The 72,089-nt window shown below is 41.2% G+C and overlaps 1 protein-coding gene across 2 annotated transcripts; it reads right to left on the bottom strand.

Moving 5' to 3' along the window:
• Positions 1-34,341: 34,341 nt before the first annotated feature.
• Positions 34,342-67,590, bottom strand: flrt2 (fibronectin leucine rich transmembrane protein 2). Of its 2 annotated transcripts, none has more exons than XM_030047404.1 (2): positions 67,311-67,590; positions 34,342-36,868 (listed from the first exon to the last, which is right to left on the bottom strand). In XM_030047404.1, exon 2 carries the CDS (start codon positions 36,533-36,535, stop codon positions 34,442-34,444), a length of 2,094 nt encoding a protein of 697 aa, XP_029903264.1. In that variant the 5' UTR covers positions 36,536-36,868; positions 67,311-67,590; the 3' UTR covers positions 34,342-34,441. The 2 variants fall into 2 exon arrangements, with proteins under 2 accessions (XP_029903264.1, XP_029903263.1); XM_030047403.1 differs by lacking the exon at positions 67,311-67,590 and adding an exon at positions 39,454-39,995.
• Positions 67,591-72,089: the final 4,499 nt, after the last annotated feature.

Here is a 72,089-nt window from a genome sequence, read left to right as displayed (position 1 = left end):
CACGAGTGGGATTTAACAATTTACTGAATAGTCATGGTGGTGTTTTATCTCTGGAAAGACACATACAAATGTACACACAAATGTATATGCAGGCAGAGGAACACAAAATCCTTCTCTCATACACAGAGATAGGAAAGTTAAAATGCAATATGAAATGAAATGCTATAGGTTGCAGCTTGCCACTTACTCTGTTAAAAATGTAATAAGTAATGTAACAATTGTAATTACTTCATAAAAGTAATGTAACTTATTACATCTGATTTTCTTCAATATAACATCAGATCAGAATGTTTTAATTTTTAAAGTACAAGCACCAAAACAAATACCAAATCTGTGGATCACAAACAACAAAAGGCATTGACATGGTCAATGCTTTTTGTTGTTTCCAGGCATGGCAGCCTCACGTTCCTTAGAGCAATGGGCATTGACTTGATTGGCAGATGAGAGGCGGTGCAAATTCAAACCAGAGAACCAATCAAAAACAGCGCTTAGCATTCGCGCACCTGCTGCCAGATGTATGGAACCTATCTAGACCACTCCTTGTAAGCTGTCTTACCATTCATGGTGTCTTGACATCTGCCAAGGTACGGCAACAGAATTAATTTTAGATTCTACATTTAAACTGTTTTACTGAAAAGAACAGGTTCACATGTAATCTCTTTGTAATCACCAACATTTTGATCAGCAAGTGTAATTTAAATATATATTTTTCGTAGCAGCTGTAACAGATTACAATTATATTTATTTTGTAATTTAATTCCATGTAATGAGTTACTCCCCAACACTGTATATACACGCACACACACACATCAGCAATCATCCCGAAAGCAAAACTTGTGTGTTGTTATCATTTTCAGGCAGATAAACAATGTTAGTCAGAATGCTAATCTTGGTGTACCACCTCAGAGCGCCTCTCCCATTGCCGGAGTATAAATAGCATAATTAACCATGGGAGGAAACACAAATGCCACTTATCTCACTAACCACCGCACAGCGTTCCACATCCCTTATGCATATTTCTTCCTTCAATCCATCCTGCTGTGTCATGCCTTCACGTTACACTCAATAGCCAAGACTGGAGGGGGGAAATGCAGAGAGGGGGGATCAGGAATGTGGGAAGGAATCCCAATTTACATTTGAGTTAATATTCTCTTTCATCCACAGGTTCTACGGGCTGGGAAGTTCAACCCTGAGGGGGAGGGGTGTTGGTTGAAGGATGACTGAAAGTGAGGACTAATGTATGCTCTTTTACCAGTTGGCTGCATGCATGAAAATGTGCACACATAGCCTAAAGTATATGAGTGATGTCATGAGAGTTTGCACTCACACAGACAAACACACACTCTTACAGCAGCAGCAGCAGCAGCAGAGGCAGTGTGCTATTTAATGTCCAGTGATTCCTATCTGAGAGGTCACACGTCCACTGAGGCACAGAGGAGCAGCGGGACTCTCAACCAGAGGGCTGCAGAGTAAGTGTTGTCATTTTGTTTAGAAGAGAAAAAAGAAACCACAGAAACGCTGCCAACACGCACACAAACACATGCATGCTTGCATGTGCACACACTCCCATCTCATGCATAAGTAAGGGGTCAAAAGTGAGCCCTGCTGCAATACAATACTAATAAATAAAAAAAAAAAAAAAAACTTTTTTTCTTAAGTCCATGCATTTCGATTTAATTGTCAATTACATTTTCACAAAGCTCAGCTTTTCACAGAACTGAGGTTTTCTCAACTATAGAACAGTCACTTTATATTAACTTTATATTATATTATATTTTTTAAGTGCACATCAACGTGTGCAGTTTTCTAAAAACCTTAAAGAAATGCACAAAAAAAGCTGTATGTCAAACAGTAAGGAGACATTTCACATTATTTAAACCTAGTTAGCTGTAACTAAAACCGATAAAGCTGGAGATTTTATTTTGGGTTTATGCACATCTTGAAACATTGTGGCACTAAGTCTGTGAAACCTCAAACTAAGACCAAGCGGCTGACACACACACACACACACACAAAACACTCCGCACATGCCGAGTCTGGTGAGCTTTGCTTTGCTCTGTCCTGATTGGTTGTCATTAATAGAACGACACAGGAGAGCAGAGAACACAACAGAGTCACATAACAGAGCCTTGTGGAAAGCTTATGTGTACCAGGATTTCATCATTTGTGGTTGTATTTATTTTTTGGGGTAGATAGGTGTAAATATATGGTAAACACTGGTAGGCCTATATACCTGTGTATACACACTGACTGTTGTGCATCTGTGGTTATTTTTAGGTGGGGATATGTGAGGTCATCTTGTCCAGAGGTGGGTATACGCTGGCTGGTACTAACTGCGATGTTAGCACGAAAGAGTTGTTTGCTAGAACTTTTTGTCTCTCTATCTTTTCATCCAAAGTCTTTCTAATGTTGGGCCTCTTTGCGGTGTATGTTTTCAGTGAGGCAGGGATGGGAAACACTCTCTCTGCCATTGCCATAGGTGCTGAATTGATTGTGTTGCTGTGTTGGCTGAATTGTGTACATGAACTAACCCCTTCCCCTAAAGCTTCTCTGATTGGTTGGAAGGGTGAGGCTTGCAGGAATAATAAAAAGTGGGATAGCTTTGCCACACTTCATTGCTATTCAGTGGAACTAACTTTATAGTGAGTAAACAGTGCGTAAGTGTGCCCCCATAAAATATGCTGTGGAGCTAAATTTGAACAAAATTATCTCACTTAGTGGGGCTTTAAAGAAACATTTCATGGAGAAATGAAAATGTCATCATTTATTTGACCTTGTGTCTGCTGGATGGGTGAAATGTTTTTGTCCTTGCAATGCACATGGGGGTAGCGTTCATCAAAACAGCTTAAGTCAATGGGTACCAGTTTTTAGAGTTCCAAAAAATGAAAACAGAATTACCCCATACAGCTTGTGCAGCATTACTGAGGTATTCTGAAGTCAAATGACTGCTTCCTGGGCTGAGTATCGTTCACATTTGAACTGATACCACAACCTGTAATTCTGAACCAGTGCCCAGCGGCACCTATGTTTGGTACTCTACTCTCTCTGTCATAACAAAAAATGTGAATTCAGTAGTAATAACAATAATAATAATAAAAAAAAAAAATCCAAACTTCTCAGTTTCAACATTGTTATTTATTCAGAACACTTTATTTATTTAGAACACTTTGTTGTAACACACCCCTCCCCACCTCCCTCTCCCATCCCAAACCTGTCCCTCCAACCTCCAGCGTGTCACAGTAATATCTAGTCGCCGACCAGCTGTGGAGCAGTAGCCAGGAAGCTGTGATAACCCTCTTTGGCCCTCCATAAAAGAGAGTTTGGCCCAAGGGGGGGCCGACATGGACAGGGCTGAGCCAGCGGCGAAGTCCGGAAATGCCCCACCGCCGGCGGCGACTGTGTGATATTCACAGCAGCTGACATTGTGTCTCTGCGTTCGTCCTCATTCACATCCCACAGCGGAGTCAAACGAGGAGGAACGTGACGGGGAGACATAGCCCTCTCTCCAGTGTGCGTGTGTGTGTTGTAGCGTAATCCTCACCACGGAGGAGGGAGTATCCGTAGATGCACCTCTCTCAACTGGAGGTTTGAATCTCGTGAGCCAGCCCGGAGGCACAGTGGAATAATATTGCCTCACTCACTCTTTCTCTCTAATGTATACTCTCTCACCCAGATGCACTCATGCAATAAGCGGCAAACTAGGAGGGATTTTTCAAATGACTCATAATGAATCTTATCAATATTTATTTGAATTCACAACACAATCCATTCTCAAGATATCAGACGTTGGCACACGTTGATCTAACATGAATATGTACTCAGTAGTAACAATGTAATTTGGTTGGTACCTGTAAAAGTACCAACTTCAGTACCCAACCCTAATCCTGAATGGAAAACATCTGCATTTACACATTTAGCACAAATCTTCACTATAGCCTTTGATTAAACAGATCATGGTAACATGTACCCAAGCCTCTCTGAACACATAAACAAGGCATACATAAATAAAGTTAGATATTGTAAAGATACATACGCAAGAAACAGCCATTTTTGATGATTTGTAATTAATTTAAAGATCAGTTTACAGTCTGGAAATTTGTGGTGGCTGCTACCAGCAGTAATTACATTTTATTGTCAGTTGCAACGACATTTGGTTTATACTTCAGGCGATGCCATCATTATTTCTATGGTCGTTGGGCTCACCACTGAGACTTCAGCTGGCTTGAACTTCGCTCTCTCAGTTGTCATGGCAACAGCAAAGCGTTGCTCCTAATGGCACTATAATTTTCATCTTATACAACAGCCAAATCAGCAGTAAAGGAAGATCAGAAATTTGTTTTGGGAATTTAATAAATAATGTTACCTTGTATCCGTGCCTATATGAAAGTCATTGGGCAGATTACAGGCAGAGGAAATGACTGAAGGAAATAATTCATCATCATTTTGTGTCAGAATCAATCAACTGATGCTTTTTTTAAGTATGTGAAAGAACTATTTTAATGTACAGTGAGCTGCATTAAAGGTGGAGTCACTCTCTGTTATTACATGTAAGTAGCTGTTTTATAAGATACATTTTATGCAAAAAATATATATTACATAAGGGACAATACAACCCACTGCAGCTTTTTAATTCAAAACACCTCCAACTTTTTGTTATCCATGTTCAATGACATTAGAGTCCACAAAACTAAAGCAAAACCCACTGTACTGTTTAAAATTTTATAGGCACGAATCTGAAAAGATAAGACTTTTGTTATTTCTGAATTGCTCGCTGTTGGGGATACAAGGTTTTAACCCAACATCAGATTCAACAGAGAGATAATCAAAATGAAATATTCAACCTCTGAGCAAAATAAGGCACGTTCTGACAAAACAGACTGCTGGCAAGAAAGTAAAACATATGTTACAATTGAGCCTCTTGCTCCTCAACACGCATTTAATTGCAAAACAGTTGTAATTTTTGAGAATGGAATGCCAGTATTTATGTAACATTTATTTATGTATAACATTACTGAATGAAACACAAAACAGAGGAAATTCACCCAAAGAGAGCAGCCCCATGTTGCAGAAATTGAAAAAATGTGTTGCTTTTGTGTCTGTCTGGACACATTTTGATGCATAATGTGGCAAAAACCAAAACATCTCAAATGATCCTTCTGAAAAAAAAAAAAAAAAGAGCAAATTCACAATGACGATATGAAGCATTTAGAGTGTAGTCAAATACTTTGCTTAACTGATTAATATACTGAAAACTATAGAGAACAGATAATACATAAATTCATGCACACCAGCACATTGACACATATGGTCACACACACTCACTCACACACGCACAATATTGCACATGTCTGGTCATTGGTGTCATTTGTGAATAGTTTTCAACAATCCATATTTCATTTCCTGCAGGGTTGCAGGAGGCATCTCCCCAGTGGTTTCCAACTTGTCAAACTGTCACATCTCAAAGGCCTCGCAAGGAGAATGAGTCTGTCGATGTTTGCCAAAAGCCCTAGACATCATCTTCCTCTTCTCTTTCTATTTCTATGACACCCCCGCCTCCTCTTCCCCCCTGATTCCCTCTCTCCCAGGCTCTCCGTATCTGAAATGCTGGGCAGTTATGATGCATAGTACTCATGCTTTATTTTTTCTTTTAAATGATATATTTTTTTTTACTCAAGAAAACACAGCAGCACTTACAAGGTTGAAAATAAAAAAAAGACAATACAAGTGGAGTGCTTTTCTTTTAAATCATATATCGCTCTCCCCACCGCCACCACCCTCCCACCCGCCTCCACCCCCTTCCCGCAAAAACAATTCAGTCTTTACCGTCTCCACAACTTGCCTTAGAACGGTGAGAAAAATCCTCCACTTTGCACCCGTTTTGCATCATTCGCTGCATTTCATACAATCTCCTTCAGTCTGACTCCATCAAATATCCTACTAATGAAGTGTCATGCCTTTCTAATCCTGAAGCCCTAATCCATAACTGCAAATTTGAGTTTATGAGCTCATTTTATGCAGGGAAATTGTTAGATTCTCCCTCTTAATCTTTTCAGGTATTTAGTTTAATAACTGTCAAAGGGTTCCAAGGTAAGTAGGTTTTCAATCAAAGGGCACAAAGGGGAATACAGATAGGTTTGGGGAGACTGACACCAAGAAACCACAACTCATATTTGCTAAGTGGCAGCCACTGTTGAAATGCTATTACCCCACTGCTGACTTTATGTTTTTGATTTGTCACTAGACTCAAACTGAAGACATACTTTCACTCTCAGATTGATGTACATAATCCTAAGGATGAGAGTTAGCAGTGACCCAAAAAAAAAAAAAAAAAACACCCCTCTATGCTGTTGAATATTTAGAAATGTTATAACACGCCTTCTATTTTGAGGTAGCCCATGTTATATGACAAACTTGTGAGTATACCTAACATTGAGTATAACTATCTTAACCATAGCTGTGTTGTCTATTTGGTTGTCAAAATGCTACTTTTTGTTATTTCTTTTATTTTCCTGTTTTGCTTTATTTTACTAAGATTCTCATCACTGCCTCTTAGATGACTGCTCATCTTCATGGCATCCACAGTCCCCGGGATATCATCTGTAAATGACCTATCATTAAAGGGCGCCTGGCCCAAAACCATGACAATGAAATTATGTAAAAGGAAAGCCTTAGGCAATAGTTTTAAAAGTGATGTGATGAGCAAAATTACCCAAAAAGTTTCCCTTAAATGTGAATAAAGTTTTCTGGATGATGGCTTTGAGGACTAACTTTGTCCCTGGGCTATCATTTAAGTTATCTCTCCATGAAATGTAAATTACAGTCTTCATAAGCTTGTAATGGTACACTATATTATTCATGAGGTTATGATTGCACCGTTTTTATACTTTGAATATTCAAGATGTGACAAGCAGTAATGACTGGACCTAATGTGATCATTTGGAATGGGATATATATATTTATATATACTGTGATGCATTATGGATTAAAACACTGCAGCGTTTACACATCCCAAGGTTGCCGTAAGGATTTATGGGTTGCTGTTAAAGTTCAGAGCCATCCTGATCGTCTTCTTTGACTTTATGTTGATATTCTAAATCTTTTCATAATGAATTACCTTCAACTACTGCCACTCCCAGTCCCCGAACCCCATTTACATGGGGAAGGCATGATGCTGATATTCATTTACTGATGCTATAAACCTGGGAATGTGAACGTGTGTAGAAAATGAATGTGAAAGATCTGCTGCAGAGATTAATTGGGGGCTTCAGGGAGAGTCAGAGAGAGAGAGAGAGAGAGAAAAAACTGTGTGTGTGCATACAGTACCTGTGTGCCTGAATATAAAAGACGGATCACTGTGGAGACGGATTGCAGGCCAGTAGGGAAACAGAGTAATTATGATGTGATGGGAAGCAAAGTGAGAGCTGTCTTAAGAACTGGCCCTCTGGCCGTCAGATACTTAAGCATACTTCATGACATCACATGGCCAATTACATTGCATGTCAGCCGGTGATTTATTGCGCCAAAGCCAACATGCCTGACAGCTGGAGATGAGTGGGTGATTGTGCTGTATGTTCTGAGATTAGCTCTTATCTATTTGACATATACAGCACACACTCTGGTGTACTTTTGACGGGGCAACAGCGTGTAACCGGCTTACATGAACGGCACATTCACGCATGCACACACACACACACACACACACACACACACACACACACACACACAGCTGCTGATTTACTTGCACTAGATCAACTTTGGTCGCTCAAGTTTCTTGCGGTGCGTGAATTCAATTAAGAGAGCTGTGAGGACTGTCACGCTGCACCCCAATGTTTATCATGTCTCCCAGAATAAAACACCACCACTAACTACCGCTGTAGTTCAAACCTGTACCAAATATATAAAATATATCATGTGAGCTCTTCTAGGCCATATGTGCTGAATTTAACCAGCCATATGTTTAGGTACTGTATGCCTTGCTTGTCCAGCATATTTTGTTGTCATATCTAAAAATCACTGATGGCGTGCAGCTTAATAATAGTCACGTAATTGAACCAGCTGAACCTCCATAAATCTCAAGTGGGGCATGAGAGGCAGAAGGAAGAATTTGCGGTATTTGTGCCATGGCTAAATTAATGTGAGCTGCATTCTCTACTGAGTACAAAGCAATTACTGTCATTTTAGAAATGTTACCCTTCGGCGGGAAAAAAATTTAAGGCCACATTAAAGCGCAGAGGGGGACAAGGATGGGTAAAATTTGCATGCTGATAATTGCCAACCATCAAATTTTCACTTAATGCCTCTATGTCCTCCTAGTTCCACTGGTGCAGCAAAATATCAGCTACTTCTTTTCTCATTTGTAGTGCAGACCTTTTTTTTTTAGACAAAAGCTCATAAATTTTAGTTTATTAATCGAGGCCGAACACTGAAGCCCTGCAACATGAACGGGAATGCTAGAGGCCCTTTTTTGCTCAATACCCACTGAAACTTTACGGACAGTATTGGAATTTTGGAGTCTGCACCAAATCCACCTGCTGCTGTCAGAAATATTTTGTGATGCGTAAGATAATCTCCCTCTCCCTCTCCGTCTGTCTCGCCCCTTTGTGTACACTTCACTGGTGTCTCTTGATATTAGATTTGTGCCAGGCAGCTTTCTGAGACAATAAAAATACAGGCATGGAGGGATTTAACAACTGAAGATGAGAAATTCTGACAAAGATTGGAGATGGCATTTTTTTTTTTTTTTTTTTTTTTTTTTTTTTTATCATGGAGGTGGTGGAACATTCATTATGAAAGCCCTCATCCGTGATACACAATGCTGCCATCACCCGGACTCTTGTGCAGGAAAGGTGAAACTTAATCCGATTGGAGAGATTACACAAACATATTTTTTATTCCCATCATTCTTGTCGAAACACCACAAGCCTTGTCAGCAGACAGGCCCCTGTCAAATCCAGCCTGTCTTATTTATCTACATTTCTCGCCTCTCTTGACGCTGCCTTGTTTGCAGCCTGGGGATAACATAAGGTCACCTCAGCAGTGAGGCGTCTGCAGTCTGTGTGGAGCGGGCTCAGGAGGCACCGAGGTTCAGAGGGCTGTCGAAGTCTCTGAGCTCCATGCTAACTCTGTGGGGTTATATACGATTACTGAGCATAAACTGTGTTACACGGCAGGCGAGAAATGGGTCGGAAAACTAAAAATTCTTGTGTTTGTGTGTCTGTGAGAAAATCCTGGTGCAAGGTAAAAAAAAAAATAAATAAAATAAAATGCATTATCATCTTTGCAGAAAACCTCCTCTCTTTTATGCCACACTGCTTGGCAAATCACTTAAACCACACAAAAAAGGTCAGACAGGAAAAGATATGATACGCCTTGCATTTGGCCAAACTATTGTTGTTATGTTGTCAAGACAAATTCTAAGAAATACGCTGTGAATTTTTTGCCAGGTTTGCATGGTTTTTGGCTCAGCATAGTTCCATAATGGCTATACATTTACAGCTGCTGAAATATTAATCATCTGCAGAGTAGTACATTTATGCAGTTACTTTATAATGAAAGCTGGATCAGTAAAGATCCAAGTAAAGATCCAAATCCATGTGTTTGCCTATAAAGTTTGGGAGCGCCATAGTAAGGCTAAATAATTGATGATAATCTGTTTATGTAATTGGCTTTGGTGTAGAATCATTTTTTTTTACTTTTATTTATTGTGACTTTGTATGCAACAGGTATTCTCTCACTGGTAAGGTCTGATCTGAATTTAGAGAGTAACGCAAAAGAAAAGTGATAAACAATCCAATTAGAGGGTAATTAGTAAAGTAAAACGATCATTTTATAAAAAGTAACAAACAGCTTTACTTGAGATCCTCTAACAGTGCAGCATCCATTGTAGCGACTTTTTCTGCCAATTGGGGAAAATCCCACTCTGTTGGCTCCCAAAGCATGTAGCAAACAACCGATAGATGCCAATATATGCAAATTTGCACTACTTGCTTGGCTAACAGAAAGAGGTCTGATCACAGCAGCACCCGTACAAAGCAGAGCCCCTCCTTTGCTGAAAGTGGTGGCAAATTTCAACGGATCCGCAGTCTCTCTTTAGTGGCTATACATGCTTTCCAGCTAACTGGACCCCTACTGTTCAGTCAAGTAAACAGGCCACCAACATCGTCTCCCTTTACTGCTTTTTGATTGGTGAAACAAATGTATCAATTGGCAAATCGGTGTATGACATCACCTTGCAATGTCTGATGACTTTTTGACTTTTTAACAACACCAACTGTATATGCTGTAAAGGAACAGCTCTACCTGCCTTATCAATATCTCACTTGTCCATTTAAAGTGTGTGGAAATTTTTGCATCCATCTGATTTTCACAAAGAATGGCTTTAGCTTTTTAGACATTTATTTACATTCACTAACTCTGACCTAACCCATTTGCCACTTCTTCCAAACAACTGACATAATTGGGGCCCTAGATATTTAAAGTTCTAAAAAAGTAAAAAATGTCAATCAAAGTTTTTTAACAACTAAATAACAAGGCCCTAGCCAAAGTATTTGTCTTATCCCTGCTAAGTGGATAAATGTATGCCTAGGTGGCATAATGTAAAATGTCTAAATTTCCAGCACACCTATAATAGTGTTTGACAGTAGACATTTTGATTGTACAATTATATTGTGAGGAAAGATCATTCACAATCTGACACCAAAAAGAATGGGGGGAAAAACAAATGGCCATGTCAGAATTCTGCTCTAAGATGTGAAATATTTCTGAATTATATTTTTACATTCAAAGCATTTATATATGGTTGCCTTTTAGAATTCACCGTGGCTACCTTTTTAAACAGAAATAATAATGCAGAAACTACATTTGGAAAACAAAGAAGGATGGATTGGACTAAACATTTTACACCCGGCCTGTATTTGAAAATTTTTTTTAAAGAATACAGTCAGAAATGAACAAACAAAACTCCATCAGAAAACTTACAGCTTACAGCTCACACACAGAAACCCCATCGTGACTAAACGACACCTTGAATATAATAGTTTAATTTGAAGCCCAACTGGTTACTGACCTGTACTTTCTTGAGCTAATCCCCTCCAAGGTTTGTGTTTCATGAAGCAACTTGTCACCAAGCTGAACACATTTTGGCTCTCTTTCTTTTTACTTTGACTTAATTATGCAAGGCTGGATGGTGATCTGGAAGACGCTATTGCAAGTTACATGCGTTTGAACCATTGGCAGCCAATTTTCATGGCCACGTTCTGGAATAATTATCAGTTTTCCTCAGCAGCAGGTGTCCAAAATGCTCCCACACTGATAAATTGAAGGCATTTGTTTGCTTCTCTGTTGGATAACGTGACCCCCCAAACAAATGAACAAATTCACAAATGTGAGAAGTTTTCACAGGTATAATCCTGAAACTAAGGTGGCATAGTAAACACAAAAAAGGTGCCGTTTCCTCTGTGTTATAAAACTGTGGCATTTAAAAGCATGGTTAATGGAGACACTGAATTATTGCCACATCTCTAGTAAACATCATGTTTTACTGCACAGAAACAGCAAAGGCATCTTTCTGAAATGTTTTGTTCACCAAATTCCCTGTGGATTGTAACCTCAATAGACCACAATACCCAGCAGCCACAGCTTGAATATTTGTGGATCTGTTGCTGGCATCTGATATATAATATATAATAACCTTTTTGTTGACTTGAATATCCAGGAATGGCCCACCATGGCTTCACTCCCTCTTCCTGCTCACATTTAAGAATACGGTTGCAATGAACAGAGTGTTTACCGCATTTATAACTGCATTAGTTCAATGAGCATGAATACATTTATCCATGCTCTAGCAAAATGTTACTTTAACGTGACTTCATTAACTGGCATATATTAAAGCAACTTCATGTGAAGTGAAACTAACAGAGATTTTAAAGAGTGATTGCCACTCACTCGTGGAATGGATAAATACAGGGTTGGCACATAGTTTTTCTCCCCTTTCTTTTTTCCCTGCTAGATCGATACACTTCTGAAACCTCTTTCAGATACTTGTTTCACACATCAATATATCATGTGCAAACTTGTAATAAGGGCTAACTAATAACTGGTATTTTCAAAATTGCTTGTTCAGGTGTGAAATGAAACACGGCCTTGGTGAGCTAGAGCGTGTCACAGAATGTGTCCGTAGTTGTGCTATGATGTGGTGGAGTTATAAAGAATAGCGCATGGAGGCTATCCTTCAGCTGGCGGATTCAGGCTGGCAAGCAACCCCTGCTGGTGTCCTCAAGTGACTGAATCCCTGAGAACTTCAAGAGAGATTTTCTGTAGCTGACAGTGCACTAGGCCTGGAGTGGAGGGAAGCGAGGGAAAAGACCATTTCCCTATAGGGATCAATAAAGTTTTATACACACATATAATATTTTTTTTGTCTGTGCTTTTGAACCAAGACCCTTTCATGGACATATCCAGCACATTTTCCTGCTGGTGTTTTTGTCTATTAGGTAGTCTGTTGGATATCAGTAGCAATGCACAGAATGATTAGCATAATACACAAGTTAGAATAACATAATACTACTGCTTATTTCTTTCACTCTGAATGCAAATCTTTGAAAACACTTCTTTCTGAACCACTATTTTGAAACAGCAATTTATTCACTTCTGCAAACATTGTGCATCATAAATACCTTATTGAGAGCCATTATTGGGGAACCTTATTTTAATTGTTTAAGTGACCTTCAGCTGGCACTTTCTGTTCTTTCTGTTGTTTCTGATTTCTGTAGCTGTGCAGATATCAGACATGTTATTGTTTAAACTAACGTGTTTCGGCACATCTTAATCAGGGAATTCCCAGATGAAGGCCACATGCTGAAACACCTTGGTTGCCTTGTTCCGTACACTTTGCAAAGAAGCAATCACCACCAACTCTCAAGCCACATTCACACTGTACATTTTTGGCATTTTTAGGCTGTGCCAGACAAAATGTTTATGCCGTGGACAAACGCATTTGAAAGATGATCAGCGCTGAGTTAAATGAGAGGGGCTAGTGGAGCCTGCAGTGCACTGCTCAGATGCTCTGTTGGTGAGTGATCAGAAGGACTACAACCAGCAGTGATGACAAGCATGCACACCATTCGAATGCCAAGCAACTTCATTTTTCAAAAGCAATTGGTAACAAGGCTAGTTTCTTTTCAGAACTTCAAGAAAAATGTCAGTGTGTTTGTTCCCAAAGCATAACAGCATTTCCAAAAAAAAAAAAATATTCAAAGCATTTTTTTTTTTTTTTTTTTTTTTTTTTTTTAATAAATTGGTATGGCTGATGCCAATGCACAAACAAGAGGCCTGGGCTGTGTTCCTTGAATGTTGTTAAGTAATCTGAGCTAACATGAAGCAAACTGGTACAAATTATCTCGCTAATCCTCATCTGGCTATCTCAGGTGGCTGATTGATTTGTCAATCTTGAATGTATGTGTTTGGATTACTCAGTCCCATTTCCATTACATGTTCCTGTATTTAAATAAAGAAGCATGTGCTGAAACCATGATATCTAATCATATGACTGATTGGCATGGTATTATGCTGCATAAGGCCATTTAACCATGACTGTAGTGATAGATGATAAGGCTGGTGCACTATTATGCAGGACGGCAGTTGGAAGTAACTCTTATTTTCAGTGGCTAATAGGCTGGTAGGTGGATGTACTTTAAATCACCAGAAGAAGAGTTAGATGTGCTGCACATACTTGCATGAGTTTTTCACCAGTGTTGTAGTGGAGTCCAAGTCGAGTCCCTATTTCTTGCATCTGAGTCTGAGTCCAAGTGACCAATATTGAGTCTGAGTCATGTCCAAGTGCAGTTTGCATTAGGCTACCTGTGTCTGAGCCCAGACCACCTGTCCATGTTGGTTTTCAAGCTGGGCCGAGAGCCGCTCTGATATGGTGAAAGTTCACTTGCAGATTGAGCGTCTAGCTGAGCTTTTAGTTGAATCCATCACAAACTCCGTATTGACAAAGCACACCGCTCTGGGAGTTTCCTTTGGCATTGTTGCATGGCGCACACTGTGAGCAGGTGGGAGGAAGCTGAACGCTTGTAATGCAGCATACAGCATAAAACTGCAAGAGGCATGAATGTCATTTCTGTGACCTCATTAAGGAAGTAAAATAATAATTAAATAATAGGTCTCAACACCCCTATATGACAAAGGTGAGAAAAAAAAAGACAAAAGAAAAGAAAAAAAGTGAGTCCAAAGGCAGATAATGTATGAGTCATGAGTACTTGGAGTCAAAAGTCATAACAAAAGGTCAGCGTCTGAATTGAGTCCAAGTCCTGGACTCGAATACTACAAGTCTAAGTTTCCCTACACCACTGAAGCCATCCACTAGCTCAGTTATTCGTGTGGGAACGGGGCCGAGGTTGAAGTACAACCTGTACACAGTCCCACCCTCCTGAGAGGAGACACAGCAGGAGGGCCTGTTAGTATCAGCAGGTCTTTATTAGTCTCTTGACAGTGAACAAAAAGGCTTCCAGTTTAACTGGAAGGGTCAATGGGAAAACAGAGAGGGTCAGTAAAAAAGCTCTTCGTCAGCAACTTTAACCTTATATGTGAACACGTGTTCCTCTTGCTTCTACTTGATTAGTTGGTTAGAAATGTCTATTGTTTTAGAAATGGATTTTGAGGGTGTCGAAAATGGATCAGTTAGGTGGTCCTGCAATCTCTCTCAACTTTCCATTTTGCATGTAAAATAAAAAATAAACTTGACGATGTAGTAAGTATGCAAATAAGCATGGCATTAGTGAGTTTTTGAGCAGCCAATGAGCTATGTTCCATGAAAGAGATTTGGCAATACTGCATAGGACATGATTCCTCAGTGACAGCAGGACAGCTTCACAGCTTCATGGACACGATTGTAACTTGGTCACACTGATGTATCTGGTGCATAATAAACACTAAAGATGAATGAAACCACCCAGCCTCTGCAGGGCTTTAGATAAGATTGAGGAAAATCTCGGTTACAGAATATTGAAAGAATGTGAGTGCTTTCAACTGGGTGACACCACAGTGATACCTGCTACTGTTCCTTTATTGCTCAGCAAGTGCAATACAATTACTTTGTCACATATTCTCTCCCGACTTAGCTATGCATGCCCAGGCTCTGAAAGTACAGCTAACTTTTGACTGCACAATTGGGGGCTAATGGGGCTAGGAAACCTAAGTGTGTGCTAAAAGCAGATCTACCTTCCAGTCAACTTGTAAGTTTAGCATGAGTGTGACGGAAACCTTGCTTGATGAGGTTCTTATTGATTAAGAGTGGCCATCACCCTCCTCAAGTTCCATTTTAAACCATGCCTCAAGAGATTTATGTGCTTTTCACAGAGGTTTATCTTTGCCTTAATGCCTCTTTGTTCAGCACTGTATTGGTGTTTCTGTCACATTGTTAAAATCTATGGTGCAATATCACTGGCTTGGAATGGGCTCATCGAGGTGTCAAGCCTTGCAGATCTATGGCCCAATATGGTGGGGAAAGGAAAAAGGGGGAACAGAGAGAAGAGTAAAATCATAAACCTATATCTTTATTCTGATAGAGTGTCTCCCTTTAAAAACAGGCGAAAGAGATTTTACATAAACAGCACAGATTGTGTCAGATGTGTTCTGGACGCGCTCAATAAACAGATTCCACATTTTTTTTGGGTAGCCTCAAAGTATTTAATTTTGCTGTGCCCTGGACAATTTCCTCTCATGTGTCAGCTCATCAGCGGCTCACGGCTGCATGTGAAAGTACTTGGAAAATTGACTGATATATGGACGGCATTTGCAGTGTTTTTATCTCGTCTATGTAAATCTTATCAGCTGCTGCATTCAGAGACACACCAGCTGTTCAAACCCGCTAACAGTTTTGGTCAAGCTTCTGAGTTGGCTACTCTCGCTGATTGAAGCACGTTCTCTGTGATTATGCTAATCATCCAACCACTCTTTCTATGCAGTTATACTTCCTCCAGCTGTCCTGTTTGGTCCAGTTCCATATTATATGTGGCAATATAACAAGGTAGAAATGATTATCTCAAATGCCATGTTACCAGTGACAACTTCAAGATCTGACATTAAATACAAATTATTTTATATAACTTGAATAATCTCCACTTTTGTCAGTGAATACCACAGGAATATTTTTCTCATTACTATGATTCCCTTCTTCATTTTCCTTGCCTATAGAATATAAGAAAAGTAATTAAAGCTACGAGATTGAAAAGGCAAACATGAGAATCAAAACCATTCAGCTATTTGAATAAAACACTGAAATAAAACTCAGATAGAAATTATGCAAGCTTGACGTTACTCAGTCAAAGGGAACCAGAAGAGAATGGGTCTTTTTAATCTGGCACTGTTAACCTTGCACCAGTAGATCCTCCTTCTCACTGGCACCCACACCAGCTCAAATTGCCCAGAGGAATGCTTATTTTCAGGCATCAGAGCACAAGCCAGACAATGTCTGTCTTTTTCAAAGGGTATCAGGGATTGGCATGGCCACGCTCTCCTCTACTTGCAGGTCCTTTGTGTTTCCCAAGAGGAGCTGAGGCCAGGCGAGCTCCCTGGCGCCACTCTGCTCTATCACCCAGTCAGCCTTCGTTAGCCTCTGCCACCACATTCCTGATACTGGACCTCCAGTGATCCAGAGAGTCCTTGATGGACAGGCTCAATCTAATGCCTATTCATTAAACTTAAAAACTTTTGCTCCATTTGGAGCTATGAAGACCCAGCTGCAGGGCACTGTAGGCTGACCTGGAGCTGCTCCAGCTTAATTACTGTGTTATGTTGTTATGTGGACATATAAGGTTTGCAGTGTTTTTACAATGAGACATGAGGGTGAGTAGATGACATTTTTGAGTGAAAAATTGCTACCCAAATTTCATTCATTCAAGATTTAAAGAACACAAATGACTGCAATAGTAAAAGGGCAGATATTTTAAAAGCAAATGTCTTGAGTTGCAAGAGATATTACAATTACCATTACTGTTGTTGTTCTTTTAATATATGGATGTCTTGTTTTTGAATGAAGCTTTTCATATAGATACTTCCATTTTCTTTTTTTTTTTTTTTAGCTGGCACATAACATTGTCATCATCTCAAGCAGTTGACTCTGATCAGTGAATTGAAAAAAGCATAATAACATTGAACCTTTTCAGCCAGCAATGCACGTATAGACTATAAGGCAGTGTATTGATGGGGTGAGAAGCTTAGATCAATACCAGTCAATGCAATGCATCATTAGCTTTTGCTCATTCAGCAGCGAGGCGAGCGATCAGTCATACTGATAGGAAAGGACCTCTGAACCTGAAATTCGACCTGTGCTAAGCAAACCAGAGCAGGGAAGTTGAGCTTCCTGCATTAAAAAAAAAAAAAAAAAAAACATCACTGAAAGGCATTTGTACTGCAAACCATATTGTCTATAGTCTGAATTATTTCCCATGATTCTATGAATCTCTGATGATGCCTCTGCTAGTGTGTCAGTAATCTAATACTCGTCTATCTGTCTTGTAATTCATAAACCACTGAAGTGCTCACATGGCTGCCTTTCAACACTTGGCATTATCAGGCTATAATTAAAGGTTGACTCAGCCTTCAACATGTCTATCATGCTCTGCCATGGAATTAGTCTAAAACCATTATAGCTTGACTGACACAAGACAAGAGTGAAAAATGAAGAAGACCTTTTTTTTTTTTGCCATGGTCCAAAAAGTTCAGTGAGAATTCAGACAAATAAATCTGCTCATTCTCTGCATGGGATCAATTTTCACACATTCTGCACGTTATCTGAGCGTTAGAGCTGAAGTAAATATTGTCAGCCAGAGAGCGGTCACGATATAACAAGAGAGCCAAGGTTTGCTGTTGAGAGAAATGGCTTTTTAGAGAGTTTTTTTTCCCCCTACCAGTTGGCAAAGAGAGTGAGGCTCCACTTGTTCACACGCCCTGAACCTTAAGTATGTCATTATGTGTCAATGGAATTTCAAGAGGCAAGAAGATAAAAAAGGGATTCATACCACACTATATTAATAAATATGTTGCTCTCTGCTCTCAACCTTAGAGCTTCTGATGTAGCCCTGCATATATAGAGGTGCTGGTGCTGTGGATGGAATATTCACTAAATGCATCATAGTAAAATTAAATGTCACTCCCCACTGATTTGCTCTCTAGTACTTCCAGAGCATCATTTGCTAGTAGATTTGTTATTTTGCATAATATGTGGAACTCCCTGTATTGACATAAGCTTTTGTTTGTCTTTAACAACCAAAACTAATTCCTTCACAATTCTTTCATTTGTTCTGTCACCTGTCTGTAGCCATTTTGTAGCTTTGGTATTGTGTCATTCTTAGAGTGAGCAACCGTTTTTATTCAAATGCAAGATTATTTAAAGCTGCAGAGGCAAGAGGAAATAGTGTCCAGTGTGTTGAAGATATCTCACCACCACAGAAGCCTGTTCTATTGATCTAGCTGGTGTAAAGAATCTGTTGGTGTGGGCATCTGTGTTGGCTCCATCTTAATTCACTTGTTGGGGAGGTATTTTCAAGGTATCACTGAAAGAGCATCTGTCAGACACACACACACATTCACAGACACACAAACATGCACACACAGACAAACACCCATAAGCAAGGCCGCTCTCTTGTTTCACATGCCCATACGCACGAACACGCATGCACGCTCACACAAAAAGACACACGCGCACTCTCATCCCTTCCGGAGAGGCACACTGTGTTCGCAACAAGACGAAACACATTCAATACTAATCAAATGAATCAGTTTAAGTGCAAATCTGCCTACCTATTTATCAGCCGGGTCTTTCTAAACAGTAGCTGATAATGCTGTGCGGTGCACATCGAGGCAGAGGCCAGCATTGACGTGCTGTAGACGCCCATTTCACGCCTGCCCAGTTCAGGGGCTAATGAGCGCAGTTAGCATCTCACAAGTGGGCTAGGCAGCACTGTGATCGAACATCATTAATTCCAGTACAATTCATTTTGTAACCAAATCACTGATCAAAGCCCGTTTTGAGCTTGCTTTAATAGCACTGATGGGAAAATTAGATGCTTTGATGACAAGCCCTTTGATTCCCGGTAAATAAATTATCTGACTGTCATAGATGTCTGCATACTTGACTGAATACACTGATTATGAAAGTGCAATATTTTTCTGATTTCCGCTCATAAATAATGTAATTGCCCTCTCCCTTTCCTTTTCTTACAACACATATATTCATACAACACCATTAGACTCTTCCAACCATTGCGTATTGTCTCTTTTTCCACATTTTGCTCCTTATTGTGCGGCTATAGTGCAGATTGCTGTTATGACATTGTGCCAATTCAAGTTTTATTTTTTTCACCCCAGTTTTTCTATGAATAAGGCAATCAGTAACAACATCACTCTAAGTTTAAAAAAAAATATATAGACGAGAACTGGAACAGTTATGGCCTTTCAAAGTTTGAAATGTCAATCTTTCCTTTTAGCAGTGACCTCAGAGCAATCAAATGCTGGAACACAATGAGGGGGAAATTCACAAAAGGTTTTTGCAGCTGCTGAACCTGTGCAAATAAAAAATAAAGAATGACGCTGCGTGCCTACTGTGTTCTTGGCTTACATAATTTATACTTTACCACATGGATAATTGCAATCAGGCGCAAAACAAGTGCAAATTGCACTCAGCTGCAAATTTGCACTTTATGGGCATGTTTTCACTGTAATATCATTAGCATAATATCTTTTGTGAGCAATAGCAAGTGATGCGCAATTCATGGAGCTATCAGCGGCTGCAATCCATTCTGTGTGAATTTGCCCCTGTGTGTAGATGCATCTAAGATTTGATGCAGAGTTAATTAGTCTACATGGCATAATGATCTTGTGTACAGTGGAATGGCAACAGTGTAAGCCCTCTCAGAAGTAAAAAAAAAAAAAAAAAGTTCAGCAGGGCAGCAAGAGTTTAAACATTGTTGGGGATTCGTGCAATAGCTGTAATAACGATGTACAACTTACCTCCAGCCTCATGAATTTTCCAAGAACCATCATTGATGTGTGTGTCCTGTTCTCTGTCTGGGATGACGGAGATGGCACAGTGCCCCAAGACCCTCTGTCGCATTCCAATGACCATTAATTGAGTACCTGCCCGTCATCTCGTCTGTGATTGATGGCATAATTAGAAACGGGCCTGTTTGATGGAGATGCCTGGCAAACTCTTCTGTCTGTTGGCCTTTGTGCAGATGTGAGGCCCAGGCCCCAGGAGCTTTGGTCTGTCGCTAACCTTGCCTCAGCACAAGAAGGGGTATGTGCCTTCATGTGCATATGTGTGTGTGTGTGTGTGTGTGTGTGTGTGTGTGTGTACATGCGTATGTGTGTATACCTCTTCCCGGTCCTGCTCTTCTTAACAATGAGCAAAGCTTCAAGCTTGGGGAAGCTGATTAAATTAAAGTGCCTCACAGGCAATCATGCCAAGGTCAAAGAGATGCCGAGCAAACTGCTTTTGGCACCAACTTTCCACGGTGTGTGGAGGCGCTTATCAGCAGATGTGTGTGGTTTGGGCTCAGGAGCCGCTGAACAGTCCTGGAATGTGGAAAATTGAATTGTCACTGTTGATTTTGCTGCTTGCATATCCAGGAGAAAATGAACTTTCAACAATAGCACAATATGAGGTCCTGGTCCGTGCCTTGTATGACAAAGATCCCAAGTTGTGTGAGAGTCTGACATCACTGCTTCTTTTGTCAGTGAGATATATTTGTTACAGATGAGCATGAATTCTTTAACTTAGGACAGAATTGCTTCATGCCATTTAAATTAGACATAGTGTCAGAGGATATCACCATTTCAAAGGACATCTGGAGGTCCAAGTCAAGCCTACATTTTCATTAGAAACACTTCTGAACACTTTTGACTTTTCATAAAAATAAAATAAAAAAAAAAAGTTGATCAATACACAGTATATACTGTAATTGGCGAGATCTGGTTTGTTGAGCTTTGTTGGAGAGGTTTTACTTTTTATATCAGCCTATTTCAAAGCAAAAATGTGAAGCATAACTTAAGTATATACAGCATTTTTTTTCACTTGTTTGCCAAAAGGCTGGGAAGTGGAATTGAAATGAAACACAGATAACCACAAATTCTTTAAATGTGACCTGCATGGGCACCGCCAGGAATTTTGGGCCCCATGAAAACAAAAATATATATATATTTGCTCGATGATGGTTTAATAATTTTATATTAGTTTTTACCTATTTTTTGGGGCCCCTGTCAGGCAAGGGCCCTTGGAATTGTCCTAACTTTTCCCCCATATACTGGTGACCTGTCACAGAAAATGAAAATGTCACATCTGGCACTGGTCCTTTGTTGACTGCTGAACCAATCAACAATAATTATCACATTCCTTTTGCTTCTTTGACAATGTGGCGAGTAACTTGATTACAATTGATGTTCCCTCTGACCTTGGTGAGAAAACTCAGGACCCCAAACAATGCCATCTTACTGAGTTTGCTGGAATAAGATATGGGACAAAATTATGAAGTATTTTTTTGCAAAAAGTTTTCTTGAGTAGAGTGCTCAGTTAAGCATTACTCTGTCTATTGCTTTGTGTGACATTCTTTAATTAATCATGGTGGATAATACAGTCAATTCTTCATTTAAAATTGGTTATGTGATTCATACGTCAGAGCTCCATCGTGAAGTTTCAAAGCTTCAAGGACGGTGAAGTCTCTGGATCATTTGCAGCAAGACTTTGAACAAGCCCTCAGACAGCAAAGGAGGGATATAGAGATTACTTGGCTAAAGTTGTGGACATCATCAGGCTGTTGGTCAGATTTTCTGTGGACATTGTGAGGCACAGGATGTAAGTTTTAAGAAATTTCAAGAAGATTACTTCAGTTGCAGTAGTCCTTACTTCTGGTACAAGATAATTTAAATAGTATTAAATAGTAAATAGTGCCAGTTTAGTTTGTGGTGATCTCAAACAGTAGGCACATGACAGTTTTTAAGTGTTACTGCATATAAACAAAGGTCAATTATCATTCTACATTAGACATGTCAATGGATTTTATTTTGCATTTTAGTAACAAAAGATAATGCACTCAGCCTATGTGCTGACATTAAATCTGGGCTACCAGTCTGTGGACTTGCAAATGCACTGATAGTAGTGCAGGCTTATAGAGAGCCTCCATCATGTCAGGACACTTAGCAGGAGTTCACAACACTGCAAAGTGAACAGCCTATCGCCTGTTCACTGCAAGGTTCATCACTTTACCCTTGTACTTGTTGGTTGCTGTGGAGTCGAATATCATGTAAGGATCTATTGGGCCTATTCTGGGTAAGATGGACTATGTTTTTGCAGAGCCAATGAACCCCTGCAAATTTGCTGACATGCAGGAGGCATTAGATCTGTTGCAGAAGGGGTTTTTGCAGACTGATGACACTAGTAGCACCATGTGTTTGCTGTGAAAACAGAGGATGCTCATAAGATGACTGAGAAGAGTTGCAAGATGGAGAGAAGTGATCTGTAGAGGCAAGTGACTTGTGTAATACAAACCAGACCACCATTTGTTTCATGTCTGATTGTCATCACCCAAAACATAATAAAAATTGTTTATGTTGTGTGCAAAGGATTACATTAGACAGATGTGACACTTGCCCTGGTCTCATCCAGGACACTAAACTAAAGAATGTATTTTTAAGAGGGAAGTTTGGGAAGAAGTTCAGGAGGAACCAAACTTTAGAAAGAAGTAAAGCAATTTCGTGAAGGGACTACAGCGTTCCTGTGTCAGATGATGAAATTCAATTTCAAACCCCACACAAGATTTTTTTTTTTTTTTTTTTTTTTTTTTTTATGTAATGAGACAAATATGTAACTGGCAACAATCCAGCTTTAGGGATCAAAAATCCTCCTCATCTCAGTATAAATTGAGCTTGACTGAGTGATTGGATTCAGTGAAGATAGTGGAAAATATGCACCAAGGGCAATAAACAGCAATATTCTAACATACATGCACATCATATTTTTGGACACATACAGTATGTGCCCCTTGCCCCTACAAGTTGAACTGCCAAAGTCTACCTATGCCAGTATAACTGTAACATTTCAACAGCCAACGCATAACATTAATTGTTAAGCAGATAAACAAATCTTCTTTTAACTATATTTCAATTTTGCATTAAATGTAGGATTTTGATCTGTTAGTGATCTGCATTAACCTTTCATTATTTTTTGTATTTTATTTGAACACAATCGTATCCCATTTTACACTGTGACTGCAGCGCTGTGGCAACCTCAGCCGTAGGCTTTTTAGATAACATTCATCTTAGTAATGACAGTTTACAAAGCCTCCAACTGCTCACTAATGTCATACAATAAAGGAAGTGGTAAAAGCACATAAGTGTGTTTACTTGTGTAAAGGCGTACAGTACTGAAGCCAACTGCTGGCAAAAGCTGGGTTAAACAAATCAGCTCAGTTCAACAGAGAGTGAGGAAGAGAGAGACAGAGCAATGCCAAAAAGAGAAGGAAACAAAAGAGAGAGAGTGAGTGAGAGACATTGGGGCTGAAATTGAATGAGTGGTACCCAATCAGCAGCTGTCTGTATTCCTCTCTGGTTTTCAGGGATGTCTTTGGGTAATGACTCACCATTGGAGTGCCTCCACGTCCCATGGAGAGATTCAGATCTGCAGGCCAAGCTTGAGCGCTATCAGATGGTTGTGTCTGAACACCAGTGGCGTCTGCAGCATATGCTTAATTGGCAGTTTGAGCCTCTGCTCTGCTGTCTGTGTTCCAAGTCATTAACATGTAATGTGCACTCCGGACCTGGGGCCCATAAGAACCATCCCCATCCGCCATAACATTTAAACAGCTTTGAGCCACACTTTCCCCAGCTGTGAGACAAAGGACTTCTGCTTTTTGTCTTGGGTGGACTCCCCCAGTCTCTCTGTGTGAACTGACACCACCTCTCCACCTCAGCCCCTTTCTCACTGCTTTCTCGTGGGATCTTGCTCCTGTGCAGGCTCAGGCTGTTTTTGTCTCTTCTTCTTGCTGCACGGTGAGAGCAGGCAAGCCAGAGAGAGGAAGAGAGAAAAGGGGAGGGAGAGAAAGTGAGAGGGAGATACAGTAGTGAGAGTGAGAGTTGTTAACAGCTTGTTAAACATGTCTGTTTAATTCAAGACCACTCTCACCCCTCCGCTGATCTCAAATGCAACATTCATCTTCTCTAATGCTAATGCACTCGGCTTTTATCGTTCGGAAATAGAGAAATCAATTCATAATGTCTCGCTTTTCGGTGCTCTCGGTGGATGTGTGAGACTCTAATGAGTTCCCAATTTAGACAGAGATGTTTGTTTGGGTCTACGCGGATATGTTCGCTCTAAGAAAAACTACAGGTTCAGCGAGACATGAAAATGGAGATGGGAGTTCAAGAGAATGCGACAGACACTCTCAGAGTTTCAACAAGACAAGAAGAAATAGTTTTAAAAAACAAGAGTTTCAGGTTCTAGCTAGAGAGTTGAAACCTCAGTGGAGGTAGTGATGCCTCATTTCCTGTTTATTTCCTGCAGCCAAGGACACTTGTCTCACTGGGACAAGTCTGCAAATGCCTCCCTAAAGAAAACACTTACATAATGTCGCTACAACCACACACACACACACACACACACACACACACACACACGGTTGAGTGGATACCATGGAAATCATCTGAAGACTAGGTAGTTTGTAGCACATTAATGACTGTGTTAACACAGCAAAATGTGCGGGCAAACGAGATTGGCAGTGAAATAAATAAATGGCCAAAGAAGAAGCATGTGCACAGTAAAATTATTATGATTTTGATCACAGAATCTCAAGGGTGGGACTTGTAACCCAAGTTTACCTGCCTTTCTTTCAAAAATGGGAGAATGTCTCAGCTTTAAAAGCCTCGTTATTAATTTAGTATTCCATTTTTTTCAACCTCAAGTACAAGCAGTCATCCAGTACTTGACTCAGAATAGCATGAAAAAATGCACTTTTTTTTTTTTTTTTTTTTAAAACCATAACTACAGGCAAGGCAGACAAGATGTTAAAAGGGGAGCAAATGTTGTAAACTTAGGCAAAAAGCATTCCTGAACTTCCATCACCTGACTGTTGGCTGTTTGTCATCAGGGATCTTTGTAGAGACGTGACCTTTGAAACCCAGTGAGCTTGACAATGTCACATATGTTCCTCACATAACCTCTTTTTGAACTATAACATTTTAAAAGAACAAATTAGAAAACAAAAACAATATAGCAGTGCTTAATGCCACATAATGTCTGCTTCTCAAATCTATCATAAATTATCCCTTCTCTTTTCCACTATCTTTGTCTCTTTTTTTCTCCATCTATCACTCTCTACTATCCATTTGCTATCATCCACTCTACGGTTTATAATAAGAAAATACCATTAGAACACACTTGAAAAGTATGATTTTACCCAGAAGATGATGTGAATTGTATTTCTAAAAGGGAGCTCAGGCTTGTCCAGCTCAAAGGCCTGTAGCCATGAACCCAATACGCCCTGAAAGCAGTACAGCTTGTATCACACTAGTTATGCTGCAGAGTTAACAGTGAAATTTCAGTTCCACTGATAAGTGTCCATTAGCTGAGCTGTCTCACACAATGGGCTTGTACATCTGACATGAACATGAAAAGAGGAAAAAAAAAAAAAAAAAAAAAAACAGCTTCCTTCTGGTCACCCCCAAAAGCTGCAAGCCTTTTGCCTTCACTATTCATCACCGTCTTCATTCATTATGGGTCTTAACAGACGGCGTGTCTTGCTCAAGGTCACAGCTGCTCTATTCCACCTGGAATTGCAACTCCTTTGACCCACTGCCCCGACGCATATGGAGCTCCTACCAGGCTCCATGCGGTCCGGGGGTAAGAGTTAAAGTTTAATCTGTGCAGCTACTGGGGAATTTGCTCTAAGTTTTCCTGACAGGTGGCATTTTAATTATTTAAACGCTTGATTCACACTGTAAATTTGCCACAAATATGCAGTGATTTTGAGCACTTCTGCCTTTTTCTCCATTGTGCCTTTGTGCATTGCGCATGCATAAACATCTCCTCTAATGAGCACCTGATACAGCTTGCCTCTCTACAACCTCAGTGTTGTATACTTTTGAAAATTTAAAAGGCTGTAGGTGGGAACATAATTCCTCTCAATCAAGGATGCCAGACATAGCAGAAGTGCTGCAACAGATTCATCCCAATTATTCCTCTATAACGATGTGTTTCGAGAATCATTTTTCCCAAGATAACAAACAAGCTCTCTCAGGCTAACTCACCGGCGGTGTAGTATAGCCAAACCAGAGAAATCTCCAATTAGCATACAAATACTCCAAAGTTTAATTCTGTGCAACTTCTTGTATAAACAACTAAGTGGGAATTTTCTACCAGGCAGAAATGTGTTGAAGACAGCGAGGAAGCATGTCTTGCTACTTTGAAAGGCAAGCTGAGACAATAAAACTAGACATAGAAGATATACGTCTAGTTTTATTGTAAGCACAATGAATGCATTTGGTTTGCTCAATAACATTGCCACTCTATTATGTGCTTAAACCAATGCAGATGATTAAACTGTTGAGGCAGCTCTTAAGATCAGACAAGGGAGATGGGAGATTTTGAAATATATTGCAAGAGCTAGAGAGTGTATTTTTACCACGACATTTTACAATGTTTCCTTAAGCTCTATGATCTCTCAGGTATAGTCTCCAAGTTAGTTTATTATGGTGCCAAAGCATAACATGCACTGGGTTAGCACGAATTATGAATTCAGAATGCATGTGTATGGACGATCATTAGGCAGGGCTGACCTTCAGAGCAGCGGCTTGCCAAGGAACCACTTTTTCAAAATAACTAATCTTGTAATCCGAATGTTGTGATTTTGTGGGATATTGTGAGCTATGTAACAAAATCCACACTTGAGCTGCTGTCTTCCCGTTAGGGTTGGGCGATAAGGACAAAATCAAATATCACAATATCCTTTGACCAAATACCTCAGTATCCAATATCCAACCGATTACCTGCTGCTTTCATGAGATATTTACACATCAATGTGACCAAGCAGGTAGAGGCAAATAAAAGAAATAATACTGCTAGAACAGTCTAATAAGTTCAAAAAATTGCATCTCTTTACTGTAATTCAGCTTCTAACCAGAAAAGACAGTAGCCTCATATCAGGAAATCAATATAATATCCATATATTACCCAGCCCAACTTCCCATACAGAAACCTAATATATGAACATATATGTTCCTATCGCAGATAAATCCTGTCATGTTGAATAACAGTCATATATGAACCAAACATAACCACTCTCAGGACATGGACATACAGTATGTATAGCCCCTATATGTTGAGCATATCTTATACTATGTATGTGTAATGGGGAGGACACATGTATTTAATCCTCATTTTCTTAACCAATGTGTCTTTTACTGTAAATCACTGTCCAGCACTTTGATAAACTTTTATGTTTTCGAAATGTGCTATATAAATGAAGTGGATTGGATTGGATGTATTTGTAATGTATGAAAATGTGCAAAATTCTAATGCGTTTCCTATATGGGTATCGAATAAGGTATGTAATATATGACTCCTACCTATAGTTTGCTTCTATTAGGGCTTTCATTGCTCTGTCGCACACTGCAGCTTGTGAGAAATGTTATGGCAGCCATAGAAAAGCAGCTCCACTCAAAAATAGATTTTTTTTTTCTTTCCAAACCAAAAATCCTCTGCAGTTAGCACGAAACAATTAATCTTGACCCAACTGCGAGCATCACCCGAGCCTCTGTAAAACACTGGCACAGAGTACGAAACTAGCGGTTGTTAACAGAAACAAAAGAGGAGGCAATCAAAAGATGTTGACACGCGCAGCTTTACCATTTGATGCCTCTGCATGTATGCTGTTAAAGATTGAGGCTTTTATAAAGTATTTTTAGTGCAAAAAGCATTTGTCACCAATTAGGTCTGAGAATAGCTGGAGAGTCACTTTTTGTGAAAGTCCTGAAAGAGATGCAAGCAGTATATATTTTGCAGGGATGGGGCGGTGGGGGGAATCGCTGTAATTATTTGTTTGAAAGCAAGCCTCCCTGCAGAGACTAAAGGCTTGTCATGTTGTATTCAGTCTTTTTTTTTTTTTTTTTGGTGTAGAGAATGTATTATACTTATCTCAATAGCACTGGACACATTTTCCATTTTCTTCAGCAGCAACAAGAGAGAATTCTCTGCATTTTACACCGACACGGTAATCTTCACAACAGTATTTTGGAGGGTGGTTTTGTTTGCATCTCAAAACACATCACAGGTTGATGAGATTGCTTAAAATATCCTCTTTGATCAGAGTGTGACATGCTGACTTTGAGCTGTGTTTTGGTCTCTTTCAATTCACAGCATCCAGTTTTAATAAGAAATAAAACACACACCTTGAGGAAACGGCAGTGAAAAGAAGAAGAGAAGTGAAAAGAGGGGGAAAAAAAGAAGATGCAAATTAGCTTCATCCAAGGTCATGTTCCCTTTCACTTTTTTAAACAATATACACAGTTTATGCATTCGGGTTTGACCAGTTTTGCACTTATTTTACTTTTCATGTCATTTTAGAGAACAAGAACAAGATCCTCGTTTGATTGCTCTCTTGCTCTGTCTTCAACTTAATGTTCATGGCCTTGTAAATGAATGGGCAGGAATCCAGTGATCATCCTGACACAAATTAGCCTGAAGCACTGTGAAAGAGGCAAAGCCCTCACCTGTATTCAGTCTTTAATTAAATGCCGCAAAGGATAATGGAACATACGAATAGCACAGGGCCAGTGCTTTAGACAAGCCAGTTCAGAGTCTGTACCATATGTCAGTGTTTGTAATACATCAAATGAGGATGCTTTGAATAGCATCCTGTGACATCTGAATCTCACTTTACCTCCAGTTGAGGCTGTTTAGGAGATGATTAAATGCAGATCTGTGACTGTTCTTGTAGTGAACAAAAATTTTAATTCTGTAGGGGGAGAACGGTGGAAAAGAGCACCTGTTCCCTGATTGATTGAAAGACAAAAATGCATAAGATATTTGAACATATGGCATAAAAAAAAAAACATGTGACTGCAGTCTTTCAAACGACTCATATGACAAATGTTTGAACATGAATGTGTTTTTGTGGCAAAACATTGCATGATAGTGATTTTCAATACATGTGACAATTAACTTTGTGGACCTAACAAGCACAGTGAATTTTCATGGGTCTCATTATAGAAAAAAATGGGAGAGGAAAATGGCAAAGAACATTTTTTAAATATGATTTTAATGCCAAAGCCTCAGCTCCCTGTGCCCTCATGTCTGTCCAAAGAGCCTACAGTGCTGTAAAAACAAATCACATTTAGACATGTGGGGATTTTAAGAAAAATACCAATTTCCTCCTCAAAAATGCCAAAGTGGCACACCCTGGTGTGTCTCAGTTTGAATGCATGTGGTTAATTGTCATAGTGAATTAAGATTAGGCTAATGTGGTTTTTAGTGGGTTGGAGGTTTTAAAGGCAACATTGGGATGTGGTCAAGAGAGAAAAAAAAAAAAAAAAGTTGGACTTTGGTGGAAAACAGGGATTTGGAGAGAGAGCACATACTGGGATTTATTTGTGCCATACAAGTAGATGAGAGAGTATCCTGGATTTTCCCCAGCTGAACGCTAAGCTGTGGTGGCTACACTAAGATGTCTCAAGCTTCAAGTATAGAAATAAGAGGATAACTTGGCACAGTATGGTACAGCATAAATCTTTGACCCAGAATTACTAGTGTCTGACCCAAAATAGATTTAGCCAGGGGACATTTCTGTGCAAACTCTTCAGTCCGGTAGCTTGATAGGTAGATGTATACACACCAGCACAGAAAAACAGCACAAAAAATGGATCAATAGTCAGAGCACAGCTGACTGTTAAGCAACTGCAAACCTTCCTTTCTTCCACTCAGAGGCAAACAAACAGTCTCCCCAAGCCGCCGTGTGCGCTGCACTTTGCCGAAATGAAAATGAGTGATCACTCAAATCCCATGGCTCTTTTATTTTCAAAAAGCTTCACTTAAGTATTTACATTTTGTGCAAAAACATTTAAAGGTTTCAAGGACTTTACATTGTAAGTTCAACCTCAAGGCACATACATGGAACAACATCAATATTTCATGATGAGAACAGAAATGTAACTTTGGTTCCTAAGAAACTTCCCGGTGTGGATGGTTAACTGCAATGTCTGGATTTGGAAAGCCGGGATGACAAAGTATCCCGACATAGCCACATTACATGCACCGCGTATTTTTAGCCCCCTTTCTCAAACCATATGAGAACATTCTGTACGGTTGCTCATACTGTATCACAACCACCACCTGGTGATTGCATGACAAATACTCAATAGGTGAAAATCCAAAACTTTGTAAATTCACAAAGAAAATGAAGAGGTATGAAGCTAAATACAGTACATGCGAAAATCCTTGAATGAATGTTTTTCTCTAATAGATATTTGCAGTGAGGTGAATTGCCTAAAGGAAGAAAAAATAAAGAGTGGGTTTAAAAAAAACAAAGATGACTTAAAAAGTATTCACTTTCATCCACTCGAGTGCTTTGTCTGAATTGACCTCTCAGTGATTAAACATAATTATTCCAATGTGAATCAATGAGCTTTAAGGGAAATTACTTCTCGGCACCCTGAAATAGTAATAAACTGATGCTAGCAGTCTATCTAAGTCTGTAATACGTTTTGTGTAATTCCACTGGTCACAGCACAGCAACTGTGTTCTTTCATCAAGCAAGTAGAAAATTAAGAGTAATGTATGCTGCAAAACAACCAACAAAGCTCCTTCCCATGGTTGAATCATTAGCCCTGCGCCACTTAAGGTCTGGCACTATGGATGAACAGTCTCTCTTGTTAGCTATGTCACGCTTGCTGTTGTTTTTTTTTTTTTTTTTTTCCTTCTTATTAATACTGTTATTGTTGCCATCGTTGCAGCGATCTGTTGCAGAAATGTGCTTTCTTTCTGTTCTGTTCTGCTCCATTCCTGGTGCCACCCCTGCATGTCTCATCTCTGCGTCTTTTCTTCCTCTCCCTTCCTCCCTCTAATCTCTTTCCTCCACTCCTTGAAGTTAACTGCAGCTAAGTCATTCAGTACTGCATAAAAGGTAAGGCAAATTTCTGTCTTCAAAACACATTCACAGGTAGGAGAGATACCATATGTTGCAATATCTTGACCTGACTTGTTTGATCAATATCGGATAAATGACTTTAAAATAGAGTTTTCATCCATAACAGAAATAAATCTGAACAATATCGGAAATAGAAGTTCAAGTTTTTCTGCGTGGGATCATGGTCAGCCGGTACAGTATGTAGCAAACCACACATGATGAATTAAGTTAAGGTGGATAATTGGGTCATGATCGTTACGCAGGGTAGGTCAGACCTCAGGTCAGAGTAGGTCAGGTTAACATGGTGAGTTTCGATGGACAGTATCTATTGGGTGTGCTGATATGTGAGTATTAGTAGAAAAAGTAAACCAGAAAAGAAGAGACACTTTGATAACCACAGAAGATTGAAATAAACATATTGTGATGCGAAAAAATATCCATCTTAACAAGTCGGTTCAGTCTTGTAATAAGTCTTATTTTTCCGAGTGGAAGGCATTTGCCAGTGATGTGGGATAATTCCACTTTTAATTCATGTTTTGATAATTCTCTTTAATCAAGTGTGCTTTTCTTGATAAAACTGATCTACTGGATTTTTCCTTGATTCAAGATACTGGCACTAGCCTCTAGAAACTTCCTGACATAGATGATACCTCAACAAACAGGAGTATCCCGCCTTATAGGTTTTAGGAAAAATTAGACCCGACATGAGCCTTGGTGACATGTTAAGATGGATCATTTATATTGCGTTGCGTGATTACACCATTAGGATTGAACATAACTCAAACATCAGGGCTCCACGCGCCACCTTAAATTAAAGTAGTTGCTCGTGTGTTCATGATTTGAGCTATTGCTGGAATTGAATTGCAGCTACTTTGCGATGCTCTGAGTTCTGAGGTAAATCCTCACAGAGATGACCAAGACACTAAATCAAGGTCAAGCCCTTTTAATCATTTCACTTGGTGTTCAGCCTTGTTTGTGCTGATTTGATGCAGTGTATGTTAACGCCAGCAAAGAGTTAAAACACGATGTTTTTTTCTCTCACTCCCTCTCTCTCTCTCAGCATGAGATTCATGCAGCCAAGTGAAAATAAGGTCTGCATATTTTTCTCCCTTTTTTGGATGAGGATTATGAGGAGAGGAGGAGGGGGGTGCAGAGAGGTCGACGGTGGGAATTCTTTAAGCTTGGCCCCTCAAAATAAAATCTTGTCAAAGCAAATAAAGTCTTCTTAAGAAGTGCATAATGAAGACCTCTTACTGGCACCACCACACATCCAAAGAGCTGCCACCATAACCCATGAGCTGAGGCATAAGAAACTGTTTTAATTGAGCCCATGCAGGGATCAGAGGTGCAGCGGCAGAAAGATGGGAAAGAGAAGGAGTGCAAGACAGGCGGAGCGATGGAAAAGAGAGGGCAGACGGGGTGAGGCTCATCAGCACAGACTCTAATGATGCTTACTGTGCAGTGAGCAGGTGCATTGTTCAGGTGAGTACACCATAAATGAAATGGACAGTCTCATCAGTGTAGACTTGGGATAAATGATGAGAGGCTAGATGAGCTGTTCAGTCAAAACAGTGTTCGATGCAGATGAGGATCATGGGTGGAGCGTGATCTTTTTGTTGTAATTTGCTAATTTATCAAAAATACTAATGAATGCAGGGACAGGGGGTGAAATATGTGGGTGTATAATTAGTGATATGAGCATGCCTGCTGAAAATTCATCAGTCTCTCTGTCTCTTGCTGCCATGCCACACACACACACGCACACACACACACACACACACACGCATGCAGAAAAGGCAAACCTGCCAGACCAAGGTGGTAAAAATCCATATCATTAGCTACCAAACACAGAGGAGACTGTTAGTTTTAAATGATTCCACATCATTAGGTAGCTCGATGTGCATTAATACTAACTACAATGCTGTTTGGGCATGAGTAATGTGGCCAGGGTAATGGACTCCAAGGCAATGGCTGAGGTAAGGTGATCTACACGTCTATCTCTCTCACTGTCTCTCTCTCTATCTCTGCGTCTCCCTTGCCCTCTGCCCCCGCTCTCCTCCTCTAACTGTCTCACACACCAGGTTGAGAAAAACTGCCCTCTTGTGGTCTCACTTGTCATGACATTCTAGGTAAGCAATGAACATCAAGACTGAACAAATGAGCATTTTCTTTACACCGATCTGCAATTCTCTGCACATTCATGCATTGTAGTAGAGAGAATAATCTTTTGTTACTTTTCACCCTGCGTTAAAGTTACACCTCATGTGCCGATACTGTCTCATTGCACAAATACTGAAAATAACACATCCGATCTCTTTTTTGTTTGTTTTTTTCCAGAAGAATCTCTTCACCAAGTGTACCTTTGTTCCATTGCGAATGAATAGAACAGAGATGCTTTAGTGTTAAAGGCGCTTTTGGGAAATCTCACTTCAGACTTTTCAGCAGCACTGATGACATTCTCCCGACACAACCTCCCACATTCAGATTGGTCCACTTAGTCCCAGGGAAGGCTAAGAGGTGTTGAAAAGTGTGTCCTATTCCCTCCCATGTGATTTCCACCAAAGCTCATTTCCTGAATTGCTGCTTACACTCTTAGTTCCATTAATAAGAAAGTGCACTTCCATTCATTTTCTCTCTCTCTCTAATTCTTACAGCATACTGGCATCCAAGCAGTGCTATTTTTCCGCGGTGCTCTAATCAGCAGTGTTTGAATTTCCCCAGTGCTGTGTTGTCTTTACTACTCTTCTGTTGAGGGGGTATGCAGTGTTTCGAGTGCAAAGGCCATATTTTGCTTCTGTGGTTAGCAAAGAATCCCAGCCCTCTAACTGCCTAACAACTGCAAGGCCGACAACGTTCATCAGAAGCTACACCCAGGGTGCCGTGATTGTACAAATCCATGTTCATGTACAGTACTGACCATTAAAACAACTTCCAAAACCCTGCTGGTTATAAAAAAAAAAGAAACATTTCTATCTCTTTCACTAAGAATAAAAAAGAGAGCAGAGAATCCCACATTATTATCCACAGTATAAATTACATCGTAGACAGAACTTGGAAATATATATGGTACAGTTATAATTCACTAGATTTTTAAATGTTTTTTGTTGTCTACACAAACAGTGTGTGTGTGTGTGTGTGCATATAGGTTTGTATGTGTGTGTATAGGTGTGTGTGTGTCTGTGTGGAATGTGAATATGTGTATGCGTGCGTGTGTGTGTGTGTGTGTGTGTGTGTGTCCGTGTGTCTGCCTCTGTACTGTATTTGCTGCTGCATCACGTGTGGCAGAACTCTGTACTGGGCACGTTGCTGCTCTTGCAGTAGGCTATGCTGTTGTTACTGAGGTGACAGTCTCTAAATCCAATGCCCCCATTGGGTGTGTAGATGGGCTGAATGCGGAAATCTCCCTTGAGCAGCTGCTCATTGTTCAGTGACACTATTTGGAAACTGGTTTCAGTCATCTCCAGAATGGAGTTATCCTTCTTGGTTCCAGCCTCACAATAGTCATCTTTTCTCCTGCCCCGATTGTATTTCCACTTGGTAGAAGATGACCGGCTCTTCTTGTGCATGTGCCAGCAGAACAGGCTGAGCAGTGTTACCAGGACGATAAGCACCACCCCACCTATGATCCCAGCCAATAGCAGCGTTGAGTTGATGTCCTGCTGAGCAGCCTGCTCTGAGCCGGTAGACTTGACATTGGAGGCTGACTTGGTCCTGGCCTCAGAGCATATAGTATCCTCTCCAGGCCTGTAGGAGTTTAGGGTGTCCAGCACATACACACAGATCCGGTACACAGACCGGGGCTCCAGGTTAGTGAGGCTGAGGTGCCGCTGGTCCCCACTCACAATCCGCTCCCGGGTCCCGTCACTCATCGGGCTTTGGCCCCGTTTAACCCAAGTGACCTTGTAGGCTGTGACAGTGAAATAGGAGGCCCAACTCACCTCGATGCAGGTGGAGTTGACTACATGAAAAAAGATCTGCAGAGGATCCTCATAAGGAGGCAAGGGGCCGGAGGGGTTGTTGTGGAGAGGGGGTAAGGGAGGGGAGGGTGACTCAAAGTAGTAAGGGGTGGAGGAGGGAATAAGGGTGGTGATCATGGTGGTGAGAGGGGTGGTGGTGAGAGGGGAAGGAGGCGTGGAGCGGAGGGTGGGCCAGGGTGACTGGTCAGCACCAGCTGGGCACTGGATAACATCCAAGGTGAGTTCTCGGATTGCCATGCCGCGCACCTTCTCTGGACTCTGGCACATGAACCCTCGGACATTGAGGGAGGTAGGCAACGACTTGAGCCACACCACGACCCATTTCACAGCGCAGTCACAGCGCCAGGGATTATTCCGCACTGTGAGTTGCCTTAGGCTCATCAGCCCATCAAACACGCCCTGTGTGAGGGTCTGAAGCTGGTTGGTTGAGATATCCAGTTTTTCAAGCCGGTGGAGGCCAGAGAAGGCTGCCACAGGGATCTGGTCTATCTGGTTCTCCTGCAGGCTGAGTTTGACCAGTGACTGGCCGGGTAAGAGGGGAGGGGGGAAGGTGAGAGAGTTACGTGCCAGGGCAAGCTCACGGAGGTTGACAAGGTCCTGGAAGGTCCCTGGTGCAATGCCCTCATCCGTAAGCAGGTTCCCGTCCAGCAGGAGGCGCTGCAGGCGTGTCACATTCTGGAATGCCTCCTCTGCAATGATAGCAATGCGGTTCTCATCCAGCCGCAGCTCTTTCAGGTCCTCTGGGAGGCCAATGGGAACACTGCTCAAGTGGTTCTTGGTGAGGAAGAGGAGTTTTAGGCTGACTGCCTCCCTGAAGGCCCCTTCTTCCACCCCCACTGTGGAGATGGAATTATCATCGAGGTGCAGCTCCTCCAGTTGGGTCAGCTGGGCCAGGGCTGTCTTGGAGATAGTTTGGATATTGTTCTCCTGTAGATGCAAAACTCTGGTGTTTTTGGGCAGATTGAGCGGGAACTCGTCCAGCTGGTTGCCGTAGAGATAGACGGTCTCCACGGAGGCCACATTGTGAAGCTCCACGGGGAAGCCAGCATTGTTGATCTGGTTGTTATGAAGGAAGAGGACCTTATAGCCCTCCTGGACTCCCAGAGGCACCGACGTCAGGCTGCGCTCGTTACAGTACACAAACGTTTTGTCACAACGGCACTCCACCGGGCAAGAGGCACCCAGGCGGAACTGCATTTGGAGGCTTAGGATGACAGTCAACCAAAACTGCATGAACGAAGCCCAATCTTTATTCCAGGGTCCAGCCAGAAACTCCATAGTGGAAAAACAAAACACAAAAAGGAAAATCAAATAAAAAAAAAGGAACTTTGAGGAAATAAAACAAATATCAAAATCAGGAAGGCAATGAAGTATATCCACCAAAAACATAGACCCAAGGAAGTCCACCTAGGAGAATTTGGTAATGATGCAGTTAACTGGGAAAAGAGCAGGAAATCGTGGGAGTAATCCTGTAAATGCTAGTCCTCAGCTGAAGAGCGATGGTCTCATTAGTGGTGGCCAGTCCTCTGAGTGACTCCATCCATGCTGAGACATCAGACCGTAGCAGGACTCTTCACTCGTTGCTCCACGCAGAGCCCAGCCAGGGCCAATTTGAAGCCACACAGTATAGAGCCACCGCAGGCTCCACTCGCCTGTCCGTCACACACTGCTGGTCCCCCACCGGGGCAAAGTCCAGGGGGGGTGACATTTGGATCCAGAGACCTGTAGCGAAACAAAGAAATGCTAGATTAGTATTTTCAGGGGTGGCCTGCTCTCAGAAAAAAGGGGCCTCTCTTTCTCTCGCTCTATCTCTCTGTCTCCTTCTTTCCCATGCAAGCATGCACACACACAAACTCTCTTTCCTTCTCTTACACACTCACTCTTTCTCTCTCTCTCTCTCTCTCTCTCTCTCTCTCTCCCAAACAAAAAAAAAAAAAAACACAGTCACAAAACACCGCGTTCACTACTGCTCTGAAATTATGCACTCGCTATTTCAGAAAATGTCAAACCATCTGATAAATATTCAGAACAGCTCTTGCACATCCGGTTTCACAGACATAAAGAAGGCTTTTATCCCTTACGGTCTATCAAAGGAGGGAACCGAGCACTGCAAGGACACACACTCATAGATTCAGAGGTTCTAAGCAACACATCATCGCCGAACAGAAAACACGCTAAGATAACCAGAGCTAATGAAGACAACAGCTCTTCTTGATCTATCGGGGATAGACAAAAGAAAAGGATAAAGCATCCTAGAAAAAGGGAATAGGAACGAGCTTTTTTGTGTCACTTGGCCAGACCTTGAGGGCACAGGTACGAGTAAACACACTTGCGCTTACAGTAAACAGAAGCAATGTTTTGCCGGGGGAGTAAGGAGGTGCTCATTATTACATTTAAGCCACAACACACCATCATCAAACTCATGAATTAAGGCTTAGCTGTTAGAGATGGAAAGAGAGGACACAGAGAGATAGAGATGGAGATCGAGTGAGAGACAGACAGAAAGAGAGAGAGAGAGAGAGAGAAGGGGGAGGAATTGGGACTGTACACACCAACATCCCCTTCTCACCAATGACATACACATGCTGTCAAATGAAATTGGATTGGAAGATAATTTAGCCCCTCTACCTGCAATAAATGATCGATACAGGCTATTTTTTTTAGCATGGGGAGGTTTCCAGTACGGCACAAGGCCACTGGATTACAGCAGACCCCATTCCAAGTTTTATGACCCATCAAACCTTTTTTTTCTGCCCCAATGATTGAAAGATACTGGGTGTCATCTGTGCATTCATCTTAACTGGAGCTCCACCCTGAGTCAATGTTGGATGAGCCTGTATCCCTTTTTAATAAGTAATGGCAAGGATGGGTTGACTGTTAAGCACAGGAATGGCCCTGAGTGTATATTAAGGTGTTCTCTGTTCTCTTGCAGGGTATGTGAAGAAACAGGAAGAGCCGGTTTGACTGTTACTTTTGAAAATAATTGCAATTCTTCGTGTTTCGGAAAATGTATAGAATTAGACATCAGATACTGTGTTTCATGTTGTGCAGACAGGGAAGGAAAAAATTTTAAAAGAAAACAATACGGTTATCTGCCTGAGCAGTCCTGCTCTTTGAAATACCCTGTTGTTTGTTGACGTGATGGAGACTGCGTGAACTCCTTGTGGTGGAGATGGAGAAACAATCCCAATCCTTTGACATACATCTGTGATCTAGTTTTCTAAATTGAAAGAGCTAAATTTAATCAAATAAGCTTCAAGGGGAATAAGCAACCACATGAGGCGATAAAATGTGCTGCCACAGCAGCAGAATCAACAGCAGAAGGCAGCAACATCAAGATGATTATAGCTGCATAAATAAAGTACCACGTAGAACCAAATAGTATGTATGAAAATAAACCTTCAGAGGAAATATGACATTTACTTGTTGTTTACTTGAGGCAACACATAAACTGCGATTTGGATGACTTGGCTAGATAAAGCAGAGGAAGTGTTATTTCTAAACTAAGGTTTTTTTTTGTTTGTTTTTTTTTTGTTTTTTTTTTTAGATAAAAACTCATATTTTTTAATTATTATTATTTTCACCTGAAGGAGCACAGTTTCTCACCGCCAGATGAACAATGTGATATCTTGCCAGGACAATCCGATTAGAACTGGATTTGCTGACAGAAACGCAATTAAAAGTTTAAAACGGATAGGGTATTTAAAAGGCGATAAGAGGCAGATCAGGTAGACTTCAAAGCCGGCCCAGTGAGCGGTGTTCATCTGAATGAATTATTACAAAGGGGGACTGAAAACCGTGCAGTGCACTGAGAGTGAAAGCCCCTCAGAAAAAAAATAAAAAAATAAAAAAATAAAAAACCGTTTTCTCCGGGGTGTAAAATGTGGAGCGGCACGCTTTGTAGTGCGGTAATCTTTGACCCGATGAAAAATCTAATTAACCCATGAATAAATTATCTAGCCATTTTAATTAATGTTTAAAGTGGCCTAGCTGGGAATTGGCGAGATGACCACCTTTTCTTTCATCATGTTTTAAGTTGGCTTTACTTTTGGTGAAAACATAACGTGGACTGGTTTGAACTGCAGTGGCTTTTGGCCTGCATGAGCTGAATGTATACAATGTATAATAGATAATACACCAATTATGCCTATACAGTGAATTCCACTTTCAGGTTTTAAAGTAATTTGGTTTGAGGGGCAATAGGCCTGTGCAAAACTAATTGCTCCTATTCATTTTGTTTTTTGTTTTTGTTTTTTTTTTTTTTCTCTCCAACTAGGCCGTGGGCAATTGTAACACGTCCACTTTACCTTTGACGAGCCTTTATCCGTATCCATTACAAACCCCGTTATCGCGTTCAACTTTTGCCGTCTCTTTATGCCTCTGTCCTTCATGCGGTCCTGTTATATGACCGTGCGTAAAGGTCCGTCCGGTAATGTTGCTGTTGGTGCGAGTCTGCTCCGATGGGCAGTTTGAGTGGACAGAACAACATATTTGCCTGCATGGGTCCCCGGTTGAGCGTCCGCAGCAGTGTCCGCACTTTTTAAGAAAAAAAAAATTCCTCGCAGCTCCTTGCCGCTTAAGCAGCCGAGCTCCGGTTCACTCAACACCGTCTGCAACGCATGAGGACCGAGGCGGCGAGAAGAGGATCGCAGCGCCCACTTCTCCCCTTCCACTCTCCCCAAACGGTGAGGACGCACTCGTCGAGGTCTCCGCCGCCTGATACGCCACGGACCATGACGGCCTGCGTCCGGTTTGTTGTTTAGTGAGGAGATCAAACTTGCCTTTAGTGTCTATGCAGCTCGGACCGGACTCCCTGGAGTTGTTTTCTTATTAGATGGATTCAGATGATATCGCTCCGTGTGTGCGCTCTGCTCACATCTCTCTCTCTCTCTCTCTCTCTCTCTCTCTCTCTCTCTCTCTCTCTCTCTCTCTCTCTCTCTCTCTGTCAGTCCCTCCTCCTCCTGCCCCTCTCAGAATAAAGAATGCATCTCCTCCAGCAGCTCCGATGGCTTTTAGCCACAGATCCTCCCCGCCTGCCCTCACACTGCAGAAAATAGTTTCTCTTTCAACACATTTTATTCCTGCCTGCTATTAAGTAAGCTCACCCTGCCCCGTTAGCCCGTACGTCTTAGATTTAATTGACAATTTAATCAGGAAATCTAAGAATTCGCCAGGAAGTCGCTGGAGGTCCATTTTCTTACCAAAAAAAAAGAAAAAAAAAGAAAAAAAAAAAAGAAAAAGTCCACACTTTGGGCTTTGGGCTACAGTATGACTCAGTAGTTGCCTTACAGTTCTTAATGGTGTTTATAGAGTTACTGTATAGCCTAATATTCTCAAAGGGACTTGCCAGTTTTGCCTTGATATTTGTACGGCATATTATTGCTGTATTTCTTTCTTTCATTAGAACTGGATAATAAGCCCAAGTTAACCGATATGCTAGGCTTATTATCTTTACTCTCCCCACTTTCATTTAGTGATTTGAGGCATTTAGACACACACTGACAGCTAAAGCAATTCCATCTGACTAGTTTGCTCCGCACCAAATAGTGATTCAGCATTGCACTATTACTGTACTTTGCCCACAGTCCTCTTCTTTAACACACACAGACACATAAATACACTCACACACAGTCAGTGGTCTCTGATGCTGAGCCATATTAGTCATGTACTTTTCCATCTAATGGTTTATAACTTAATCCAGAGTTTGAAAGGCACACAGGGTGAAGTCAGGACCCCACAGGTCACCAGGTGCATTTTTCCCTTTGATCTTTGGTTTTGGCTGCCAATTTGTATTAATTTTAACCCTTTCCTATTCGGTGGCCCACATCCACCGCATAACTTGGGAAAAGTTCTCTAGCAACTGCAAATAAATTACCGAGACTCCTATTCAAATGACAAATCTCATTTTGTCCAATCACGGAGGCCAGTGTGCTCTATTGAAGTCCTCTAATACATCAACTCGTCATGACTTGATTTGGTTGTTCTCTGTCTTTGCCTTTCATGTTTAATTTTGGCTGCCACATCTCAGAGACAGACGGCCTTGCAAGGCCCAGTCCACAATATTTAATTCCTTCATAAATCAGACTTCTGTACATGGCATGAATTATAGATTGAATGAATTCGGGAGGAAAAAAGCCTATTTTTATTTTCTGCTTGATGGACACGTTTCGCAGCACCATATCCCCTCCTGGTTGCTGTGGTTGCGGGAGACATTATGAAGCTTCTCTTTCAGGCAGGCAGATGGGGAAAAGCATATTTTTAATATCTGCAGGTTTCAATCTGACAGTTAAATGACTACAAGTAGTTCCTGAGTATGCTCATTTGTTTTGTTCAATTAAAGAGCTGAGTAACAGCAAGCTGTAAACAGTTCACAGATGCTAATTAAAATGTCCTAGAGTTCTAAAATTTAGTTGAATTTGAATTTAAGCTACTGCAAATGGGCTACCAGTGAAAAGGTGAAATCATGTGCTCGTAAGCTTTGCTGGAGTGCAGCACATGGTACTGACAATCAGACTGCTGATGGCTATATACAGTATGTAGAGATTGAGGCTATTGAATGTACAAATGCAGAGAAAGATTTCAGTCTCTTTAATCTAACACTAGAAACGCCCCTCCGCACACCCGTCTCTTTCTTGCACCAACAGCCTCCAACAGTTTTGGTGTGGTATATTTACACTGCACGCTCCTGTACCTTGATAAAGCTGCTGATACGCTGACCCAAGAGTACATCAAAGCCCACTCTGTCCATCTGCTCCCACTGGGACCACAAGCAGTTTTGAAGGAGGGTAGGGGAAAAAAAATCTATTCAGATATGCAGATATGTTTATTCCTTGGCCATATTTGCTCCGATCCCCAGAGACATCATTAGCTTATCACATTTCTCCCCTCATGCATTTGCATCTGGATGTTGAAAGGTACTTCAAAGGTGCCAGCAACATCAGCGTTTAAAAATCTGTTCTGCAATTATTGGCAAGATAACGCAACTAATAATATTGCAAATTGTGAATATAATGATATCATCTGGCCCCTTGCTGAGATTTCAGAGAGCCAGAAAGTAGCCCCAAAGACAAATATGCAGATTATGTTCAGAGTGGGTGATCAATGTGTTCATTAATTTCCACTGCAATGCAATTATGTTTACGCCTGTCGATTATCAATCTACATGCATCTGATGTCACAGCACAGCTCCCAGGAGAGAGCAGGACAATATCAGCGCTTCGACAACTACTCAGTCAAACACGTACAGTGTTTTGTACTGAAGAGGCGAACTGAGAAGCAACAAGGGAGACGGAGGATTGCACCAACAGCTAAGCCCCTCAAGATCAAAATCATAGATTCAATTTTGTCCCACATTCCCACTGGGCATTCTGCTTTTCACTGAATGCGAGCCTATCTTGATCAACCTAGACACCAAAAACTACAAAGCGCACACACAAACAAACAACACGCATCTCGGTGCTCATGTAATGAAAGGACGCGGTATATCTCCGAAATGATGAAATGCAGCCCTTTAATTAGAGCCGAGTGTGAGTGTAAACAACATTTTACCTCCCCACCTTCCTTCCTTGTTAAAGTTAAACAAAATCGACCGTCGACTGTCCTGTGTAAAAACCACACACACCACCACTAAATCTGAGTCTTTCCACTGTCATGTGGGGCGTTATATGTGGCGTTTAAATTGCTAAAGATTTACTTGTAAAGCTTAAACCTCCTTTTTATAAGCAGAATTAAAATCGTCGGCGAGGCTGTCGCAAAGCTGGCAGCGCTCAGTCGTGGTTGTGTTTATTTCATCAGCAGCAGCAAAGGCACTGCGTTCTCACATGAGCATGTGAATTATAGGGGGGAAAGTGAATGCAGGGCCCTGACTGAATGCTGCCCTGTGCTAATGCCAGGCTGTAAAAACACTGACTTGACAACAAGCACGGCCCTGTAGTTCTGCTGAGAGAGGGATGGGGGGAAAGAGGGAGAAGCAGGCTGAGCAAAATGGCAAGAGAGACACAGAGAGAGAGGGAGAGAGGGAGATAGAGGCAGACAGAGAGGGGGAAAGAGAGATGGAGACCCAAGAAAGGGGGTGCAGGATTTCAAATCTCCTCAATAGCAAACAGAGAAAGGAATGTGGATTACTGCTGTTTTTGACATGGGTGCCGTATTGTTATTATCATGACCAGTTTTAATACCATAGACTATTGGTTTAAGCACTTTTTTAAATCATTTATATGAATGGTGGCCATTTTTGGCAGAGTCATCACTGTCCTAAGATTCCTTTTTTTTAGGAAAAAAATTACTTTTAAAGGAAAAAATCAGGCATTCAACACATTGTTCAACAGGGCTGGGCCAAAATATGAAACTAATCCAAACATGCATACTGATTCTTAACACTCTGAGGTTTATCTTTTAATGGATTTTTGTTTGTTTTTTCAGTAGTTGAATGATTTCCTCCACATGCTATTTTATCTCGCCTCATGTCAGTGGAACTGTGAGCCTATGGAAGCTTAATTGACCAAATTGCATGTTTTGAACAAATGAATGAACATTAGTGGGAGCTCCGTCCGTGAAATTAGTGACATCAAGATTAAAGGTGTATGTCTTGATGTATTTTGGATTTGTAAACCATGAGGGTAAAAGAGAAAAGGACAAAAGAAAAGCTATATGCAAACGGCAAAAGTGGTATTATAACTGAAATATCCCTAACTGAATTGAATGGAATCGATTAGATTGAAATCAAATCAAATATAGTCCGTGTGAATCAAATCAGGAAATCCGTGCCAGCACCCAATGTTGAGTGTTGAATATCATCAGTCTGTCACGATCAATGTATTTATGCAATTATTTATGAAGAAATAGTCATTTACTATTCTGCCATACCCACTTTCACTTAATCTGTCTCATCTATTTCTGCTTTAGTGATTTCCTGTGTTTCCCAGACTGACTCACAATCCCAAGACGGGGCTTCTCAGTGCTTTAATCATCTTGAAGTGTTTTGCAGTGGATTTTCCCCTCAGAACTTCACAAAATCACCACATTTGCTCAAAACATAAGTCTAAACTGGTTCCCCTCTTTATTTTATGCAGGGTCCTGGATTTTGGCACGACAAAAGTAAGAATGACATTGGACCAATTTGTCAATTTGACAGAGGCACTGTTGTTTAGGAGCTGTGTGAGACCAAAACTTTGACATCAGAGATCACCCGACACAGAGAAGAGAGGGAGAGAAAGACAGTTGCCAGGAAGGAACGGGTCCTGGGGTCACGCAAAGGATGGGCCTGATCCCACCTCCTATCCCTGCAGCTTGTCTTCTGTTTGAAGTCACATCTGGGCTGAATTTCCCCTCCTGAGTTGAGCACAGAGGAAGTCTTAGCATGTGGATACTGGGTGGGTGGAAGGGACCTCTGGGCCACTCCTGCCTCCTGAGCTAAACTGTACAAATACTGTAGATCCTTGACTCACTTAACCCAGAGGCCAGACCTGCTATCCAAACCCTGATTCAGTCCCGTGAGAGTGGATCCATGATGACTACTGGCATGACACGGATATCATATCAGTGACTCATTTACAGATAGACCTGAGCAAAAGTCATTTTGGAACTGGAGTTATGCTTGACAACACGAGGTGAGCTTGATTTATCCTGCCACCTTAACAGCCTCAAAACGCGGCACATCCCTGACAGGGTATGTTAAAGTGCTCCTCATGTTTTTTTCAAGTATTCAACATGTATTCAGCGACTATTTTGTGCAGGTCTGAGTCAGTCTTCATTAGTTATATTTTGATCTGGGGAGCCGAGGCATCGTAGGCTTTGGTTCGAAACCTGCACTGAGATGACTGAACTCAGCCTGCACGGATCTGGCTCCATCCAGCTCTTAAGAAATCACCGCTTAATTTTATCAATATTTAATAGCTTAATTTTTTTTAGATGGAATGTCTCTGCTTTAGTGACAGCATGTGTTTATGTTTGGCTTACCTTCAAGCTGGCTAACTAAGCCCTGAAACTCCAAACTCCACAGTCGCCCGAACCCTTTCTTTCTGACAGCATTTGCATCCAGCTGATTAATTATTGCACAATTTCTAATTAGTGTTTTAGTGGGGAACGTCTCACATCAATTTACACTTGCATGACCTGAGTCACTTATTAATTATTACAGTTTAATTAGGTATAATTACAATATTTCATAAGGGCCTTAATTAGTTATTCCAATATTAAATTTATGGATGAAGAACACTTTGTGCAGACATGCAACTTTGCTTATTTCGCTAATATTGAACATCAAGAGCAGAACATTATTATTATCATCCACAGTTATTTCATGTGTCTAACTAGATTCAGTGTTTATATCTAAATACACGCACACACACTGACACGGGGTGCAGCTGAGGCATGGAGGTTTTCCTAATTATAGCTGGCTTTCACATTCAACATCACAATGTGCCTATCTCTTATTCCTCATGGAAAGCTTTAACTTTCTTAAGTCAGCTGGGGAGCTAAGAGACACTGAAGCCACATATGGCCAAAAGGATATGCTGGAGTAGTTTTGAAAGGGCTTTATCAACAATCTTCGCCTTCCCCTTGTCTTTCAAGTACAAAGCTCCCTGTAGAGAAATCTGCCAATACACAAGGGGCGAAGCAAGAATTTGTATAAATCCAGATTACATCAGAAGCCAGGTGAAACAGCTTACAAAACAGACAGCTAAAAACATGATTATGTTGTCAGACTCTGGTACGATGCAGCCTTTAATCCTCTGCCATATTGATGCAATTGCATGTCTTTTTCTAACAACTGTTGTATTTTTTTTCTTGTTACTTAATATAAATTTCTTTACCTTGGCTAATTCATCATTGTTGACATTTCTTTTTTTTTTTTTTCCTTTTACTGAATATTTAGATTAGTACCAATCAGCCCCAGTATTAAGCTTGGCAAGCTTTACTGTAACTTAATGCTCTACCATATTTAAGCTTGGCAAGTGTTCGTTTGTTCTTATTTTGGAATATTGCTCATGAGCTGAAATAAAACTCTTCACAACAACAACAACATGCCCTGAAGGTATACAGATGAGGCTGGCTTTCCCCCTCACGTATTGATAGGATACAACACAGTAGTTTATCTTTTCTTTATATTTCAATGAGTTTCTAAAAAAAAAAAAAAAAAAAAAAAAAACATAGGCTGAATTAAATTTTGCTAAACAGCATTTTCATCCCATATGGCTCACCGAAGCAGTAGCCCCCTTAAAACAATCTGTGGTTCCATCTGGTCACTGTGGTTTAGCCCCTCGCCAGTTTGTCCCCTTTTGCTTTCACTTACTGCCGCAGCATGCCGCCCCAGTTTGAAAATAGTCTCACAAAACAACCTTGGGGTGTCTCTAGGTGGATGCCTACATGAGAATTACCACTCCAGTCAGGGTGCTTCTGGGACGCCTGATGAATAAGAGTGCCTTGTTCCAGGTCCCTGTCCCTTTATTGGCCTAGTCCGCAGATCCCTTAAAGGGAGTGAACAAAGAAAGACTAAGAGGAGGAGAGCCAGTGAGGGAGAAAGAATGGGAGGAAAAAAAGGATAGTAAACCAGAAAGAGAGGAGGAGAAAGAGATGAGTTTGGTGTGAGCAATAATGTAAGGTGTATTGATTCGGAGGGATCTGTTTTCATTGCTCATCCCTCACACGGTAGTACTGCCCCGGCAGATCAGTCTTCCTCTCTCACTCAGGTGGCATGGGGCCCAACCCTGGCGCCTGCCACCCTGCCCAGATTAATTGAAGCATGCCGTTGTAAATGAATCACATATGGCTCCATATCTCTCCACTTTCCCTCTCCAGCAGACACAAGAATCACCTCCTTCTTTTGTTTTCTATTTTGGGAACGGCGGCTCTCACCCGTTCCTGGTCTCTCTGCCCTTTCCTTTTTTTGAGGAAATATAAAAAAGTGATCAACACAAAAGAAAGAGGAAGAAGAAATGAACAAAGCTGAAAGGTAGCCAAGGTCAGCTACACATCGGCTTGAGTTCACTGCAAAATTCATGACTTTCCCTTTTGGTTTTTCATTTTTCACCTTACAGATTCCACTCTTTTCTCTTAACTTAAGCAGATTAATTGTGCTGTCTTGAGAAAGGTAGAAATAAGCCAGCACACACCTGTCCCTGATGCCACCTAGCATTAAGATGAATACATCACAGCATTGGTCTTTATTAGTTATTTATGAGAGCTACTGCCCAGAATAACTGAAGGAAGTGGACGGAGGTGAGTGGTCATAAAATGGCTTCAAGAGGTTAATGGCGCTAATGCACACAAGGAAGTAATATAATATAGTGATAAATAATGATTGGCATCAGCAAGAATCTTCACCAGGATCCTTCATCAGGTGTTTATGGCAGCACATCACAGCTGTCATATCGCAGAAACAATAAAAAGGAGGAAGCACATGTTGCCTTTTTAAAAGTTGCCATTGAAAGAAGTTGCCGTCTTTAGCAAAGTTTGCACCATGTATCATTCATGGGCTTGATTTCTTCCCACTAGAATAGGTTTTTAGAGATTTTCAATGTAGGGGGCGTTTATATGAGCTAATATTCTGAACTGAATTAAGATGTCTGATCGGTTACAAGACCATGGCCTTTCACAAAGCCACAGTCCCCTGCTAGTTCGCTCTTATCGTCAGCCTGATCAGAGCGTATTCACTAACTTGGCAAAGCCCCTGATTGCATGGTTAGAAATTCATGTGGTAGATGTATTGGGTTTGATATGAATATTTTGCGGTTTGCCCATGGGGACAATTCCATTTGTAAGACCTCCCCTTTCTTTGTCTGAAGCACGGGTCAACCCCTTTGGATTTGTCACTTTACATTTACTCTAGGAGGTAGAGCTTTTAAACAATCGTAATAATGGGATGCATGCTTTGGTGATGACATTGCTGTGGATCCATTTCAAAGACATCTGGAAAATAAAAGTCCTGGTGGTTTTTTTTTTTATTATTATTATTTTAAAAGGCACATTTATGCTCTTCAAATCCTGTTTCTTAAATTTCCTCATAACATCTTGTGTAGAGGGGCATGTTAGTAAATCAATTCACGCAAATGTTCTATGCAATTGCACATCAAACAGTTTGAAGATGCAGATGTGGTACACTAAACCCTTGTCTATCATTGTGGTTGTGTTCATTGCTATTGCCCTGTCCGCCTTCACATCGCCTGATCTATCTGTAAAAACAGATGTGAACAGCACAGTCTTTCCTTTATGAGTTACTCACTCTAAATCCATATTGTACACACATCCTGTACGTTATTATGTGCAATAGCTCCACATTTGAATGTGGGCATCCTGTTTTTTATTATATGTAATCCTGATGTGTGTAATGCCTACACTAAATGCCATGTTTCTGCTCCCAGCATGCAGTGCCCACACACATTTGTCATGCTGAGCCACTTGTTGGACTCACTGTTGTGATTAATTGTGTGGTTCTGCACAGATTTACTGTGATAGTCGCTGCTGTCAGGAATCCGTGTGTGGACTGGCTGTGCAGCTTGCGCCATATCCACAGCAGTCTGCCACGGTTTAAAAAAATAGACAAGAGGCAAAGCACGCACATGGTGAAACAGTGGGTTATACAGGCTGGCCTCAGCTAGGTGCTTACTCCACACACTGCACCTCTTTGTTCTCAGGCTGACCTTCATCCAGACACTTTTATTTGACAACAAGGTGTGTCCAACAACTGCAGATTGCACTTGATGTCCCTATGCAGCCGCCAGGGGTGGTGATAATGACCGACATAAAACAGCCTTGGCTCCTTCTCCCCGGTGACTAAGAGGAGGGGAAAAAAAAAACAATAGGCAGCACAAGTGTAAAAAACACAGAAGGATGGCAAAAATCCCCCCTGCCTGTTATTTAAAACTGTTATGGCAACTAGAGCTAGCAGGTATTTCTCATGACTATCTGCTTTCCCTTGGGTATCAGGTATCTTTGGGGAGAGTCTCGAAATGCCTCAGAAAGGTAGTCGGAATGTGGAGACTGCACATGGAAGCATTTTAGAAAACTGCAGAGGAGGCGGTCGCTGGAGAGATGTAAGACGAAACATTGCTCAATGTCCTCTTCAATGTATCTCTTGGAAAGAGAGTGTTAACACATGTTCCATTCCCGGGCTATCTAGCCCTGTGTGTCTGGGCTTTAGGAATAGTAACTGCCGTGTCATAGTGGGGGTTGTGTAGAAATAAGCCCCCGGGACTTGAATGCTGGCTCAGGTCCAGTTGTACTGATAGGTTAACAAGAAGAACTTGTTCTTATCAATGGGCTGCTTTATGCTTTCTGTACACACATGCACGCACCCTTGCAAGCACGCACACGCACATCCACATACACACAAATGCAAACATCAACAGACTTTGATACCAGCAGATACACAGAGGGACACACTGAGCAGTTACACGCGTGCACATGCATGCAAAAGCTAACAATAACAGACTGAGAGATCGGTAGGCTCACAGACAAAACCACAGAACAGACACACACACGTGTGCAGAAATTAATAGAGACCAGTAGAGACACATGCACGTGCGCACACATACATGAAAATGCATAGATCAATAAATTCACAAACAGACACACACATGCACATAAATAAAACCATCAAAGAGAGACTCACAGACAGATGGGTAGACACACACACCTAAATGTAAACACTGATAGACTAAACACACACACACGTACACACACACACACACACACACACACAGCCTACAGGTGCCAGAGCAGTGCTGACATCAGGAAGGCCCCTCCTGCTCCCTAGTGTTCATCGCAGCACTTCAGTCACACTGCCAGATCGTCATTGTTATTATTCTTAGCAAAGAGGAAACCGAAGCTCACAACCAGGAAGAATTACACAAAGAGAGATCCAGCCAAGAGAGAGAAGTGGAAGAAAGGAGAGAGCAGGAGAAAAGGAGAGAGAGATGTGTGTGTGTGTGTGTGTGTGTGTTTATGTGTGCGTGGGTGCATACAGTGTACGTGACAGCAAGAGAAAGAAAGAAGAAAAAGATGTGTTTGTGTGCATGATGGCTCGAGAGGTAGAGAGTGAGACGCAAGGGAAAGGCAGATGAGAGACAGAGAGAGAGAAACGGAGAGACAGAGAAAGAGCCAACCCAGGAGAGAGGAAAAGAGGCTGAAAAGAAGGAGCCTGAGATCACTGATCGCAAGGGTTGATAGGTGAGAGAGGGAAGAGAGGCGAGAGAGCAGAGCGCTGTCACCGTCTTGGCTGCCGTTCTTGCCCGGGACAGTGAAGCAGAGCAAACACATCGCAGTGCCCAGTCATCCCCAGCCCCGCTAATCTCTCAACAAGGCCCACCTAAATGAAAAGGCTTTTTGACAGTGTTTAATTACAAACAGGCAGCGGTGTTAGGTAAGTCTCTCTCCTTCTCCATCTGTCTCTGCCCCCCGCACCTCACTCGAGCCCACTCATACTTCCTCTTCCACCACAATTAGAGTCCTTCAGTCATGTCAGCTAAAGCCTTGTTTTTCTACCTCAGACTGACACACACACACACACACACACACACACACACACACACACACATACGTACAACGCACATGCCCAAAACACAGCTTGCATTCCCAAGTAGAACAAAGGCCATTTGCTGCATTAGTCATACTCTGTGTCATATAACTACACAATAGGAGTGTGTGCAGGTTAGGTGTTAAAGGATAACACCGCTGTAATTTTACTTTTTTTTTTTTTTTTTTTCTGTCACCATTAATGCCCATGAAAAGTCTAAACCCACCAGTGTTGTCACTGCAATTATGGACTTGTACTTTTTTTTTTTTTTTTTTTTTTTGTTCTACTACCGCTTTGTCTTACCCCCTGGAAGTCATAGGCTGGCATTATTTTTTAAAACTACATTAAAAACAGCATGCAGAGACATACTGCTGCCTCAGTTAATATAATCCATCATTTCAGGCAACACGTGGAGTTGGCATTTCCTAACAGAACTACATTAATACAGAACTAAACTACGTAGCCTAATTATTGAGTTTAATGAGGACTATTTTCACTTTTTCCATTACTGCACACTGTTACCTCTGGTGACAGCAAACAGGCGAAATGCAGATGAAGGCTGTTTCAGAGGCAAAAGCACACAGCGATGATTTTGTTTCAGATGTTCGCTTCTTGAAAAACAGAATGCATGTATTGATGGGGTCAAACTGTTTGGAGCAGAGGCAGCTTTTCAGTCTGATCAACCATCAGTCTATCATTAGCTGACTCATCCAATCAGACATACAAACAGTTTGACGTGGTGAGCGCTGATGATAAACACACAACCGAGACGGTGATGGTGAAAGTGAGCAAGCATGTCGCTGGTCGGTTGGCATGGTGATACGTGACTCTTGATGGGGTTTTTTTGTTTGTTTGTTTGTTTTGTGGGGGTAAAGTTGACATAGCAGCATCAATAGTAAAACTTGATGGGTAGTCAAAGATGTTTCTGTTTTTTAATTAGGTGCACTATCATTTCTCACTGCGGCCATCGCCTAAACTGCGCTCATTTAGTTCCTCAAAGAACGTTCATCACCCGGGCATTTGGTGGCTTCCAGTGACACTGGGTTTGGAGTGTGCCCAGACAGATTTGCAAGTGAAACAGGAAATCATAGGCTCCCACTGTTTTCAAAACTACATTAAAAACTGAAACATACTGCTGCACTGACTAACATAATCCATCATTTTATGCAACACAAATAGTATTTCCTAGCACAACTTTATCAGACGGCTAATTATTTAGTTTAATGGGGACTATTTTCTTTTCTTTTCCATTATTGTACACTGGTACTTCTGGTGATAATGAAGATAAAGGCTGTTTGAGAGACAAATACACATACTAATATCCTCACATTTATCACTGGCAGAGTGGAGCTACTTTTGATCGATTGCAAAAACAGTGAATGTCGCCTACAAAGTTTTCAGGAAAAAAAAAATGCAATGCATGAAGGATCACAATTGCCAGTGCAGCAGTATGTCTCTGAGCTATTGATTTTGTAAAGGTGGTAGATGTTTTGCTGGTAGCGACTCCCACCATTTGACCACTGTTACTGTTTGTTTGCATAATTTCCGGCTGCAGAGTTGATTTTGAAAGAGGCTGTCTGCCTTTGTGAAGTTTCTCACAAAATCCAATTTTTGAAAATGGACTATTTTGCTCGGCACCCAACGTAGCCATCTGCAAATATGATCTTGATAGCAAACTTTAAGTTACACATATTAGTAGGTTAAAATTCAGTGTCTGTACTTGGACTATGGGCTTAGCTCTTGTAACAGCAGATTCACTCTCACAATATATTCATTTAGGCCATCACAGACGCTATCAAACACAACCAAGGTTCACCAGCACAGAGACTGTTGTCTGTGTCTAGACATTGTTCAAGTCATGGATGGATTATGTCCAGATGAACTTTGCAGGATGTCCCAGATGTCTATCCAAGCACAGTTCAACAATCGCTGAAACTCATTCTGGAAGACTACAGCTTCCACGCTGTTTTTGTCGTCTCAATAGCTTCGTCCAATCAGGCAACCGTGTCTTCAAGCACGCCTTGACCCAAAGTCCACAAAAGCAGAGTCTGTTGTCCATGGATTTTTTCAGCTGTAGGCTAACATTACCCATAAGGCGCCACGCTGAGCACACAGGGGGCACCTTAAACTATGTTAATTTACAGAATCTAGTCAACTGTTTAGAAGTTAGCAAATGATTCACAGCTGCCTCCAGCTAACCTAACATAAGCTACCAAGACGAAGACGAAGACAAAGTATAGCTTCCCCCAATCCCTCAGAACAACAACTGAGTTCAATTTGATTATTTTAAACTGGAAAGTGACACGTTTTATGTAACACTGGAAAAACAGTGACCCCGTGATGGGAGCTGACACCAGCCAAATATCCACTTCCTCTGGAAAACAACGGGAGTGTATGACTTCCAGAGGCCAGGCAAATGTGCACCAGGACAGACAGTCGCAGCATCTGACTGGAGCAAATTAACCGGAATTAACGGGTGTCGACTATTCTTTGGCAGTAATAGTGATATGACTGAACTAAAATGACGCCAGGGTTATCCTTTAATATATCCTTCTCAGCAGAGAGTATTTATTTATTTTATTTTTTTTTTATTGCTATCTAGAGGTGAATTAGAGCACTTTCTCATTTCAAAGCATCATCCCCTGACTGGCTGCCTTGAGTGAATTTCAATGTAAAATTGGCTTTAGAGATATAAAAATGTTATATTTATATTTTCATTCATTTGAAGGATATTTAAAAACCAAAAACATTTCTTGAGGGGCTTGCAAGAAATAAAGTAAGGCAGTTGGTCTCAAGTAACAATGTTTTATGTGGTGTATGGGATATATTGTATATGTGAAAAAAATGTATCTCTGTGTGAAGTTTATGGGAAAATGTATTCCATATAGCCTAAATCTGAGCATCTACACGTTAACATATTAATCATACTTCAAGTAGAAGGAAAAAACAGTTCTGCAGCTGCTCTGCTATTGTAATTTATTCCAAACTTGGAAGAAAAAAAAAAAAAAAAAAAAAAAAAAACTTCACCCCATCCTGTGTACTTTGACACCACATCTTTCTGAAACTTTATTCCAAAACACCATTCCAACTACATGGCAATCCAGATATACAGTGCTGAGTGCAAAAACCTCCAAACAAAACAAAACAAAACAAACAAACAAAAAAAAAAATAAATAAAAATATAAAAATACACCCTTTGTGATGCAGGGTTAAGTGCATTTCCAGAAGGTTTTATTTATTTATTATTTCCCTACATAGTCATTCAAGGCTTTTATAAAGGCGCTTGTCACTCCCCTAATGCTTGCAGTGCTTATGGGAAAAAGGCCCAAAACTTCATTCTCCCTAGAAAGAGTTTACTGATCTCTACAGCAGAGTCAATAAATAGGAACACATAACTTTTAGCCGCTCGGCCCACAGACTGCCCCTCCTCTTAACACGATCCAATTCCAGCCCAGCGGAGGTGATCCGTTGTCGGGGCTTGTTCAGATGGAGGCCATTGGGCCGTTTACACAGCGGAGTGAGAATGAGGGATTTCTAATGACTCGGCACTCTGATAGTCTTCCAACGGGGGCCCAAGGCCTCTGGCCAAGGACCTTCCAAGTCGACACAACTACTCATCAACCAGCCCTATAATTCTAGACCAGGCAGAGGGGGGCGGGGGGCTGGGAGTCCAGGAAGCCCATCCAAGCCATCCGAGTGTTAGCAGATGTAGGAGTTCAAGCTGGTCTTGTTTTTTAAATTTATTTATTTTCTCCATTCCCTCCCCTCATGTCTCTTCAAAATCATGTATCACGCTCACAGTCAGACACTGCTAACCCTTTTATGACTGTTATCACTGCTGTTGTCCTGAGATGAGAAGACGAAGAGGGTGGATGGTTGTCATTTATGTTAATGGAGGGAACATGCTGCTTTAAAAAAAAAAAAAAAAACAGTGGATGTGCTGGAGAGAGAGCAAGGGGAGGGAAGGGGGTCCCATGTCAATCTACCAGGTTTAGGCTTGCTCGTGTAAATGTAATGCATGAGTAATGAGTGTTAAAATGCACTGTGTCAAAAATATTAATGATCTCCCATAATTGGGTAATTAGTGGTATATTTGTCCTCCGGTATTAAATAACCTTAACATTGTTTTTCCAAAAAAGTAAAGCGGGATGAATGTCATAATCCTTTCTACTTTCTCTTCCCACAATCAGAGGCTGTCAGGTTCGCTCACAGACTTTTCAGACAGCATGAAGTTTTTCTTGCAATCCATCTCTCTTTAGCAGAATAAAGCTGGATTGGATGATTGCTTTCTCACTATGTTCATGTTTCTCACTGTTTTGCATCTCTAATGATATAAGGAGGGGAATACTGTAGTTACAGTTCATATTCTTAATTCTTAAAAGAAAATAACTGTGATTGCTTTCTTTTGTATTTTTTTTATATGGTAATTTCCTTCATTTTGCTTCACTGTAACTTAATCCACAGGCAGTTGAATGCAATATAAAACCATCTGTCAAGATTTTGGAACCGGGTCCTTTTCGATGAAAGGTTACCTTCTGGTAATGTCAGGTTAACAGAGCTGGCTTTTCCCCTGCAGAAAATGAATGCCACTCAGGTCTGAAATGATGTATTGTGGCTTTGTATTGACAAGGATGTCTGTCAGCGACGTGTTTAATCGACCTTTAAAGTGGTCAACCGCAAGATTTTTTTTTTTTAAATTATCATTTTATTTTGCACTGCACTTCTCAGAGATCACCTGTCAATCAAACACTGTGTCCAATACTGTGATGAATTAATCTTTGGATTTAATGTGCAGTTTATTTTATATATGGTGTTCTTTGTGTCTGGCAGCTGCTGACAAACAGTAACTACCAGTTATTTTTCCACTTTTATTCAAAACAAACAGACCACTTCATGTGTGGTCGATTTTTTTTTCCTTCAGGAAAAGATTAACACTTTCTGTTGCCAGGTGTTTAGAGTAACAAATGCTCAAAAATCTCTAACAACCTCCGTATAATGTAAATCACTATTAAATCGCTGGTATGTATGTAACATGTATTTATATGAAAATGGCACAAATGATCACATTACTTTTCATGAATTTATGTTGTGTTTATTTCAACTCATAATTTATAACTTGCATTTTTCTCCATGGGGAATAATAAACGTGTATTCAGCAATATTTGCTCAAGTAGTAGATGACACTCATATTAAATTATTGGGTTAATTATTGGGTGTTTTTATGTACAGTGTAAATCTAAGCATGCGCTTATGTATGTGAACCCCAGGGAGAGTAGACACAGTAACAACAAATGGGGATCCACATAAAGAATAAATAACAGACAATAAATTTTTAGTGCACACTGCAAAAATAAGACATTTCATATTCTGTGCTAAAAAAAAAATAAAATAAAATGTGTTTTTCTTTAAAAGAGTGAGGGGATCTGGCTGTGGGATGAGGTAATGTTTGAGTTGACTTTTTCCTGATGCATTTAAGGATTTCAAGAAAATTCTGGCAACAAGTTCTTAAGCATTGGAAACAAGTGAGACCTTCTCATTCTACAAGCAGATTTTTTATTTATTTATTTATTTATTTTTACTTATTTAAGGAAACACAAGACTTTAAGGCTGCATATGGGGCTAAATGACTTGTTAGCATGGAGATTTTTAGTAAGTACGTAAGTAAAGCTTTATTTATATAGCACCCTTTATAACACACAGTTACGGGACGCCCCGGTGGCTCACCATGTGGTGCACGTATCACATACAACTGAGGCTAACTTGGCTGCAGCAGCCCGGGTTTGATGGTGCCCCAGGCCTTTCTCTGTCATCCCTGCATGCATGTCTTTCGTGTCTCTCTCCACTGTGCCTGTCTAATGAAGCAGAAATGGCCAAAAATAACATTACAGAAAACAAAGCGCAATGAGAAACAGGCCAAACTAAAACAAAACAGTTAAAAACAGAAACACTTAAAAGCATATGTCTGGGATGAATTTCTACCTTTTTTTGTAATCGCCTTTGTAAACAGTAAAATGTGGTTTGGGAGAAGCTGGAGCTCTGAGATGAGACCCGAATTTCCAAGGTGAATGACCATTCAATTTGTTTTTTTCACAAGTTGGGGCCTCTTTTTAAGGAGTTGAAATAATTGCAATATAAATTGAAAAGATGTTATTCAGTATTGGCCTACATATCTAATGGTCTAAGTGGATCTGAAGCAGCAGAGAGAGAGAAAAAAAAACAATTATCATCATCTTTTTTCCTTTAACCTGCATAGATTCTGAGACTGGTTACATTCCCAGGCTTATTACTGTAGCCAGAAAGAACTAGTGGTGAAGTGCCACCGCAAGGCCATGAACCTCATCTGTGTGTCCCTGAATGAGGTTTAGGTATTAGAAGAAGGGAGAGGGAAGAGCACTTGACCCCTATTGTCCCTATGTTCAGTCATATTTCCCTGTCAGGGTAATGGGACCACACTGCCTCCTCTTCCTTTGCCAGATCAGTGTCAAATACAAAGCACAGACATACTAAGACCGCACAGGCAGAAGCACACAAACACACACACACACACACACACACACACACACACACACACACACACACACACACACACAGAGAGAGAGAGAGAGAGAGAGAGAGAGAGAGAGAGAGAGACATGCGTACACATGTGCAACACTGGGTTCATCACCTCCATCAAGAATGACATGTCTCATCTTTTCAGGAAGGGAGTTAGACATGTGCACACACAGTCACACACAGACACATACACACACTCACATCTTGACTTCTGCTTTTCATGCGGGCATACCAGGATGTACATGTTTCAGCAGCATTCTTCCTCTGACACTTTGCCTCCCCTGACATTTAACCACACCAAAACAAATTCCACTCATGAGTGCATTTTCAACACAGTGATACAAAAACAAATGTGTAAACTGATAGCCACAGTAATTATACAGCAAGAAAAGCTCCCGAAAAGATATCTTTGGATGATAAGAGCAAGAGAGTCACACTTCCTTACTGACTGGCTGTGTGATATTTGTGCCTACAAATGAGGCCGCCTTGTTGCAAATAATGATGTGGCTTTACACAATGTGCTGGCTAATTTAAAAAGGGACAATTATGAGCCAGCAGGAATCCAGTGGTTTTATTTTCTCGGCTGATCTGTTTGAAAGAGGGCTCGCTAAAGCCTGGTTACTTTTACACGTCTGGGTCCTTTTTAAAAGAACAGTCCCTGTTGGATAATTTCTGCCCTGTGTTAGCAATACTCTTTAACTTGGTTTTCACCAGCTCCCTATTTTCTTCTCTCTCTCCTTTTCTCTCTCTCCGTCGCTCGCCGTGTCTTGCTACAGCATGTGGGAGACAGAGACACAGCATGTTTCGGAATGGAAAATTGATTATAAATAGACGATGTGAGGGATCCACGGTAATGACGATGGAGAATGGTCTGTCCCACAGCACAATGTCACCGCAAGCTATCAGCTGCACTAGTGCCGCGCTTTGATGCTGCTCAGTGCATATTCTTATGCTTTGACGCTGGTAAGTCTATATGCCTCCAGAGAGCTCGCCTGGGGGTCAGCTAATGGGACCACTGCCATCCTCCTCTTTGCTTTGGAAAATCAGCAACAGCAAATTTTCTCTCTCTCTCTCTCTCTCTTTGCTAAGGACTTGGTTACAATAAGTACGGCTCTCAGAAATCCAGATGGGGACAAGCCGGAGCTCTGGCCATGTAAGAGAGACTGAGCGAATGAGTGTAAGTAACCAGCCTGCGCATACCGAGCCAACACAAACTGACTCACACCTTGGAATCTTTCAATTTGCCTGTAATAAATTGCAGTAGGAAGCAATTGCATTTGGTGATGTGCTGAGGGGGTTGAAATTGAACCCTGCTCATGTGGGGACACTGGCATGCACTCAAAGAGAATGGTGAGGGCTTTTTTTTTTTCTTGTCCTGGAAGTCCATCATTGTGTAAGTTTGCCTCTGACTAGATTTAGAAATGTACACCATGCACAATCACTGAACTGCAGATATACAGCGTGGCACTGCAAAAAATCCTCCAGCTTAACAGGTTATTTGGTTTCATATTCAGCGTTACGGGAATACTTTGATAATTTCAACCAGCTTTGTGTCGTTACAGTATCAGTAGTGTATGCAAATGAGCGTCATCCAGCTGACTTTTAACGGCTCTAGCGAACTACAGATCGTACTTCTGCACTTTTTGTCAGCGGGGCAAAACGAACATCTGAAGTGCAATAGCAACTGTGTTTTGTTACTAGCACTGCAGTGTTACAGTGTGAAAACGGACAGTAAATATTTTTTTATGGGGCCCATTCAAGACAAACTTAGCACATAGCGTGCCCCAGTTTTTTACCCGGCGCTGCTATCTGTGCAGTGCATTCTGGGTGTTCTAGGTTCTCTACCGTTTGAGCCACAGGGAATACCTCAGCCCTTTTCTCTGTTGTCTCTAGTTGTGGAGCACCAATAAAAAATATTTGCACTTTTCTACTGTGCAGGCAGCCCAGTTTTATGAAAAGAGCATCTTTCCAGTGGTGAATTATTCCTTTAAGGATCAGTGGGATAAGATAATCCCACTTGTTACCAGTGCTAAATAACTTGTTTCCAGAATTTTATTGAATCAAGAGTCATTTTCATTATACGAGTGAGCTGATCTGCCTTGTTCTGCCATGTTTTATATTTGCTCACAGAAAAATTCCCAAAACAAGTGAAAATGCATTGGAAACAAATGGGATTATGTCATCCCACGAGAAGATTTTTTTCCACATAAGAAAAACAAGATTTTAAGACTCAATATGAGAATAATAGAGTTGTTAAGATGGATTTTTTTTTCATTGTACAAACACAGGCGCACACACACACACACACACACACACACAGCCTACAGGTGCTAGAGTAGCGCTGACATCAGGAGGGCCCCCCCTCCTCTGTTCCCCAGTGCACAGGTTTGGCCAGTAGTGTCATTTGCGAATAGTTCTTGACAGTCCATAGTTCATTTCTCACAAACATCCTCGGGGCCTCTGAAATTCTTAGCCAGGCTGAGCACACAAAGCAGCAGACGTGCCTCCACATGACATGTCAAGTCACTACCTCAGCTCGCACATCTCCTCACAATCCCAAAAAAAGCAAGCGGCAGTGTCAGTATCTATTGGAGCAATTACAGGTGATACTGCAGCTCCGAGGGAGAGATACACAGTATGGAAGAAGAGCTACCACACAGCACAGCCATAGAAAGTCTTTATGCTGTTACAGATATATCTCTCCACCGGCCGGGTGACCTCGGTCAGTCGATATAGTAATACAGTCCTGATGTTCCACCACTTGGTTGGTTTTGCGCTCTGGCCTATCTACTTTTCTGCTGCATTAGTGCCCAGCTGAGAGTCGGTCATCTCTGTTTGCTCTAACTGCAGGTGGCATTGGTGACATGCATTAGTCCCCCTCTAACCCCATAACGCTGGAATAAATGCGAGCTCCCCGGTGCGTTCCGCCCAGACGTAACTGGATAAAGGCTGTCGGAGGGCCTTGTCTGAGCCACAAGTGGAAACACAGGCAGAATCTAATAAGAGTCCAACCCGCAGCGATGCAGACTGTATCAAAACAAGGGCTCTGAATATGGAGTTCTTGGTAGGTAATTTGGTCTCAACTGGGCCTAAACTCGTGTTATTCTGTTACATTACCCTCTGTTCCCTCACACTCCCTCGTCCTTGCTCAGTTTCTCCTTGGTTCATTGCTTTTACAAGTAAAAAAAAAAAAAAAAAATGACATTTGCTGGTCTTACAAATCACATTCTCTTTCACTGATTCAAAGTACATATGGTTTGAGATTACTGATATTGCCAGTGACATCTTGTTTTTCAGAAGCTGGTCCAATAAAGCTTTTTTTTCTCTTCCTTTTTTTCAACTTTATTGTGTGATCAAAAAAAAAAAAAAAAAATCACGGTGAAATAGAAAGCACCAAAAAAGGATTGTTTGTATAGAATGAGGCAGAGAAAGAGAATGAGAGATCGGCCCGAGCCTCATTTGCGCGGTCAGCATGCGGGTATCAGATAACGGCGTGCGTGTTTTATTGGGTGACGGACAAATAAAGAATAGCAGAACAACGTGTGGGAAGACAGACACCGGTCTAAAAGCCTCCATTCATCCCTGAGTCATGTTTCACTGGGGCTGCAGTGTCAGGTCGGACCCTAATCTCCTCCAGATGCCGTCACAGGAAAACAACCCATACCACCGTCATATAAGAGCAGAACACAACTGACAGATCCTTGATAAGAACATTGATTTGTGAGTTGTCCTCAGTTATAACAGTTATGTCTCCATATCGTTTTATTTACCCAAATGTCGACTCTGTTCGGCTGCCTCTGTCCTCATTTTCTCGCTCCGATCAAAACAATACCTTCTTCCTCTCTTTGGCTCTCCTGCCTATTGCTGTTGGATGGGAAGAACAAGGGAAATATATGCATAACCCTCCACTGACACGATGTGTCGTTTGATGTGGGATTCTCAAACAGATGCCCCATTCTCCGCAGCGTTATTGGAGATATTAAAGCACTGTGTGGCTTTGTATCTCTGACTCCGTAGCACAAACACACACACACACACACACACACACACCGTCTTCTGCAGCAGCCACTTCAATCTCTTGCTTTAGAGTACAGCAAAAAGAGAAGACTCTGTCCTGTTACAAATCTAGTTTCACAGGTTTTTATCTGTTACACGTTGACAATCGAGGAATAGCATTTGGATGGGGCTGATGGAAGGTTGTCGCTTCAGTCAGGTTTGATTCCCATTATTAACGGTTCCTTGAGTAAAGAAATGTATCATCTGTGCACTGCAAAAATCTCCATCTTTAAAATTCATCATGGGTTTTAAAGTTTTGTTTTCCGTAAAGTAAAAACAACCTGACTTTGAGAGGAGATAACCCCACTAGTTTCTCATAAAGTTAAGGATAGTGTAAATATGTTGAAAAAAACGCAGAATAAAGCAAGCAAGCCTACGAGTATCAAGAACATGACACTTTGTCGAGGAAAATTATGGAAACAAATTGATTAGCATTGCAAACAAATGGGATTATGGCAGATTTTAAAGTAACAGAGATTTTCTGAGGCATGTATGGGCAAACCTCATCCATGGGGAGACTGGACAGTCGTTTGCACTATATGATTGTGATTGTGTTTGAAATGGAACTATAAATAAGTGTAAATATACTTCACAAGCCAGCTGCTAACTCATTTCGCTCCATGGCAATGCTTAATGAAGATGCAACAAGAATTCTGGCATGAGAGGAAGAGAAGTTGGTTTTAAGTTGGAGAAAGAACAACAGAAGGTCTTGAATTATCTAGGCCAGTCAAACGGAGGTGTGGTCAGGGATGGACGGTGCGGCTCTCGCTCCAGGCCAGGTCTTTGAGAGGGTCATGTGAAAGTGGAATGTGGCGGGGCTGGATCCTTGCTAGGGGCTGTATGTAGTCAAGAAAGCTTATTTTTCTTAAAACAAGAGAAAAAAAAAAAAAAAAAAAAACATGCCACTTGGGAGAGATTACTTCCCATTTTTCAATACAGTTTGACTTACTAGAATATATTTTTTTTCTTGAACAAGTGCCCACATACAGACATGAGGCAGATCACACTGATTTATGCATAATGACACTTGTTTCATGAAAATCGAAGAGATATGACCAGAGAACAAGCCCATGCATGCTGCTCTACTGGACAAACAATTGCACAGCCATTACTGTGATTAGCGGATAAAGGGGAATGCATCACGCAGCAGGTAACTGGCACGATGATGTACAAAATAGAAAAACAGCCAATTCAATGGCCAAAATGAACAAAACAATGACATACAACAAACAAGAAGGAAAAAAAGGCACACACAGTCACATAGTGACTGTAACCAGTGCATGCAGACCAACACACACTTACCATACACAAACAATCATCAGCATAAACACACACACACACACACACACACACACACACACACACACCTCCAGCAAGTGCTGTCAAAGCCTGGCTGTCACCAGTGCCTGCTTGTGCAATCTGAATGCAGTAGACTGAAACCAGAGGAGGACAGGCAGCGAAGCTTCAGCCTGGATAGGCACGGGCACGTTCAGGGTGAAGTGGAACAGTAACAACACAGGTTCATCCAAAAATGAATCATCCACTGGTACACAAAGAAGTTTGTCTGGCCAAAATGATCTCATGACAAAAATGATTATTTCATTTCACAGTGCGGTATTTCTATTTTAAACATATTTTTTTAAGGCAATTGGATAATCCTAGCAGACGAGTGGGTTGAATGAGAACCAAAAAAAAAAAACAGTAACAGGTAATCAAAGGTCTTGCATAATGTCTTTGTAGTGTTTACCTTGGATTTGCTAATGTATTGGCTTGACTTAACCTTTAAGTATTTTCACTGAACCCGTGTCACTGAGTCATAATTCTTAGAAAAAAAACAGCTGATATGTCAGTGTCTGAAAAAGAATAAGGGAATTAAGGCGTGAGGAGAGAGAGGAGACAAACTATAAAATGAGTACATGAAAAGGAGAATATGAGAGAAGTCAGCTTTGAAGACAGCTGCTGAGATAAAGGGAGAAGACAGCGGTGCAGGGGGAAGGGGGGTCATCAGGATGAAGCCCGCTAAAAGTCCAGTGTGGTTGGAGCAGAAAAATGTGTTGTATGGTTGCTGGCAGCCAGTGCGGCTGAACACTTGGCAATGCTTTTTTTCGCTGCCTTCATAAGTCTCCAAAACAAACAACGATGGCCTGTCCACTCCGCTCACAGGCCATAAAGCTCCAATCTGCACCCAGTGAATCATACACAGCACCACACTTTGAACTTTCATCTACTGTTTGAAGATATCTTCTATTCTTTCGCAAATATTCCTTGGAACAAGTCGTATTATCATGAGGCAAGCAACACTTCTTTAAATGAGCCAAATTGTCTGCCAGTGCAATAATATCATTATGATGACACATTTTAAAACAAATTTCTTGAATATTAAATTAAAATGTGTGAATGCTGGGATTTGCATGTTGGATTATTAAAATGTTAGTGATGCTGGTTATTTACAGTGATGGCAGTCGCTGGGCTTTTTCCATGCGTTGCCTGGAGAGGAGGCAGGCAAGCCGGAGTTAAATGGCTGCTTTGAATGTTTATGGGGTTTCTTTGTCCCTAAGAGGTTTGAATTGCAGGGCTCTTTCAGAACAATGTTACTGCAGCAATCAAAGCTCTGATTTTCCTTTTACACTGCTCTGTAAAGTACTATCAAGGGTGCCAGTAAATTTTGAGTGTTTCATTTCAAGAAAATCATTTGTCACCTCTGAACTGCATTTACAGCGATGCTGACTGTCACAATGGGAAAAAAAAGCAAAGAAAACAGTTGGTGTTCATTGTTCCTCTCCTTTGTTAGGGCCGATCTCTTTTAGAGGGCAAGGTTTTAATCTGCTATTAACGACCACCTTCATCCTACGGTGAAGTAGTTTTATCTTGATGAGTGGTCTGTCTCCCAGAATGACAATTCCCCCATACACAGGGCATATGGAGTCACTGAGTAGCTTGAAGGGAAGCATGAAAATGATTGTTGGCTGTGTAAGCGACAGCTGATCTTAACCTACCAGAGCAGTCACGGGTGAGAAGGAGTGACTGGTGAAATCACGCCAATCAAGTTCCAGACACATACGAGATAGATCTGGCTGATATGGACAAAAATCCAGTGTCATGATGTCATTGACTGAACATCTCAATAACAATGTAGTGATGATATTATGATGACTATGGCTTTCATAAGATATTTACGAGAGAGAGAGAGAGATTAGTGGATATAATAAACAAGTAGGTAGAGGTAAGTACTGGAACAGCTAGAACAGTCTAATACGTTCAGAAAATGTCATCCATTTTGCTGTAATACAGCCTTTTCAAGGAGCAACACTTGAAGCTTGAGCACACGATATAACAATATCCATATCAAAGTTGACTCGCAGATATATCTATATATCTATCTATCTATATCTATATCTAGATATACATCTATATCTATATCTATATATAGATATAGATATAGATATAGATAGATAGATAGACAGATAGACAGATATACACACAGTATATATGGCCCTTTTTTATAGACACTTAGCTCCAATTAACCCTCATTCTCCTTTTTTTTAAAAACCCATAATCACATTATCTTCTGGTATTTGACTATTTTTCTTTCATGCAAGGGAGGCAATCTCCTCAGGCTCAGGGGAGGGTGAGGCACTGTGTACTGTGGACCTCAGGAACAGGCTTCTCCTTGTGCTGGATCTCCCTTTTGGCCAAAGAACCAGCCTCTGGTCTTCTCTCTCTCTCTCTCTCTCTCTCTCTCTCTCTCTCTCTCTCTCTATCTCTCTCTCTCCCTCTCTCCCTCACTCTCTCAACACTCTTCTCTCTCTCTTAGCCCTCTGCCTCTGCTCACTCTCTGCATATCTGAGCTCTGCCCTCGGGTCATGTCCAACGCCAGACAACGTCTGATTCATGCCTTCAGATGGCTGCTGGTCATCTGACTCTGGCGCTGTGGGACTGGGCTTTAGAGAATTGATTCAGGATCCCACCAGACCCCCAATCAATGCCAGTGTAACCTCTCTAAATCAGGAAATAAACCCATACATCAGCTGAATAATAAAGAGAAAGGAATTTTATGCTTTTACTGAAATATAATAATAACTTAATAATAACCTAATTAAATGTGTTTTTTTTTAATCTTATTTCATTCCACTTTTATTCCTGGAATACTTTTTATACAAGACATCTTATTTATTTCCAAGAATTTGAAGTAGGATGACTACTTTGAAGATGATTAATTTGAAGTAGGATGACTAGTCATTCAGCTAGTGTGAAAATAATGTCATGTAATTCAAGTACATTTTTGAAGTAAGGCGATCGGCCCTGAACAGATGAACCTACCACATCCAAATAACAGTAAAAGTTATTTTTACTGTTTTTATTTTCTTTTATTATTTTTTTTTCTTTGAGATAGACTTCTTTGAAAAGTATAGTTTTCCTCTACCTTACACATTCCAGCTGTCAAACAGCTTCATTTTGTGAAGAAAATTCCTTTATCTACTTTCTTGTGCCCAAAAGTAATTTAAGATGACTATTCTGCACTTGACCTCTCACTCTCCAAAATAGATTTTTGAGCTGTCATCAACATGACAATGTTTTGTCTAAGATCAACATATTAAAAAAAAAAATCTCCTTAGTTTTTATTTTCTGTCATTTCTCTCCTAACGACCTCTCCTGGCACATTATCACCTCAAGGTCAAAGCAATACTGACAGGACAGGATCAGACCTCTGATCATCTATTGTGTAAAACTGATAATTGAGGTTGTGGAGTCTATTCAAACTGTTTCACTCTTTTCAGGTAGCCCTGAATGAAAGCAGCAGCTAAACACAATGCTGTAAAATGATGAAAAACACATTTGTAAAGATGTATTTAATGCTTAAAGTTGTAAGTGGATGGCTGAATAGTACATTGTGCTAATATCCATTTGTTACTTCTTTTAAGTTGTTCTGTTAATCAAGCCAGCCTTTTGGCAGGCGTGATCTAAGGACTTGGCGTGTATGCTTAATTAAAAATTTACAAAAAAAAAAATAAAAATAATAAATAAATCTGTGAACACACAGCATAGATGTGGGGAGGTGAGTGCTGCCCATTGTCTTTTTGTTGCCTGTTTTGTATATTTAAAAAAATAATAATAAATTAAATGGATTCAGCACAAGCCTCCCAGGCTAAAAGCTTTTGATGATGGAGATTCCATTAATTTCCAATAACTATGGTGTGTTTATCTGTGAGGAGCAGTGGAGCACTTCATATCCATTTAAATAATGAGAGCATTACAAAGATGTGAGGGATAATTGTTACTTTTTCACCTCAGACATTCTTAAAGTTATTGCTGGAAACGATCACAATTATTTCAAATTACCCTCCACAAGAAAGCAAAGGGTGGCAGATTTTAAAATGTATAGTGGCCCTTACACTGCTGTGAATTTTTAAAATAGCCCTGGAGCGAGAATGTGAATGCCCTCTTTTAATGTATTATCTACTCTCAAAAATCAACTTAGCTGAACCTTTAATTCGAGGCTACCCATTAAAATCAACAAACTTGCTTGAAACTTTGTGTCAGAGAGATTTGCCACCTAAAAGCTTGACAAGGTAAATACAAGAGGTCAGAAAGAGACACAGTGAGCGACAGTCAGTGAACTAGAAAGAAACGTAGCAGGTATGAATAATGCATGGACAGGAGTTCCATGTAATGGCACTCTTAAAACTTTTAAAAGTTCATCCGTGCTTTTGGCTGGAGGTTCTCTCGGCTAAAAAGCCTCCTTTCTAACTCAAACACGTTCACTGTGGCAGCCCTCAAAAAAACGGAGAGAACGCTCTGATTGGTTTAATTATGTTTGCAGTGATTAAATGTCTAAATGGTGCTCATTACAATCTGAGGCTTAAATCACTGTGATGATTCTGAAAGGTGACATTTTGAGGATGCAGCTTTGGAATAAAACACTGCTGGGATAGGCGCAGGCTTTCCTTTTCTGCTCTGCTGAAAACACACTCACATGGCCACGCACTCCCCAAACCACGCGCGCGCACATTGCCAGACACTCATTAACAGAGGGACACTTACCGTCTTAAAGCAGCCGGTGGTCATGCAGGGTCAAGAGACGAGCAGGGAGAGAAGAAGAGAGTGGAGAGCCTGACCTCCCGGTGTTACACTCAAATCCCGGCCTGGCTCCCAGACAAGGGGATGAGACCAACGGGGCTCGTTAACTTGAAAGCGCGGGCGGCGAGGGTGGAGGGCGGCGGGCTGCCGGAGTGTGTCGAGAGGAAACTGCAGGCACCAGTCAGGCCGCGGTGAGAGACGGAGCTTGAGAAAGAGAGACAGACAGGAGCAGGGGAGAGGAGAAATCAAAGACGCCAGCAGTTTCTTCTTCCTCTTCCTCCTCTCTTTCTCGTGTGTAACTTAACCCCTGAGGAGCCCTGGCAAAGCAAGACACACAGAACCAGTTCCAGACCTGTCCTACGCCAGTGGTTGCCTTTCTCCTTCTCTTGCTCTCTCTCTCTCTCCCTTTTCTCTTTTTCTTGCTCTTGCTTTTCTTTTCTCTCCCTTTTTTTTTTTTTTTGGTATCATTTAACTCTTGATTCCATGACCGACGATGAGCTCACTCGCTGGCTCAGGTTTCAAGTGCTGGGGTGCCTTACTGGAATGCGAGGGCGAAGCAGCACAGAGAGGCAGAGGTGCCGGGGAGGTCAAAGGGTGCTTGGGTAGCGTGGAAGAATTGGTGGCGAGGGGAGGAGGCAAGGGGGGGGGTGAGCTGGAGAGTGGTATCTGTCATCTGGGGGAGTTTCAGAGGAGGAGGGTGGGGGGTATTTGAAGTTGTCTGGAGTGCCGAGAACAAAACAGGAGTTATATGGGTCACGGGTTACGGATGCTGTGGGGCCAAAGCATGCCTGGCCAGATTTGACAGTGCTGGAGGCTGCGGACGTGAGGACACTGCGTTTACACACACTCACACACATTCATGCACAATCTTCTCTCAGTGTCAGATTTATTGCTCACTTACAGAGTGGAGTGTTTTTCTCAGGGGGGAGAAAAAAACTGTTTTCTGTATTTCTGTGTTTGCTGTCACGTCTTTCCAGTGGAATGAAAAACAAAGTCTTCATCTTAACAAGTCATTTATCCTCACACTCAGTTTTATAATCTTGTTTTTATGCAAATAAGTGAAAAAAAAAAAAAAAAAAAAAAACAATCTGCCAGTGGGATGAGATAATCCCACTCCAGTGCAGTTTCACTGTTTTCAGGAATTTTTCTGGGAACAAGTATAAATGTGTTGAAACAAGGCAGAGTGAGGCAGATCAGCCCACTAGAATCAAGAAAACTCTAGAAACAAGATTGATTGGCACTGGAAACAAGTGGGATTTATATCCTCCCCTTGGCAGTTTTTTTTTTTTTTTTTTTTTTTCATTTGTTCTAGGAAAAGTATGACTTTTAAGAGAGAATATGAGGCAAAACAACTTGTTAAGATGCAGATTTCTTTGCAGTGTACGAGCAGAATTATGAAATATACATAAAAGAACAAATGCATAACTACAGGCTATGCTGCTGAAATAAGTTTGATCGTTTTATTATCATGTTAAATCTTTGGTGTAGGCATGTATTTCATATCATCAGAAGATGAGTAAATACAAGCAAGATGAAACACAAGCTGTTATTTATTTATTTATTTAGATAGATAGATAGAGAAGTGTTTAAATGTCTCCATGTTAAAGCCATGGCAACAGAGCCGCTAGGTTTAGCTCAACTGTCTACATTAACTTTGACAGCTTTGTGCATTTCTGTGTTGTGGCTTTACATATACGGTAATTGCACATAAGGGGCACTGTGTATAATTTCCATAAAGCAATGTGAATACTGTATACCAATTATACAATATCTCTGCCACCTGTGGAGAAGCGGCAGAGGTGTGAACAAGGTTGCCAGTTCCTCGTGATGGCTAACTTCACAACACGAGGCAATTAGGAGGGGGGAGAAAAAAAAAAAGCAGAGAACAAAGTGTTGCCTTTAAAGACACATCATCACGCTCGTTTTCCCTTTCGCATACCGCACCGGCACAAAAATAACTGTGGCTGATGGAAGCGGGCCTGGCATTTATTTGTTTATTTCTTGCCAGGCGACTTTCTGCTGTTTACTCCCTTTTCCCTCCCCTTTACAGCTCCAGCTAGCTTTGAACTGCAGCTCTGCCGGGCCCAGCGCTGCTCCAGCCCCTGGGAATGTGTGGTCTCTATTAGGGAGAGGAAGTGTGCGAATGAGCACCGCAGGCCCAACATCTCAGGAATCTTGATCCTTTTTCCCCTTGTGGCACTTTTCACAAGCGGGGCCGGCTAATCGCTTGCACTGATAGCGGTGCTCCATATGAGGCCCCGGTTCTGGGAGAAAGGCGATTGGGGCGGGTGAAGGATAGGGGGGGTGTCGAGCATTTTCTGCCTTTGCTCCCCTCATGGTTTGTGTAATGTGTTGGGGAGTAGACTCACATAATGTTTGTGCAGATGAGTGTCGGAGCGGGCACACCCTCTGTGGGCCCGTTCCCATGGGAACCGCAGTGATAGCGAACAGCTTGTTTTTGTGTTTTTTGGCAATGTTGCCGCTGCTGGAATACTGACAGGCACTGGGGAGGTCTGATATGCAAAAACGTTGCCAGGTAGGCCTTACGAGAAAAAAAAAAATGTTTTCCTTTGCCTTCTCCGTTTGACTTTCTCGTCTATGTTTGCACATACACTTTGAGTTACTTGGTTACACAGCTTCAGTGGATTCTGTTTTTCACCCATTGGTGGGCGATGCCGATCGCATGGAGTTTATGTTTCAGAGCTCGTTCCATGCCACAAGTTGACAGACTGAACTTGTTTTTCAGGGTTCACAATCCTCAGGTGAATCATCAGATCCGTTTTAGCAAAATGACTTAAGGTTAGTGTTACACGTCTCCACACGCTCTGCCTACAAACACTTGGCTTTGCTTGTGACCTCTTTGTGTCTCGTGGGGAATTCCACACTACATAAACAGGAAAATAACGTTCCGAAAAATCCCATTCCCCACACAATGATAACATCACACCAAAAGTTAGCTCACTCATTAACATATTTGTAGCTGGAGCAGTCTCTGCCTTTTCTTAGAAATCACCACTCGAAGAGTTTAGAGCAGTATTTTTTTTTTTAAAATGTATTTGTATTGCCTCTGAAATTCTGCCATGCTGTGAAGTCGTAAACAAGCCATGCGCCTTATTGACATGTGAAACACAAAACTAATTAAAGGGCTGAATCATTTTTTTCAAAGAAGAAAAACTTGGTCTCAAACTGTGATAAAAGCAAAAATAGGCTCCCACTGATTTATGAAAACCAATAAAGATATGATGTTGGACAAACACAATCTATCGCCATCAGTGTCCAGCAACAAAGAACAAATGTCCCTTCATATACATCAAAGGTGACTCCAAAGCCAATGTTTTCACTGTTTTTTTTCCTCTCTCTAATAAATGTTATAGCCACGCAGACCTGAACCGCAGCAGCAGGAGAGCTCGAAATGAAATTAAAGTGTACGTTTATTGTGCAAACGACTACCTCACTTTATGGTGTTTAGATTCCTAAATGAAAACATACTGCAGGAAACCTTTCAGCAGACTTCTTGCTGAGAGAGCTAGCTACACGGAGAGCAAACGTCTCTCCTCTCCAGAGACGGGGGCTGAATTCTGCCCAGCCTGCCACCTCCTCGACCGGGAAGCCGAGGTAATTACATCATTTGGAGACAGAATTAAAGCACTTTACAAGCGAAAGTAAGTGAAATGCTTTATTGCTCGCGGAATTGCCAATTAAAAAGCAACACCTGGAATGCAGAGCCTCAGCTAAAACAGCCTGCTCCCCCGTGACAGGCCTGAAACCAGTTGGTCCCCTGCTCTATAGAAGGCCCCAGGAGAATGTTTTTCTTTCCGTCTTTTTTCCCCTTCACCTCTTTCTTTATTTGTTAAAAGTTGCCGACAATGCACCTTCACATTGGCTCACATAGCCCATAAGTCACCAGAGCCTGACGTGCTCTTAAACGTATTAATAAAGCCCATTTCCTGGGCAGAGCATATGGCGCGGCTACAGTGTAAACCTGCTCAGGGCACGCTACTGAAAAAGAAAACAGTGTTGATTCTCTCCAGCACCCAGTCCACACCATGGAACCCCCCACCTCCCCATCCAGTTCAGGCCAGTCCAGTCCAGTTGAGTCGCGTCCAGTCCCAGATGTGTTCCATACCTCGCTCCGTTTCCCCTTCATGGGTGTACGTTGGCCCAGTGGGTGATTTGTTCAAATTGAACAAGAGGGGTGGTGGAGAGAAAACAGTTTTCCCCTTTTTTTCCACTGCACCCCAAAAATATCCGCCTTCCAACACCACCACCAAATAATCACTGCAAGATGTATTTTATAATGCCACTTTGCCTCTACAATTGCTCCTTGCATGAATAAAATCCATCGACGGCCCTTCCACCCTGAAATGATTATGACTGAATGCATTTACATTTATTTTATTATTATTGTTGATTATTATATAAGAAATGCTGTTATTTTTATTCTTCTATTATTTTTATTTATGTTATGCAATTAAGTTTCAATTTGTATTTTGCAAGAAGTCCATGTTCCTTTTATTTATTTATTTTTTTCACAGCAAAATGAATGACACCTATTTTTCCAAAATGAAATTTTAAGGGCTTCACTCTTTGATGCTCAGCCCTCCTCTCCTCTTTCTCAGCTCAATTCTGGTCTTTTACTAAACAGCAGCTGACTGGCATGTTAACCACACCCTTCTTCTGTGTCATACCCGCAGAAAGGATTAACATCAGACCGTGTTGCCATGACGACCGCGATGACAACGA

This window comes from Myripristis murdjan, chromosome 24 (assembly GCF_902150065.1).
Source record: "Myripristis murdjan chromosome 24, fMyrMur1.1, whole genome shotgun sequence".
Classification (NCBI taxonomy): Eukaryota; Metazoa; Chordata; class Actinopteri; order Holocentriformes; family Holocentridae; genus Myripristis; species Myripristis murdjan.
The sequence above is the reverse complement of the archived record's forward strand: the minus strand, read 5'-3'. Positions and strand labels throughout refer to the sequence as shown.

What these genes read in the sequence shown, in the direction of transcription:
- flrt2 (XM_030047404.1), bottom strand. Translation starts at nt 36,535, where the DNA reads ATGTTTTTGGTGGATATACTTCATTGCCTTCCTGATTTTGATATTTGT.